Source organism: Hordeum vulgare, chromosome 4H, assembly GCF_904849725.1.
Source record: "Hordeum vulgare subsp. vulgare chromosome 4H, MorexV3_pseudomolecules_assembly, whole genome shotgun sequence".
NCBI lineage: Eukaryota > Viridiplantae > Streptophyta > Magnoliopsida > Poales > Poaceae > Hordeum > Hordeum vulgare.
In genome coordinates this window covers 608,410,144-608,482,232 of record NC_058521.1, presented here as the reverse complement: position 1 = coordinate 608,482,232, position 72,089 = coordinate 608,410,144, and the positions used below count along the sequence as shown (strand labels likewise).

The 72,089-nt window shown below is 44.4% G+C and overlaps 3 protein-coding genes across 3 annotated transcripts; 1 reads left to right on the top strand and 2 right to left on the bottom strand.

Annotated features, from left to right (window-relative positions):
- Positions 1 to 6,987: 6,987 nt before the first annotated feature.
- LOC123450054 (metacaspase-1-like) lies at positions 6,988 to 8,751 on the bottom strand. Its single transcript, XM_045127452.1, has 4 exons — positions 8,333 to 8,751; positions 7,906 to 8,239; positions 7,684 to 7,801; positions 6,988 to 7,582 (listed from the first exon to the last, which is right to left on the bottom strand). The coding sequence occupies exons 1-4, from the start codon at positions 8,664 to 8,666 to the stop codon at positions 7,328 to 7,330; spliced, it is 1,041 nt and encodes a 346-aa protein (XP_044983387.1). The 5' UTR covers positions 8,667 to 8,751; the 3' UTR covers positions 6,988 to 7,327.
- A 9,567-nt stretch (positions 8,752 to 18,318) lies between these two features.
- Positions 18,319 to 19,424, bottom strand: LOC123447604 (heat stress transcription factor C-2a-like). The gene has a single exon (XM_045124211.1). The coding sequence runs from the start codon at positions 19,284 to 19,286 to the stop codon at positions 18,486 to 18,488; it is 801 nt and encodes a 266-aa protein (XP_044980146.1). The 5' UTR covers positions 19,287 to 19,424; the 3' UTR covers positions 18,319 to 18,485.
- A 7,655-nt stretch (positions 19,425 to 27,079) lies between these two features.
- On the top strand, positions 27,080 to 31,616 carry LOC123450053 (DEAD-box ATP-dependent RNA helicase 50-like). The gene is made up of 8 exons (XM_045127451.1): positions 27,080 to 27,436; positions 27,605 to 28,125; positions 28,329 to 28,523; positions 28,637 to 28,824; positions 28,939 to 29,152; positions 30,636 to 30,767; positions 30,861 to 31,033; positions 31,143 to 31,616. The coding sequence occupies exons 1-8, from the start codon at positions 27,118 to 27,120 to the stop codon at positions 31,363 to 31,365; spliced, it is 1,965 nt and encodes a 654-aa protein (XP_044983386.1). The 5' UTR covers positions 27,080 to 27,117; the 3' UTR covers positions 31,366 to 31,616.
- The last annotated feature ends 40,473 nt before the right edge of the window (positions 31,617 to 72,089 follow it).

Genomic DNA, 72,089 nt, shown 5'->3' with positions numbered 1-72,089 from the left:
AGGATTCCACCTTCCCACTTGGAAACTCTTTCCACCTTGTGTTTTTTCCTTCTCAAACCTTATGGGCCTTAGTGGGAACTTATTCCAGCCCATTAGGGGCTGGTTTATCTCTTCCCATAGCCCATGAGACCCCTTGGGGCGTGACACCCCTCCCGATGGTCCCCGGCACCCCTCCCGGCACTCCCGGTACACTACCGATGAGCCCGAAACTTTTCCGGTAATGCCCGGAAACTTTCCGGTAACCAAATGAGGTCATCCTATATATCAATCTTCGTTTCCGGACCATTCCGGAAACCCTCGTGACGTCCGTGATCTCATCCGGGACTCCGAACAACATTCGGTAACCAACCATATAACTCAAATACGCATAAAACAACGTCGAACCTTAAGTGTGCAGACCCTGCGGGTTCGAGAACTATGCAGACATGGCCCGAGAGACTCCTCGGTCAATATCCAATAGCGGGACCTGGATGCCCATATTGGATCCTACATATTCTACGAAGATCTTATCGTTTGAACCTCAGTGCCAAGGATTCATATAATCCCGTATGTCATTCCCTTTGTCCTTCGGTATGTTACTTGCCCGAGATTCGATCGTTAGTATCCGCATACCTATTTCAATCTCGTTTACCGGCAAGTCTCTTTACTCGTTCCGTAATACAAGATCCCGCAACTTACACTAAGTCACATTGCTTGCAAGGCTTGTGTGTGATGTTGTATTACCGAGTGGGCCCCGAGATACCTCTCCGTTCACACGGAGTGACAAATCCCAGTCTCGATCCATACTAACTCAACTAACACCTTCGGAGATACCTGTAGAGCATCTTTATAGTCACCCAGTTACGTTGCAACGTTTGATACACACAAAGCATTCCTCCGGTGTGAGTGAGTTATATGATCTCATGGTCATAGGAACAAATACTTGACACGCAGAAAACAGTAGCAACAAAATGACACGATCAACATGCTACGTCTATTAGTTTGAGTCTAGTCCATCACATGATTCTCCTAATGATGTGATCCCGTTATCAAGTGACAACACTTGCCTATGGCCAGGAAACCTTGACCATCTTTGATCAACGAGCTAGTCAACTAGAGGCTTACTAGGGACAGTGTTTTGTCTATGTATCCACACAAGTATTGTGTTTCCAATCAATACAATTATAGCATGGATAATAAACGATTATCATGAACTAAGAAATATAATAATAACTAATTTATTATTGCCTCTAGGGCATATTTCCAACACTCCGGTGGTCCCGGTGGTCCCGGTACGTTACCGGTGATGCCCGAAACACTTCCGGTGTCCGAAACCATCCGTCCTATATATCAATCTTTACCTCCGGACCATTCCGGAGCTCCTCGTGACGTCCGGGATCTCATCCGGGACTCCGAACAACTTTCGGTAATCTCGTATAACAATTCCCTATAACCCTAGCGTCATCGAACCTTAAGTGTGTAGACCCTACGGGTTCGGGAGACAGGCAGACATGACCGAGACACCTCTCTGGCCAATAACCATCAGCGGGGTCTGGATACCCATGGTGGCTCCCACTAGCTCCACGATGATCTCATCGGATGAACCACGATGTCAAGGATTCAATCAATCCCGTATACGATTCCCTTTGTCTGTCGGTATAGAACTTGCCCGAGATTCGATCGTCGGTATACCTATACCTTGTTCAATCTCGTTACCGGTAAGTCTCTTTACTCGTTCCGTAGCACGTCATCGTGTGACTAACTCCTTAGTCACATTGAGCTCATGATGATGTTCTACCGAGTGGGCCCAGAGATACCTCTCCGTCACACGGAGTGACAAATCCCGATCTCGATTCGTGCCAACCCAACAGACACTTTCGGAGGTACCCGTAGTGCACCTTTATAGTCACCCAGTTACGTTGTGACGTTTGATACACCCAAAGCACTCCTACGGTATCCGGGAGTTGCACAATCTCACGGTCGAAGGAAAAGATACTTGACATTAGAAAAGCATTAGCATACGAACAATACGATCTAGTGCTAGGCTTAGGATTGGGTCTTGTCCACCACATCATTCTCCCAATGATGTGATCCCGTTATCAATGACATCCAATGTCCATGATCAGGAAACCATGATCCTCTATTGACTAACGAGCTAGCCAACTAGAGGCTTGCTAGGGACACATTGTGATCTATTCATTCACACATGTATTACTGTTTCCTGTTAATACAATTATAGCATGAACGATAGACGATTATCATGAACAAGGAAATATGATAATAACCATTTTATTATTGCCTCTAGGGCATATTTCCAACATTATCACAGCTGGAGCTTTAGAATAATCCTTTTTCCTAGCAGGGTAAGGTGGTTTCTCAGTGTAGGCACAAGGAACAATAGGATCACTAAAGGCAATGACTTTCTCTTCAACTAGATTGGGTTTAACTATGTTGACTTCTACAGGCGGATGATACTTAAACCACTTATCTTTGGGAAGATCAACATGAGCAGCAAAAGATTCACATAGAGAAGCTACTATCTCAAAGTCAAGTCCATACTTAGCGCTAAAATCTCTAGAAGTGTTTGTTTCAACAAAAGATTTAACGCAATCAAACTGGAAATTCATACCTGACTCCTTACCTTCTTCAAGATCCCAATCTTAAGAATTACGTTTGATTCTTTCCAATAAATACCACTTGTGGTCAATATCCTTCTTCATAAAAGAACCGATACAAGAAGTGTCAAGCATGGTACGATCTTCATGAGAAAGTCGAGCATAAAAGTTTTGAGTGATAATTTCTCTCGAGAGCTCATGATTGGGGCATGAATATATAGCATTGATTTAAGCCTCCCCCAAGCTTGAGCTATGCTTTCCCTGTCACGAGGCCAAAAGTTATAAATATAATTCCGATCACGATGTACTAAATGCATAGGATAAAACTTTTGATGAAATTCCAATTTCAACCGATTGTAGTCCCATGATCCAGTATCATCACATAGCCTATGCCATGTCAACGCCTTATCCTTCAAAGATAAAGGAAAGACTTTCTTTTTTACCTCATCCTCGGGCATACCTGCAAGCTTAAATAAACCACAAACTTCATCTACATAGATTAGATGCAAGTCTGGATGTGATGATCCATCTCCTGTAAAAGGATTAGCCAGCAGTTTCTCAAGCATACCCGAAGGAACTTCATAAAATATATTTTCAGTAGGTACCTCAGGTTGAGGAAAAACTCCTCGTGCTTCCGTTCGTGGTGAAGATACCCCGAACAAACTCCTCAAAGGAACAGTTTCCATAGTGACAAGTGACAATAAATTTCAGCACAGTATATAAATGTTTCCTTACCAAATTCCACTTACCAAAGGCGCTTTCCTCCCCAGCAATGGCGCCAGAAAAGAGTCTTGATGACCCACAAGTGTAGGGGCCCAATCGTAGTCCTTTCGATAAGTAAGAGTGTTGAACCCAACGAGGAGGAGAAGGCTCTGATAAACGGTTTTCAGTAAGGTAATAACTGCAAGCACTGAAAGTAGCGGTAACAAGTGATGGTGTAGTGAGGTGAAATGTAGCAAGCGAAAAGTAACAAGTAACGAGTAGTAGGAATGGTGCAGCAAGTGGCCCAATCCCTTTTGTAGCAAGGGACAAGCCTGAACAAAGTCTTATAAGAGGAAAAACGCTCCCGAGGACACACGGGAATTTCTGTCATGCTAGTTTCATCATGTTCATATGATTCGCGTTCGTTACTTTGATAGTTTGATATGTGGGTGGACCGGCGCTTGGGTACTGCCCTTACTTGGACAAGCATCCCACTTATGATTAACCCCTCTCGCAAGCATCCGCAACTACGAAAGAAGAATTAAGACAACGTCTAACCATAGCATTAAACTAGTGGATCCAAATCAGCCCCTTACGAAGCAACGCATAGACTGGGGTTTAAGCTTCTGTCACTCTAGCAACCCATCATCTACTTACTACTCCCCAATGCCTTCCTCTAGGCAAATGTGGTGAAGTGTTATGTAGTCGACGTTCACATAACACCACTAGAGGAAAAGACAACATACAACATATCAAAATACCGAACGAATACCAAATTCACATGACTATTATTAGCATGACTTATCCCATGTCCTGAGGAACAAAAGTAACTACTCACAAAGCGAACAAAAGTAACTACTCACAAAGCATAATCATAATCATGATCAGAGGTGTAATGAATAGCATCAAGGATCTGAACATAAACTCTTCCACCAAGTAATCCAACTAGCATCAACTGCAAAGAGTAATCAACACTACTAGCAACCTTACAAGTACCAATCGGAGTCGCGAGACAGAGATTGGTGACAAGAGATGAACTAGGGTTTGGAGAGGAGATGGTGCTGATGAAGATGTTGATGGAGATGCCTCCCCTCCGACGAGAGGAGTGTTGGTGATGACGATGATGATGATTTCCCCCTCCGGGAGGGAAGTTTCCCCGGCAGGATCGTCCTGCCGGAGCTCTAGATTGGATCTGCTCAAGTTCCGCCTCGTGGCGGCGGAGAATCCACGAAAAAGCTCCACCCTGATTTTTTCTCGGACGAAACCCTTCATAGAGCAAGAGAGGGGGGCCAGTGGGCCACCAGGGTGCCCACAAGCCATGTTGCCGCGGCCAGGGGGTAGGTCGCGGCAACCAGGCTTGTGGGGCCCTGGCTGCTCCCCTCTGACACTTCTTTCACCCAGTATTTTTTATATATTCCCAAAAAAATCCACGTTGATTTTCAGGGCATTTGGAGTTGCGCAGAATAGAGGACTCAGACTTGCTCCTTTTCCAGTCCAGAATTCCAGCTGCCGGTAATCTCCCTCTTCAAATAAACCTTGCAAAATAAGAGAGAAAAGGCATAAGTATGGTTCCACAAAGTATACTAACAGTCCATAAAGCGATAAATATCAACATGAAAGCATGATGCAAAATGGACGTATCACGCCACAATACCTAAGAGATCGAGGATAACTTGCTAAAGTCATTACTTCTACATCACAGAGAAGGAGAGGACACTTCTCTCTATTAGCTAGCTAACACAATATGAAACCCTTAAATTAACCCTCCAAAACCCCCCCCCACACACACCCCATTCAAAAAAACCACCTCCTGGTCCCGGTTGGTATTACTAACCGGGACTATCGGCCCTCCTGCCTGGGCTCCCCGCAGAGGCCACGTGGAGGCCCTTCTGTCCCGGTTGGTAAAGGAACCGGGACTAAAGGTTTTGGGCTTTAGTCCCGACCCTTTAGTCCTGGTTTCGGAACCGGGGCTAATGGGCCTCTGGAACCGGGACAAATGGGCCATTTTCTACTAGTGAGTTCGAATCTTGGTAGGAGTCCGATCGGTTGGTGACACGATCATCTCTCTTCCGAGTTTCCCAACAACATTGAGCGCTTGCAACAAGTACCCGGAGATGGTATCCATTGATCTCATGCAGGTGTTGCACACAACCCTAAACCTCTTATTATGACTAACAACATGGAGGAATATGGCTAGTTGCTCTTCCACAGTGGTGTGGATGCTATCTTGTAGCAGCCCCTACTCCTGAAGGTCTCGACAAGCCTCACAAATGGTTTTATTTTCATCTCAAGCATCCACATAGCCTCTGTGCCGTTGACGTTGTAGATGTAGTTTAGATTCGCTATCCTCTCCTGATCCCAGATTAACATCACACATATACAGATGAGAGATTTCTCATTCCGATGAAGAGCTCTCTTATGGACCAACAAGATCCAAGCATGAACGACAACTATCAGCGTCGTGGCCTGCACTACAAGCTTCATTCCTTCATCCACAAGCTAAACAACATCCATGTTGCGGTCAGCAATGGTGCAATCGATCCTAAATGATCTTATCGAACTACCTAACACAGGGAGGGAGGGAGTAAATGGGGATAGCTTTCCAGGTTTGGGGTCGGGCGGAGGGGGGGGGGCATGGCTGAGACGAGTATGGCCGGACAAAGTTGAAGAAGAAGGGGAGAAGCAACTATCCTTGCCGGAGAGTGATGTTGCTGCCACCAACGCCGCCGCCGTCACCAGTGCCAAGAATAGAGGAGGGTTTGTCCTAGAACCAGAGGTGAGCGAGTAAATGGGGCAGGGTGAGGAGTGGTGAGGATATATTTGGCGCCATCCCGCCTCAGTCGATTTTCGTCTCCCACCATCTCAGCCCCCAGACCCCCCTACACAACGCCCTACGCTGGGACTAGCTATTGCGCCCCACTTAGCCTGGCTGGCTGGAAACGGTCGATTCGAGCGTTCCCAACGAGCCAGGCTCTAGGATGCTTTAAGTTTCATGCCTATGCGAACGAGACCTCCTTGCACGCAACCAAATGCCCCCTTTTTTTATCCCGGGTGGGCTTGGTTGGGTTGTATGCAACCTACCAACCTACCAAACGCGTACTAGATGAGCTCATGACAGCAAGTAGGTTGTCAAAATTAAGAAATGATTCTCTAGCGCGCAGGTGATATACCATGTATGTATCCACCGTCCGTCGTTTTTTCGAGATTCATGCCACATTTTACCATTTTTTGCGGCAAAATTTGTTGTATTTCATAATGTTACATGATGTTTCATTGAATCCTTTTCTTGTTTGGAAGTGCATCATAATGTTTCTCTTAACAATAAATAAGAGTGCACTTGTTTTAGAATTGATCTGTTGATACACAGTGAAACATTAAGACACAATTTGAAATAATAATAAAACAAACATTATATAGTACTGTACGTTGAAACATGGTATACTTTCCCAAAAACCAGAAGAAAAAAACATAACACAAAATCTGAAAGCAACGATGAAAGACGGATGCATGCACAGCACGGGTTATCACATTAACTCTGTTGTTGCCAAATTTTTGTGCAGTGAAAGGGAAAGGCTTGGGGTTTTGAACAACATGCATGCGACTCTTGGGTTTGAGTTTCATTACACTTCACCCCGGCCTCTTGATAACATAGATGACACAGTTTGAACTGCTTTTACGTAGCACTTTGGGAGACAGAGCAACACAGAACTTGATATATTTAAGAGGACATCGATCGAGCACGCGAGACGACACACACGACCACAACGCCTTATTACAGTGAGGTACGCACATACGTTCGTAGACGTGCAGTACCGCGTAGAGAACAAGTCCCTGGAGACCGTGCCCTATATGAGCTATGCCCATTCTTGAAGGCACATGGCGGCAGGTGAGGTGATACATCACACACATTATAGTAGCAAGCATCAACATAGTTATTTAACCCAGCAGTAGTGTTCGACTATCTCGATACGTACGGTCGATGATTAGCCGATTATTGCAGCAGCGACGACGAACCCGCGCGCGGGCGGGTTCTACATGCAGAAGGGCTCACAGTTGATGTCAAACTTGCAAGCAGAAGACATCTGGGGCTCCTCCACGCCGCTGAAGTTGGCGACCTTGCGGATGGAGCAGCCGACGGGGCCCTGCAGGCTGCAGTTGCCGGCGCCGGCGCGCATGGTGGTCCTCATGGAGGTGAGCAGGCGGCCGTAGGTGGTGCGGGGCTCGCACTCCACTGCCTTGATGAAGCTGTGCGTCAGGGCGCCAATGGTGGCGTTGGGCTCAGGCAGCTGCACGTTCGCATGCACGTATCAGCGACAGATATACTAGGAGTACATGTAAAAACAACGAAAAGCGAGGAGGGATTATGCATGCATGGATGGATGCCCACCACGCTCATCTGGGTCTTCCCGTTGCTGCTGCCGCTGATGAGCACGGCCCGGCCTCCGCTGGTGCCTTTGCAGGCGCCATTCAGAGGGCGCTCGTCCATCCACCTCAGGCACCCGTACCTGAATTTATCATCTCGAATTTCAGTTTCAAAAACATTTCAGCCACTACCGGTACGTATATATCACTGAAATGTTCGCTTAGTTAGTTAGATATATATACTGACTGCTTGGAGAAGGTGCACTGGTATGGGAGATCGAGGACGGTGGCACTGTGGCAGGCGTCGACGATGGCGTGGAGCTTGACGCCGTGAACGAGCGGGCGGACGATGGCCTGGTTGATCTCGTCGTCCAGGATGGGGCCCTGCTGGAACGAGTCGACGGGGCAGATGGCCTCGTCCATGCCGTCCCGCTCGTCGCCGTCGCAGTCGGGGACCTGCGCGCCGGCGCCGGAGAACTGGAACACCAGGGAGTCGCCGGAGCTACACCCCTGCACCAGCCAATGCATGGCCATGCGGATGTTGGCCTTGGTAGGCTGCCTGCACGGGTCCCTCTCCTCATCTACACCAACAAGAACGTATGCGTAAGCCAAAGAAATCATCATCATCATCATATGCTCACCTCAAACAAGAAAAGACGTTGGATTATTGGTACCGGTGAGGATGAGGACGCAGTCGTTGGCGAAGCCGAAGCGCTCGGTGAGGATGTACCTCATGCACTTGACGTCGTTGATGGGGCCCCTGAGCTCGCAGGCGCGCGTCTTGGTGTACTTGATCCCGACCAGCACGGCGCGCTTCTTGCCGCGGCCGCCGCCGAAGTTGGGGATGGGGCGCACCACACTGAGCTGCCGGCCAACCCCGGCGACGCGAGTCATGCAGCAACACTGCATGCACTGGACGACACGGGCACCGGGCGACGCGGTGATGCTGGCGCTGCACTGCCTGCAGCGCACCATGGTGGCCGGAGCGGGACCCCTGCCGCAGTTCATGGCTGCCGAGCTACCTGGGTGGGTGGGTTCGTTGGCTTGGTGGGTGAGCGCTGCTTGCTTGCTTGCACTGCCTCAGCTCCTGGCTCCTCCCGCCCTTTATATAGCACCTGGATCTCTCAACTAATGATGGAAGCTACACATGGTGCACTAAGATTTATATATTCAAGTATTCTCCTTGGGAAAATAAAGGTTTGCTTTGGTGGAAATGGGCATATATTGTTGTCGATGGAACATTTCTGTTTTTCTGTCCGTTCCTCTCTCTGCTTTTTCAAGAGAACGCCATTGATGCTGTGCATATACTCCAAACCGCAAGTGGAAATGGGTACGCGATTCTTTATTGCTATTATTATTGTATGTGTTCTTCTTTTGTGGGATTCTTTTGTATTTTTTTGAGGGGAATTGACACATGCATATCTTCTGTAAAATAATCAGCACATGAGACTGACAAACCTTTACTAGATTTTCTCCCCAAAAAAACCATTATATTCAGTGAAAGCACTTAAGCTTTTTGTTTGTGAGAAAAAAACACTTAAGCTGAGCGTAATGAAGATTTGTGTCCTGTCAGATGAGCCTGACAGAGTGAAGTAGATTTCAACTAAACATATGGTGTTAAACATATGAAAATGTTCTGGAATTCGAAGAGAGAGTTAACTTTCCTTATAAGCAGGTGTGGAAGCTGAAACTGCAGTGACTTTATTTATAAACCGGGGTGGAGCCTTTTTTGAGAAGGTGAAACTGCCACTAAACCTCGGCTTATTCTGGAAGAACTGTCGTGCGTAGCATCTACCAATCAAGCATAACTCAGCGTGGCACCTGTCCGCCAGGCATGACTTGACAGTTCCATCAAATCTTCGGGCCAGACGAAGCCGCTCCATCTCCTGCCTCTGTCATCCAGCGCTGCTCCACAAACGATGCTCCCAAGAGATAAAACGGCACTGCAGTACCACCATCGTCCGATCTGGAAAGTCAGATCTTAGGGTTTTCCCCGAAGCAGTGCCCACCCAGCAACCGTCCAGGAGCCACATAGTGCCCACCACCACTTAGCCATTAAGGCAACGCCTTCAGAAAGGTCACGACGTCAAGGACGCCGCCACCGTCCACCGGAGTTATGGTTTTCACCCGAGAGGCAGTGAGGTAGGAAGTGGAGGAGCAGACGTAGACCGACGTTTCCAGGAAGAACAACGACGCACTTGAACGTCGCCGTCGGCGCGGCCGGCCAGGCCGACCAATGGGTTTCCCCTTATTTGAATCTCCTCCACCAGCTTCATCCGCGGCCACGCCGACAACACCAGGAAACCGCGGGAGAGAAGCACACCATGGGTATCTGGATCAATTAAGATCCAATCTGAACAGTGACGAGTACCACCATCCTGCGCTAGCCAACGGCGTCTGGGCGCCGGATCCAGAAGGATCTGACCCGAACTCGACGACGCACGCGACCACCATGTCTTGCCCCTCCCGCAGCCGCCACACCAAGCCGCAAGAAAGAACCGCAGCCGTCGACGCGCTCCGCACGCCGCCGCTAGGATCCACATGCAGCGCCGCCGCACCGCGTGCTAGTCCGGCGCCTCCTCACGAACGGTCGTCCCGCGCCATCCATGTCGCATGAAGGGGAGAGGATCCACGTCGCCGCCCCTGCCGGCCAGGCTGTGCTCCGCGGCGCTGCTGGCGGCGGCGAGGATGAAGGAGGAGCGAGGGAGGACCGGCGGCGGCGGCTAGAGTTAACCCCGGTCGCCCACGGGGGCGACGGGAGGCGGCGGCTAGGGTTACGGGAGGGGGCGACCGATGGTACAAAGATTTGTCTCGAGTCTTTTGGGGATCACGAAACAGTGGGCACATCTTTTTTGCCTGTCCCCTGGCTAATAATATTTGGAATATTGCTGCAGTTGCTTTGGGTATGCTAGAGATATCAAATACTTCCTCCGTCTCATAATATAAAATTGTTTTTGAAACTACACTAGTGTAAAAAGCGTTTCTATATTATAGAACGGACGCAGTAATATATATGTTAGATATGTTTCAAAATGGACAATTACATTTTGTGGCTGGGCTAGGAAATTTATCATGATAAGTTTTTTTTTTTTGCAGTTTACAAACACAATAGGGCCTAGTTGTTTTGCCAGAATTTACGGATTCTCCCAGAATCTTTGACCCTTATTATTTTACGATCCTAGCTAATTAAATAGATAGGATTATAAAATAAATGGGACTCAAAGATTCTGGGAGAAGTTGGGGAAGGGTCGGATTCTAGCAAAAGAACTCGGCCTAAATCCTTTCTCCAGTGTGTTCATTTTGGATATCGAGCTACAATTCATGAACTATAGTGGGCAACATTTATCCACACTTATTGATTTTTCGCAAGGAAATTCTGCACAAATGGGTAAGCATAAAGTATCTACAAGAAGACACCTACTCAAGCCCCCAAAATTTATGGTTACAAAAGGAATGAAGGAATTTCTGCCCCATGGCCCGGCACCATTGTGCCTTCCGTCCGTTGGAGCTCTTGTCTCCGGCCAAGGCTTCCATGCCGCTAGCATCCATAGTGTAAAATTTCTTGGGCCTCGGTCGGCTCCGTTTGCATTCTCCCCTAATCAAGCTCGGTTAACCGACACCGCCACCGCTTTGTTGTGTGTCGACATTGCCCTACCACATAATGGTCATTTGTGAAGTTTGGGCCTTTTTGGGCTTAGAAATGAAGGTTAAGGTGAAAAATAGGGACTATTGTGGGAGTTGTGTTTAGCGGAAAACTCTTCAATTATCCCATATTCAAGCATTTTGTTACTCAGGGTGATACAATCATTTAGCGCCCACAGTGTGCAGCTTATTTGTTACTCCCTCCGTCTCATACTTATATTATGGGACGGAGCGAGTAGTATATATATAGTATTGTCAGGTTTTCCTTTTGGATACAAATTGTTTGTTGGAAGCGTTAGCTAGATGGAATCTGAAGCGTTGAGAGAGAAATATCTGAGATGTTCTCTCACCGTTCAGAGAAATTAAAGAGAGAATCCCCATAACCATCAGGGAAAAGGGAAAGCATACTCGTTGAAAAAACCTAACTGCAATGATTGGCATGTATCTTCAAACTAGAATTGACGTAATTCAGTGTGTGTTCCTCTCAGGCTGTTTATGTAGAGTATAACCTTTGAATACAGATATACTCCAACAGATCAGAAGTAATCTACTCCTTCCGTTCCGGTGTACAAGTCATTACGAAAACCAAATAATCCCAAAATACTTAGGCACGGTGCATTAACTTCGACCTCGTTTCTTGTTTTTTAACATGAATAAAGAAAACAACCAATAAGACGTGGGACGTGTATGTTTTTTATGACTTGAGACTAACTAGCATGACATGCAATGATCAATTCATTGCATGCAATGATATTAATTAGCAAATTTGCATTTATTTCTTTCGTTTTCCTCTCCGTCTTGATCACGGTGCACAACATAAGATGACTTATAACCGGAACGGAGGAAGTATACTTTCTTATTGGAGTCATGGGATATATTTAAGTCAAGATTTCTAGGGCATTGATAGAGGTGGAGAAAATCATGACGACTGCGATTGAAGGTCTTCAAGTGTTGGCGGAAAGGTATAGTGGATGCGATGAAGACCGTGCGCTAGGTGTTTGGTGACTTGCAACAGCGGCCTCGGCAAGTAGGGGCAGCAGCACTGGAGGTCTACAATTTTGGTGGTGCTCCTCGAGTACCGAGTCTTGATTCCCAGGGTGAAAACTAGGTCTGGTCTACATTGGTTGTACCTCGCAATGACCTTGTTGAAGGCATTGTTTTTGGGTGAATTCAATTTTTTTTCAGGGGAAAAACTCAAGATCGTCGATCGGGCAACAAGAACGCTTGTCCTTTGTTTCCTTCTTGAAGGCGTTGCTTTAGGAAAACCTTTTTTGTATGTTGGGTGATGTCTTCGATGGTGGTTAGAGTGTTGTTGCTAGGGACTGATCGTTGTGGCATGGTTTTTTTTTCTTCTGTTTTTGGTTGTGTGTATCCTTGATGTCTTTAAACATCTTGTTGGTACATAGGCCGGGTGTGATTGTTATCTTCCCGATATTAATATATACTCTTTTTTAGAAGAAAAAAAATCTATGCATGCAAGTTCAACGGACATATCTGAGATTCCCTGTATGGCCGTATCGATGCAGAGGCCGGGGCTTAGCCTCCTTTTCTAAAAAAAATCTGAGATTCCCTGTCACTGTTCACAAAAAGAGAGGAATTCTCATATCCATCAAGTAAAAATTAGAAGGATTCAAGTTACTACATGTTGATTCAAACCCCCAACTACCATGGCTGACGGTTCACGTCTATCTCCAAGCAAGAATCGCCACTGTAATTATTCTCAGAAACAAAATGGAAAGAGGAGAGGAAGAAGTGCCTGCAGATACCGACCCATGCATTCTGATCATATATATTCCTCCCGATAAGAAGCATGGCAAAGGAGCGGTGAGCTGGATAAGAGATAATACGATTCGAGCGCCATCATCTGCTGCTTTATAGACCTCCGTGCCTTCTTTCTCTTTTCTGCTGAACAGGAGCCATCCAAGTTGCTCGTCGAATTCACCTTTCCCGAGAGACAACTGAAGTTTGTTAGTGACGAATCACGCCAGCGAGTGTAAGCGCATGCAGTACTCCCTTCGTTTCTTTTTCGTCCCCAATTAAGATTTCTCTGAACTAAAAATGTAGTATAGAAAAATTTGTCAACACTCACAATACAAAATCAATATCATTAGATACATCACTGAATTAACTTTCATATTGTATATCTCCAGTTTTCTATATGCTGATAATTTTGCATTAAATTTCGTCAAATTTTATGTAGTTTGACTGAAGACAAAAATGTTATATGCGAAGTAGAATGAAACGGAGGGAGTACAAAATTGCAAACTGCGATGCCCTCATGTGGTAGCCCATTCGGCCATCTCAAATTGTAGTTCACAGTCGGTGTCTAATTTGTTTTTCTGAGGGAACACACTCAATGTCTGATTTTTCACACTCGGTGTCTGATTTTTCACACTCGGTCTATGATGATTTTAATTCAGGAAAAGAATGATGGACCAATTGCTGCGAAGTTCGAATTGCCTATAAGGCGCATTCTCCATCGCCAGGTTGTCGACCTTTTCTACATGATGAAAGTTGGCAAGCAAGTAACGCACACGTCCCGGCCCACCTCAAGAGCAAACCAACCGGTTTTGGAAACCTTCTACAAGGTTTTCCGAACAGGGTTTTCGATTTTTAATTTCTTGTTACATTTTTTTTACTTTACTTTTTTTCATTTTTTAGTTTAGTATTTTTTAATTTATTCACAAATTTTCAAAGCTTTTTCAATGAGTTACAAATTGCTAAATTTTAAAAGAAAGTTTGGATTTTTTTTGTCTTTGGTATAATGTTTCTTGGTATTTCAATAAATTATAGTTTTTCAAAATTTTGTAAATCTTCTAATTTTGGTAAGAGCTTTTAGATTTCTGTCTGATTACTTTCAAAAAATATTTCTATTTTCAATTGTGTTTCAAAAACTGTTCGCCAACTTGAAAAGATGTGTATGTTTTCAATTTCACATTGGAGCTTCAGAAAGTTCTCCCATTTTCTAAATTTATCACAAATCCATTTAATTTATGTATTTTCAAATTTGATTTGTAGTTTCAAAACATCTTCATGTTTTTGAAATATCTTCTCTTTTTTAAAATTATCAAACTTTTCAAAATGTTTTCGTGCTTTCAAAAGAACTAAAAAAATTGAAGAAACTTTGCATTTTCCAAAAATGGTCGAGTGTCTTAAAAATATTCCCAATTTTGAAGAAGGTTTATGTTTCCCGCTTTTCTGAAAAACAAAGCATGTTTTGATGTTCCAAAAATATCTAAGACATGCCGCTCCTGATAGTTCTTAATGTTCCTCACTTCCTAATTAGCCAGTGAATCTCATCAACTCAAGTGGCTAGTGATGCGTGCTCACAAATGAGTTGCCTTTTCGATCCCTCGCACCCTCAATTTTCTAGGGTTTTTCATTGTTCGAGCTGCAAATAGACTAGCCCAGTCAGGTTGTTCATTGTTCGATCTGCAATTGAGTCGGTCTTGCTGGGGCGTTAATTGTTTGAACTGCAAATGGTCCAGCCTAGTCGGTGGCATGATATACATGGCACGGTTCACCCCTCACTACATGGGTCTGGCCTAACGTCGTTTCTTTCGAGAATATCCGAACTCCCGCCTTAAGCACTACTTGAGCAACCGGCGCCCACGCACACACCCTTCATGGGCTGGACCATTAAATAACAACTCCATCGCTTGTTCAGGAAAAAAAGACGACCCCTGGTTTTTGTGATTTTGAATATGTTCGTGAAAACCCCTCAAATAAAATCTCATAAAAAGAATATGTTCGTGGGATAAATAAAAGTTCATGGATTTATTAAAATTATCATGGGTTTAAAATCAAACTTTATAAAACCGAATTATGAAAAACAAATCATAGATTTTGAAGTGCAACCTTCATTAGAAAAGATGGGCCGGCCCAGCACGGAGGAGGGAGCGTGCCCTTAAAACGCTATTTAGGAAATTACTTTCTTTTCTGATGTTTTCACGACATTGGTTGTCCATTCCGGTAAATTTTGTGTATTGTTTTCAATATTTTTGATTCATTTTTTATTTTAAAAATTCAATATATTATTTGTGAGTTTAACCATAATGTTTACAAATTAAAAAAATGTTCATGTACAAATGGATTGTTCACGAATTCAAAAAAAATTCGCAAATGGGAAATATATTCAAAAAATCTTTATGAATTCCAAAATATTAATTAATTGAAAATTATAATTTATTACAGAAAATAGAAGTCAAGAAATGTTTTCGAATTACAAAATTTGTTTATGTATTTAAACAATGTTGACAAAATTCAAAATTATGAATATTCACGAAATGAAATATTGATCATATAATATGGTTGTGAATGAAAACAATTACTAAAAGGCTCATGTATTTACAAAAAGTCTGTCATTTTTAAAAATTGCAAAATATTTCCGAAAGTACAAACGTATTTGAAAGCAAGATTGTTTTTAATTGTTGAAAACAATATGAAAAAAAAGGAAAGAGAAGGACTAAACGAACAAGAAATAGAAAACTGGTTAAGACTATAAAAAAAACCCTGTTCTAGAACCTTCTAGAATGTTCCTAAATCCGTAACTCTTCGTGGCCCATCAGTTTGATATGTGTGGCATAGAGTGGTACATATTATTCCGGCAGTTGGGAATCGTATGTGCTGCATCGAGCGGGACATAGACCGAGAGCTCCTAATTGGGTTCGTATGCGCCAGTTGGGAATTGGCGCTCAGGCCACCTGTGTGTTCAGCCTTATCGGTCGGCTCAATACAACATTTCAACGATCTGTTTCCGTAGTCCACTTTGTACGGTCGACTCATAGGTCACTGCCCTCTGTTAACCATTGACCAAACCCCATATTGACGACTAGCTTACTAGTAAAAAAAAATAAAGTCATGAAAAAATTAGGATTATTTAAAAGTTCATGCTATAAAGTCATGGCAAAAGAAACAATAAGCACTCCTAAATAGATTGTTTTTCTTTTGTCATGACTTCCATGAATATCGTTCCCTGATGAGACGTGGCAAGCACTTAAAATATTTTTCATTCTTTGCCACCATTTTTTTGTAGAATGTTTCGATTTTTTTATATTTTACTATTCATTGTGGTATCATAAAAGCTAAAACTCAAATGGACACTTTACAATACCTTTGTCATGAATGCAAATGACACTGGCATATAGATGATATTTTTCCGAACATTTTGGTATCTTATTTGCATTTTTATGATTTAGTATGAATTAGATATGAAGTTTTCAAACTAACGGTCAAACGGTCAAAGGGCAAAAGCATAAAAGGAGCGAAGTGAGTTGGACAGAACCGGTGACTTTTGGAAACTAGGGGTAAAACAAACGAGTGGGACACAACAAGGGGCATAGATCTAATTGTCCCTTAATAAAAAGATGGAGCAGGGAAAACCCCTTTCATTCAAAAAAAAAAAGCACAATGAAGCAACGGGGAGGGTATTATCCCTACACTCGGACACACATGGCCACTTCGTCGCCCAACCAAGTCGCATATTATTTGGGAAAAAGATATGACAAGATCAATTGACCTTGTTTATTCAAAAGATTTTGTTTTAAAAGGATTTCGTGATAAGAGGTCATCAACAACCAAGTTCCTAGATGCGGAAAATCTTATGAGCTCCTATATTTGTGTGGTGTTAAAAAGGATCTGAAAAAACACGAGTCCTTAAAATGACGTTTGTTTTCATATCCAAGCACACTAATTCATAACAACTTCTGCACCGGCTAGACGTTCATCCCTAAAAACACACGAATGCATATCCTATCCCCATTCGAGCTATGAACATAGAACACACACTCTATTTCATAAACACCTTTTTTATTTTATGCACACCTTTGAAAAACTGAGCCCCGCAAAACAGAACAAAACTAAGCTGACACATCATATTGAGAGTCGCCACAGCCAGCACATCATCACCGAAAAAACTACATTGAAAACGCATGAAGAGCTTGAACCTAGTAGATCGGGGATAGCTTGAAGGACCGCAATCGTATTTTATTGGAAAGGAACATAACTCTTACAAGGTTTTACAGTCTATGCGATCTAGACCGAGCACTACAGAAGCAAACCTCAGAAGTGGAACAACCAACTGTTAAACAACCAGCTGTTAACCAAAATTGTTTATCAAACCAGCCGATTTTCAGGATAGCATATTCTCCTAGATTGACTGAAAGACCTGGGCAGTCGAGAAAATTATTTTGTCAAAAATCCTAGCGTTGCGCTTCTTTCAAAACTTCCAGTGCACCAGAATAACCACTGCGTCGAAGTTCCTCCTATCATTCTTGTGCACCTTCTCCCTGGCCCGCAGCCACCACTCTTCGGTAGAGCCGAAGGACGAGCCTGGGATAGGGAAGTCCACATTTGATCACGCTCTGAGCCTACCTGAGACCTCCGGCTCTACGTGACGATGTACGCATAAGGGATTGCATGGCCAACCCCGACGCTGAAGGTTATCCACCGTGAGGCATTTGCCATGGACTGTCAGCCATATGGAAAACTTACATCGGGGCGTTACCTTGCTCTTCCAGATTGCACGGTGACAGAGAAAAAGTAACTACCTTGTTCATGAAGAACATTTGATACGTGGAGCTCACGGAAAACAGCTTGTTCTTGGATATCTTTCAATAGATGGTGTCTTGTTCTTCTTCTCCGAGTGTAACCGATTCCACTGTCTTGGTTTTGTATAGCTTAGCGTGTTGACATAGTAGTTTGCCACAAAACTACTCCTAACACTTCGTCTCAACAAAAAAAAAAAGAGAAAAAAATTAACTCCTGCTACATACACTACACAAACGTGTCGGCGAACAGCCATCTTCTTTTCTATTCTTATGCACATCTTTGAAAAAATAAGGCCCTAAAAAATCAAGCTGACCTATCGTATTGAAATTGATGAAGTCTTCGCAGTCATCTTCTTTTACTATTTCGTCACGGCCATCTTTTTTTACTCTACGTACATCACCGAAAAAACTAAATTGGAAACGTATGAAGAGCTGAACATAGTAGACCGGCCGGGGATTATACCACTGTCTTGGTTTTGTATAGGTTCACTTGTTCACATATATACTCCGTAGTAGTTTGCCACAAAACTACTCCTACCACTTCGTCTCAAAAAAGAAAAAGAAAATCCTACTACATAAGTACCCTACCCAAACGTGTCGGCGAACAGCCGGAGATAAAAACACGAGCTGATCGAACTCAGTAGCCGCTGTCCACTGGGAAAACGTACGGCGGGTCGTCCACCGGCACGTCGCTGAACCCGTCGCCTCCGGTGTAGAACCCAGCGAAGTCGGCCCCTGGTTCCCGCACGAAGACATCCTGCCGGTCGGTGCCGTACAACATCCCGTCGCCGTCGACGCGCATCTTCTTTCCCACATGGACTTCCCCGTCGAGAAGCAGACGCGGCCTCTTGGGCTCCGCGCCGTCGCCCGGGAATAATCCGGCGTCGCTGCTCGAGCTGCCCATGAGGCGGCGCAGCACGTCGGGGTCTCCGACGACCTTGAGGAGGAAGGCGAGCATCAGCTTGGGCCGGCGCTCGGCGTCCTGCACCCGGCGCCACATCGCCGCCACGCGCTCCTCGGTGGCCCTCTGCTCCTCCTTGAGCCGCATCACCTCCATGGCCAACATGGCGCTGCTGCTGTCTTCATCCTCCGCGTGGTCGTCCTTGGAAGGACGCCTGGCGCCGCCGCTCTGGCGGCGGCGCACGATGCGGGGGAGGAGGTGCGTCTGGCCGCGGAGGAAGGAGGAGTGCGCGAACTCCCAGCGGTCCGGGTCGACCTTGCGGAAGCCGTAGGTGTTGAGCTGCCGGACGAAGCTGGAGAAGTTGGCGTGCTTGAAGTGCGCCGGCAGCAGCATCTCCGAGAAGGCGAAGGGGTCGGCGACGACGAAGCTGTTGCTGGCCGGCCCCCACGCGACCACGGCGTCCGTCGCCGGGTCGTCCACCATGCCGTACGTCTTGGCCACGAACGGCGCCACCATGCCGCCGCCGGCGCTGCTCATCTTAATTTCACTCCAAGCAAAAGGAAAGCACGGTGGCGAGAATGACTTGTAATGTGATGGAGCAGCTGGCCAGCAAAGTGAAAGGGAAACGCTGATGTCCTGCGTACTGGTGGTGGTGACAGTGGGAGCCGAGTTATATATATAAATGGGATACGGCAGGCACAGGGAGGCGGCCGTATCTGTGGACGCGTGTGAGCGCTGCGTGGCGACCCCTCACGAGGCGAGGAAGATCGATCTTGATACGTGTCCCTCACTAACATTGAATCATCCGGCTGTCAAGTATCAGCATCCTTACATTTAATCGAAAGCCGCCCTGTCAACATCTGCATACGTGAGTTAACTACTACCAAATGTAGAGCGTAGTGTGACCCTCGAGCTCGACGGGCCCAAATACGTGCCACTTCCGTCTTGGGTGAGCAAAGATATTAGACGGAAACCCGATCTTGGACCTCGATTGTCGCGTTCGCGTTCATCTATTGGGGCGTGGGTGACACTCCTTCTGCAAAACAAAGCGGCAACAATTGCTTTCCGTTTCTTTAATATAGAAGATGTTCTCTAAACTATTTTAGCGAGTAAAGAAAGGATCTAACGTGTGGACAGGGGACGAACACCCCGTCAGGGAAAAGGGGTTGATGCATTCAAAAATCAAAATGGAGCGGTTCGGCCCCTCCCCAGCTGATTGGTCCAAAATTTGTCGCGTGCCGGAGATATGCCTGAGACCGACCTGCGACCACGCACGCATCCGCCATCGGGTCTAGTACGTGGCGACCAACTGCGCCCTGGTGCTCCATGCTAATTCCAAGCGTATCGTCCACGTTGTCGTTTGTATTATTGTATGTATATATTGTCATACCATCTATAGCATTACAGCTAAAACTTACAAATTCGATCCCTTAAAACTGATTCGTCAGCCTTTATTATTGACCATTTTCCTCTCTTCCTTTCGCAGCTGGAAGCCTAGCCGCCGTTAGGAGAGGATAATCTTCCAGCACTGTCCTTGAACGATCTCGATAGTCGGTGATGAGGAGGGTCGTCAGATCCATGTGTGTGGATCATTTTTAGTTCTTACAGTTTAGGTTTTTAGTTGTTCATTGTCTTGGCTGTATACAGATTTTATCTAAATTTTTAGGCGGGTTTTAGAGATTCAGGTATAAATGCTTTAATTTTGATAAATTCGGTCACATACGCCTGCGCAGCGTCCGATTGCGTTTGCGTCGGTAGTACCTTATACTTAATGATATGCATCCAAATAACTCATTTTACATTTCCTTAATTCTTTATTTTTAAATAGCCATAACCCACTAGCTAATTTTTCTCTCCATATAACAATGCCGCATCATCAAGTCATGCATGGAGTCATAAGTTATTTTTTCATTAATCTTTTTACGATGCCACATCATCATGTCATGCACGGGGCTCAACTCATGTTTCAAGTCCCTGATTCAACCCGCTAATTCCGTTTGAAGGTTTGTGCAGCAATATGAAATGTGTCAAGAAACTATGCTTGATCATGAGGACAATGTTGGATTCACTAGTGAAACAATAGCTCTGTCGCTATACTCTCAATACACATACTTTTGAGCTTTACCAAAAAAATCAAAACAAAAATAAATGTTGATTTTTTGGCCTAGTCTCTGTGTGATTTGGTTTATGACCTGTTTCTTCTGATGTTGCAGGTACAACATTGCAAGCCAAGCTGCTGCTTACTACACCCGCAACGTCTTTGATAAGTCTCAGGAATAGGTGATTGCATCTACCGGCTTCATTATCAACCAAGACACTCACTACCAAGGGCAAGGCCTCTTGTTTGAGCTAAAATCAAGCTCCTATGAGAACCCAAAGTTATATTATGTGTATGTTATGATGGATGAAGGGGTGTTCGAATGTAGCTGTCACTACTTTGAGATGAACGGGATGATTTGTGCACACATAATACGGGCAATGGTTCATCTCAATGTCCAAGTATTTCCACATCAATACTTGTTGGATAGGTGGTATGAAGCAGCCACAACAAGCATGGGCAGGACAGGACTAGTTGGTTGCAGGACTTCGGGCACCCCTTGACGAACATGCTGAAATACAACTCCTTGTGTGGAAGGTTAACATGGTTGGCCTCTAATGCATGTTGCAATGATGGTGCCTACAGAATATTAGCTGAAGCAATTAAACTTCTTGATCCTGCCATAGCAGCGGTGAGGAGAGGAGCACTGCCAGATCAAGAAGCAACACAACAGACTGAACCCCCAACACCACCCGCTGTAGCAACGGTAACATTGGATGATGACCTATGACAACATCAAAGTCAATTCGGGTATGCTACAAAACCCAGCTCGTGTCCCTAAGGAAGGCCGACCAACTAATACACAGAAGAGAAAAAAGACGTCGGTAGAGCAGCGAGATGATGAAGAAAAGAAGAAGGCAAAACAATAAGAGAAGAAGCCAACAACATCAGGAAAGCCAAGAGATGTGAAAAGGACTATTCGTTGCAAGCACCGCAACAAATTAGGTCACAACATTCAAACATGTGCCCGCCCCCTAAAATCTACAATGGAGGCGGCGACGGCACCCCAAAATGTCAGTTCTACTATGGGGTTGGACATGCAGTCCCAGATTGTCGGTTCCACTCCGAAACAACTCCGTCTCTTGTTCATCTAAGAGTTCTCCTTTGATTGTCTCTGTTTTCCTAGCATCCTCAGGCTCTAAGGTCATTTCTAATCGATCCCTTATAACCGGTTAGAGGAGTAAAAATGTGGTTGTACTCCTCTATCCAACACCTAGCCGATTCACAATCCATTGTAAGGAAGTATTTTTTTCACTCTGGCCATAAAACCTCCTTATTAATTTAATCCACCGCGCAACAGCTGAGTAAAAAACTCCACTCTCTCTTCCCTTCCTCTGTCTCTCCTCCTCCCCCGCCCTTGTCGTCGGTGCCTACACCACCGTTTCCCGACGCCCCCCTCCAATCTCATGGCCAGACGCGGTGGCCGGATCGAGGTCCCCGCCGCTGATCCAGAGCCTCGATCCACGCCGACATGGGACCCGTGCAACCTTCTTCGCCGGATCTTCCTCAGCCAGTCGTTGTCGCTCCTGTGTCGATGTCGTCGCCCCCCTCTCTCTTTAGCTTCCCTGACGTCTCCGCGCATCGGCCACCGCAGAGGAGCTATCACGACATCCGACAAGGGGGTGGGGGTACTTGGGTGGCCGAGATTCGAGATAGGGAGACCGGCCAACGCCATCGCCTCAGCTCCTTTCACAAGACGAATTCGCCACGCTCGAGTACGACCGTTGGGACGTCCGGATGCACGGCGTCAAGGTGTGCCCCAACTTCACATTTGGGGCGGCGCATGTCCATCTTGAGCCGCCATTGCTGGGGATTGTATGTGCAGCGATGGCCAGGGAGGATCGGGCAGCAAGGGAGTTACTCGTAGCGGAGGCACATGGCAGACATCCGCCGCGAGTACCCGCAATTGGTGGACGCGGAGCGACATCGTTTCACCAATGAGGAGGTGGACGGGGCGGGCGTCGTCATGTCCGACGAGGAGGAAGGGGGGGGGACGAGGAGGAGATCGACGTCCAAGAATGTCGCTGCATCTACCCAACATCGCCGCCGACGGCATAGGGTTGGACCCCATGAGCGGTGGCATACGCGGGCGGAATGGATAGAGCTATATAAGAAAGATTAGTTTAAACCGGAGTTGAATCTATGTCTAGCTTATGTAGAATCTATGTCGAGTTTAAACCAAAGTTTAAATTAAGTAGCCATTATGTTGAAATTCGGTTGTTTTAATCAAATCTATTTTGAATTTTATGCACATTTGGGTTTAACTACCTTATATACAAGGGGTCAGTTAGAAACGGTCAAAATTTAATGAAGTAAATATATTTAACTAAGGTTTTACTTTATGAGATACTCCACTATTTTTAGGGGACAAATGGCCTAACAACAACAAAAAATGGGATCCATTTTTAAACGGGAGAGATTTGTAAATCAAATCTGACTTCCCAAACCCCTAAATCTCATTCACCATGGCTTCTGCCCAAGGGTCCTCCGCCGTCGGCTGTCGTCAGCGGCGTGGAGCGCCTCGCTGCCGATAGTAACGACCGCCTCTTGAGGAAATCGCCGCCGCACGGAGCGCCTCCGCGGTGAGTTCCCCCTCGGTGCTTGAATCGAATGAATCTGAACCGGTTTCAGTTCCCATTTCTCCGCAAAATTTACTTCATTTGGGGGAAGAAGGCCCCAGATCTCGGCTCTCGCAGCAGCTTCCGTTGGAGTATCGCCTGCTCGTGGCATCCATCAACGCTCACCTACAGCTTCCTTCAGATGTTGTTCAGAAACAAAACAGATCTTGCCAGGAAAAGCTCTGGATTTGGCGTACCTGCACTACCTCCGTTTCTAAATACTCCCTCCATTCCTAAATATAAAACCTTTTAAAGATTACAATACAGATGTATATAAACATATTTTAGGGTATAGTTTCATTCATTTTGCTCCGTATGTAGTCCATAGTAGAATTTATAAAAGGTCTTATATTTAGAAACGGAGTACATATGAACGTATATATACTTGTTTTAGAATGTATATTCATTCATTTTGCTTTGTACGTAGTCCGTAGTGAAATCTAAGACATATACTCCCTCCCTTCCTAGATATAAGTCTTTTTAGAGGTCTCATTAGAGAACTAGATACGGATGTATGTTGACATATTTTAGAGTATATATTTCCTTATTTTGCTCCGTATGCAGTCCCTCAATGAAATATCTAAAAAGGCTTATATTTAGGAATTGAAGGAGTAGAAGTTTCATATTAGTAGAATATTCGCAGGCAACGCAATAGGTTCAAAGTGATTTTTGCATAAGTATATGTATTATGGGACCGGTATGGATAACAGTTACAATTTGTTTTTCAAAATGGGCGCAAAAGATTTGCCTCATCGATTAATTAATCGAGAAGAAAAGATTTGTCTAGTTAATTAACGAAGACCGATACATAAAGACCACATGCGGACTACTCGCTAAGAAAGAAACTTCGGTGACCCCATGATCAACCCGACAAACATACATAACACGCAATCCTTCACACTTTTGTGTCCTAAAGAAACCCCAACTAATCAAAGGTTAAAGACCACGAACACCATCAAACCCACGAAGATAAGCCAACCGGAGATATCATTCATTAAACAGCCGCAAACGCTTTGCCAATGGCATCACTCTTCTTGCCTATGCTCCCGAGAGCCTTCTTCGCTTTCTTGATTTTGTCCGTAGAAGCCTCCTCCGCTAGAAGACAAGCAATCGTCTTGCCAGACCCAATACTAGCTGCCTCCAAAGATGAGAGCAATCCATCAAGCTTTTTTATGAAGATCATCATCAATACGTGTCAACATATCTTCACGGTCAAAGACAGTCAACCGAATGGACTTTGGCGCCAAAGCACCTAACTCATCAACCTCCACACCCACATATGCCACATGTCCAACAACCATAGGTGTGAGAGCAATAACAACATCCAAACCTCTATAGTCCACAAAGGTAAGCGGCTGACCGGGCTCCAACAATTGCGATGAGGTCGCAATCGATATCGTCGAGGCCCCTTCAAGCGATATTATCTCCTTACGAAGCACCATCTGTGATTTCAAAGCTGGTGGGAAAATGTTATTTGATATGAATTCAATAGATGAATGGAGAACGAAAGTCTGTTAAAATGCTAAATTATTCAGAAAAAGATTAAAAGATGGCATGATAAAAGAAGATGAGCTCGGGGAGGCACGCCCAGAGGCCGCGCCATCAGCGCGCTAGGAAGCTGGTTTGCACGGCGACGCGGACTCAGCCCAGCCGCCCAAGGTCGTCCCCGTACGGAGCACCACCGGAGCTTGCTCCATCTGGAGGCGGCAGCGGTGAGCGCCTGATGCGGCGTCCCGATGGGAACTCCATTCGCGAGGGAAAATTGAGGAGGGTACCCTAAACACGCGACCCCGCGCCAATAAGGACTAGTTCTTTTCACCTCATAATTCTTTAGAATCATAATTCTGGGAAACTGCCCATAGAATCATCTGGCCACAAAATTGTTTGTCCACTTCTTTTCTGTGATTCTAGCATGTAATTATTGTATGAGTTTCTTGTTGAAATGTTTCAAACGCCCCTAGATTGAAATGATTGATGAATGGCTAACACTTGATTATTTCTAACAGTTTATGTATAATATGAAAACAAAAAAGAGCCGCAAATCTAATAAACTATATAATATTACAATACAAAAGCAAGTTGCAAATATCATAAAGGGCTTAATGTTACAATTTAGAACCAGCGTTGGAAATGTCATTGCTTAACATTACAAGTTAAATGCGAGTTGCAAACTACAAATAGATGATGGATCTCAAGGTACAAGACTGACATCAATAGCCTCACATGTAGCGACCATGGTACCGTCATCTTAAGGTGGTAAAGCACTGGCATGTACACATCATTATTAAACTTGTCAAAATGCTCATCACGTAACTTGCTATCACGAATATAGTTGTGAAGATGCATGCATGTAGTGATGATCATCTTTTGGGTCTCCGGTTTATATCGTGGTATGCCTTGAAGAATACGTCATTTCATTTTAAGAACATCAAACGATCTTTCGACAACATTTCACAAAGAAGAATGAAAATGGTTGAATATCTCATACCTCCCCATAGGAGGGTGTTGTTGGAAATAAGGTATATGATACCGTTGCCTTTTGTATGATGCTAGATATTCAACTTTGTTGGGATATCCGGAGTTGACAAGGTAGTATTTATCTACAATAAGACATCATGTATATAAGAATATGCATGCATACACATACATAATAATATGCGTTCGTATATACAAAATATTACCTGTGGATGGCTGTGGAAAGAGCACATATAATAGTCATCCATACAAATTAAGAGCACGTATAGCAGCCACCCATACAAATTAAGAACACATATAGCAACCATTCATACAAATTAAGAGCACATATCGCAGCCATTCATATAAATTAACAGTGCATATCGCAGCCATCCATAAAAATTAACAACATCATAAAGAAATATAATAAAGAGAGCATGCAGGAGAAGAAATGAAGGGGGTGAATAGCTCACCTGATGCAGGGAGGGAGAGATGGTCGGTCGGTCGCGCCCTACTGCCGGGCAGACGGAATGGAGGGCGGCCGGGCAAACAGAATGGACGGGCGGCCGGGCATGTCCTGCTGAAGGTCCGGTCGGGGAGGCGTCGAGAAGTGGCGGCCCGACAGGAAGGAGAGGATGAGAAAGGGCGACCGGTCTTGGGCGGCGGCGCAGGAGACTCTCGCCGACGGATCTGACGAGGCCGGTCTGGCGACCCTCCAACCCTAGCAGGAGGAACGAGCAGTGGGGAGGGGGCAAAGCATGGTTCGATGGAAATCGGAGATTTGGGTCTCGCTCGCTTTGGCTCTCGAGTGGCATTCTAGCCGTAAATTATGTTTTTCAATAGGGGTAGTGGTTCAAACCGAACAATTTTCTTTTGAGAGACTGGTCAGAATTGTGAGAATCGCCAACGTTCGGTAATTCTAGATTGCACTAAAATTATAAGATGATTTTAGATGATTTCTGGGACAGAGATGAGTTCTTTTGTCATGTTTATTCCTGAAGTAGTAATTCTTCCGAATTGAGTCAAAAAAAACTGGCCCTAAAAACGGCAACTGGTCCGTTACGGGCCAAACCAGCCCAGGAAGCACATTTAGCAGGCCCAGACATCACGGCCCACGAAGCGACAATATCTGCCTCTTGTTCGGATAGGAGGACGCAGCAGAGCTCACTCACTCAGTCGCATCACCGAGCTCGCGGCGATGGACGTGGCGGGGGCACAGGCGCGCGCGCTGCCGCTGCTCCTCGGACGGCCGGCGGCCTCCCTCCGGTGCACCATATCGTTCTCCTGCGGCAGCGCCCGGAGGAGCTGGGCCGCGGCCGCCACCACGGCGGATGGGGAGGACGGCGGCCGCGGCTACGAGCGGGTGGCCATGGACACCCCCGGCGCGTACCGGCTCGTGGACCGGAGCACCGGAAAGAGCGTCATAGTGTGGGGCGGCGTCGACGACGGCGAGGATCCCAGCGTGCCATCCCCGGCGGTCCTCTCCAGGGTCACCGCCGACCGCTCCGCCTCCAAAGGTTCGCCGTCCATTTGGCAATGTAAATTTTCTTAGGCGAATTTTAGCAAAAATGTTCATGGACGGGTTAAATTTAGCCGAGATTTCATGAAATTTGTAGTGCTTGGGAGTGAAATGTATTACTTTACCTGAAGAAAAATGGGGCAATTTGTGACACTACAGTCTACAGGTGCAGCAAATGGGGGGAGTAGTGCAGGTGTCGGGAGCTTCGGGAGACTGAAGGCGCAGAAAGTGCAAGCTTTAGCTAGGAGATCAGCGGCACAACTCAAGAGGGAGGGCACTTCTAGCCGCACAAGCATCGCCCAGCGTAACGAGCCTCCGTCTGCCGATTCCGATGAAGAGGGCAACAATTCTGGAAGAAGGAAGTTTGTCCCGGACCCAGCGCGCCGCGCTAAACCGAATGGTGACTCTAGGGATGCGAGGACCAGCGCCGTGCGTTCTCTGAATTCTGTCCTGAGGCAATACAAAGGTGATGATGATTCAGATTTTTCTGATGAAGAGCCTGCTTCTGGCCCCAAAGTTTGGGGTAAAGTTGCCGATGTTACGTCTTATAGAAGAGAGGATCGGAAGCAGAAGGTCCCTTTAGACAGTGGGTTTTTCAGTCGCAGGTCTTTTAAGGAGATTGGCTGCGGCGATGAGATTCTAGGTGCGTTGAGAACCTTTGGGTTTCCTCAACCATCACATATTCAGGTAAACACATTATTCTTTACTTTTGCAGAGGCAAAAACAAATTGAATTGTCAGCTTGATGTCCATGAATGTTGCATATCACTTGTTCTCCAGTAAAACACATCAGTAGTCAGTATCTTAGTCCATTCTTATCAAGTTACTGAATTATTACACACATGCATGTATGAGTTATGTCCATATATGCTAAACATGCTTTCGTCTTAGGCTATGGCATATGCTCCTGTCTTGGAGGGGAGGAGTTGCATTATTGCTGATCAAAGTGGGTCTGGCAAGACATTGGCATATCTTTGCCCTATAGTTCAAAATTTAAGAAAGGAAGAAGCTATGGGGATCCACAAACCATCTCCCAGGAACCCACGAGTCGTAATATTGACACCTACTGCTGAACTTTCATCTCAGGTATACCATACTACTTACTGAATGTGATGTTGCTGAGGCTTTCTGGTAGTTCTAGTATGAATTTAAGGAGAATAACTATGGAATAACCTGTTGAGTCATTTCTCTAAATACAGGTCCTTCAGAATTGCCGTTCAATATCGAAATCTGGGGTTCCCTTCAGGTCTATGGTTGCAACCGGTGGATTTCGACAGAAGACACAGCTAGAAAGCCTTGATCAAGAGCTAGATGTACTTATAGCAACACCTGGTCGTTTCTTGTATCTGCTTCAGGAAGGCTTTGTGCAGCTAAATAACCTCAGATGGTATGGCTGCTCCTTTTTCTGGTCATTTTTTTAAAGTTGAACATAGAGATAAATAAGTGGGTGCACTAGATAGCCTAAGACCTAACTTAATATGTTTGTGCCCCCTAATTGCAGTGCTGTGTTTGATGAAGTGGATATTTTATTTAGTGAAGAAGGCTTTGAACAAGTGCTTCATCAGTTGATTACTATCGCACCAGTGACCACACAGTATCTTTTCGTCACTGCCACTCTCCCTCTTGATATATATAACAAGGTTGTTGAAACATTTCCTGACTGTGAGGTGCTCATGGGGCCTAGTGTCCACCGGACGAGCGCCCGTCTTGAAGAGGTGAGTCATTGCTCACCTTCTTAGTTTATGTAACCTTTTACTATGCTGCATATACTGTCTGAAAACGCTTCTAGGAAATACTTGTACTCCTTTTTTTTTTTAGAAAAGGAGGATATACCCCCGGCCTCTGCATCTAGACGATGCATACAGCCATTTTATTAATTATTCACAGAGACCATACAAAGTAATACATCAGTCAGCCTGAAGCCACCATCTAGACAACACATGTTGCTACTCCTATTCCTTGATGAAGGTGTGCTGAATATCCGGGCCAAATACCAAACAGATATCGCACCAAATCCTAATATCTATAGTCTGATGCTCCAGCCCAGCCACCACTGAGACTGGATCCCAAACTGGTCCGGCGCAGAGGCCGCCTCCACCATCTACCACCGTACCCTCTCCAGAGCTAGAACAAACACATCATCCTTGCGAGGTCTGCCGTCGACGCCACCACGGTGCCAGACAGCGCCACCATCCTGCACGTGTCCGCCTACACGTGCCTGTCGACGAACCACCGCAGCGCCATTGCCGCCGGGCTACACCGTATGGCTCACGGTAGACCAAACACCGCTCCTCCTCTTGTCCCGTCCACCCAGCACGTACTCCAAAACGATGCCCTCAGGAGGGAAATGACATCGAAGATGCCATCATCGTCCGCCCGGTAGATCCAGATCTAAGGTTTCCCTCGGAGCATCACGAGTGTGGTGCCACGACCTGCAACAACGATGCCATGGGCTGGTAACGACGTCCTAGACGCCGCCATCGTCCGCCATGACCAAGGTCGGCGCGGTTTTCACCGGAAGTCGCGACCCCCCGATCTCGTGGCTGGATGGAACCGAGGGAGGCACGTCATGTAGACGAAGACCGCCATTGGCATGCCGGCAGGGGCCTCGCCGCCCCACACCGATCCTCCTCGCGCCACCAGCCGAAGAAGTCCAAGCCGTGACGGATCTGGGCAGGAAACGCCAGATCCACAACCCTCGATGACCGCCCTTGCGTGCAGCCGCTGCCCTCGCCGGATGGAGCGCCTCCGCCGCCATCCAACCTGACCACGGCCGGCCATGGGGCCACGAACGCCGCCGCACATCAGGTCCGCTGCCCTGACCGCCGCCCCCGTCTTCCCCGCGCGCGACGGCCCCTCCGCCTCGCTGGGGCTCCGCGGCACCACCCGCCCTGGCTCTAAGGCGCAGGGCCCGCCGCCACCGCGGCCCTTGCCGGCAGCAGCGGCGGCCGAGGAAGGAGGGAACCGCTCTGGCGGCTAGGGCTTCGGGGGGCCCTAGCGTCGCCCGAGGGGAGGCGACGCGAGGGGGTACGGGAGCATTTTTCACTTGTACTCCTGAAGTGACTTGTCTCTCTGTTGCTGCTGACATTGTTTACAACTTCAGAATTTTTTGCATAAAAGTAAAACAATGGTATTGGTATCATGTGGTATTGTTCTTCTAGAGTGATTACATTTTACATTTGTCCTGTTACACTACAGATTCTTGTGGACTGCAGTGGAAATGATAATGATGAAAAGAATCCGGAAACAGCCTTTTCCAACAAGAGAACGGCACTTCTGAAGATTATTGAGGAATCTCCCGTTCGTAAAACAATTGTTTTCTGCAACAAGGTACTAGTTTCTCTGGGTATCATAAAAAATATCAAACAAACATAACAAAAAGTAGCAGTGTGTGACAACTAGTCCCATGCTTTCTGTTGGCAGATTGAGACATGTAGAAAGGTTGAGAACGTGCTGACACGGTTGGACAGGAAAGCAACACAGATAAAGGTCCTACCGTTCCATGCTGCATTGGACCAGGCGAAACGCATCGCAAACATGAAGGAGTTCCTGAAGAAGCAGACTACGGACTCGATGTTCCTCGTGTGCACGGACAGGTCTGTATTCAACTGAACAACATTTCTGCATTAATAATTTCTGGTTTCAAAGCCATTGCTTTCACTAAACCGCTGGACTGGATGTGTATCATTTACTTGATGGTTGTAGGGCGTCACGAGGTATCGACTTCACGAACGTGAACCACGTGGTGCTGTTCGACTACCCCCGCGACCCGAGCGAGTACGTGCGGAGGGTCGGCAGGACGGCCCGTGGCGCGTCGGGCGACGGCAAGGCTTTCGTATTCGCGGTGGGCAAGCAGGTGTCCCTTGCCAGGAGGGTGATGGAGAGGAACCTCAAGGGGCACCCGCTGCACGACGTCCCGTGCTTCTAGTTCTAGAAGTGGGGGTTATGATGATGCTCCTCTGCCCCCACAGCTGTAGCAAGTATTTGCAGTAGTATGTATGCTAGTATACGCACCGTGTATACACACTACTGTCACATGTAGGATATGTATGCTAGTATTCTGCTGATCATGCCTGTATGCTGCTGATCATACAGTAAAAAAATAAATATGTGTACAATGAGAAGCGCAAGGCGTTTATTAACATTCAAAATAAATGCAAGGCATTCATGTTCAGATGATTCAGTGGTGGTAGCAACTCAACTAGTGGTGGCAGATTCACCAAGCTGGACTTGTTAATGTTGCTGTGCTGGTAAGTTCAGAAAGGAGAAGAAACATGGAGTTGCTGTTGTGTTGGATGCGGGCTGTTGGATGTCTTGCCTTTGCTGAAGATGTTGTATTAGGCCTGTGTCAATGGAGGTTTTTTAGTGCGGGTTCATAGGCGTTTTGCTGATGTGTCGCACTAGTTCATGATGAGAGAGAGAGAGTAAGGTTGTATCTTAGCTAAGATACAACATTTGCACGCCACTACATGTAAAAATGGTTAATAACCCAATCACATCTATGCGAGCACCAAATCATTAAATTTAGAGACAACCTTTAAGAAACAATGCATTGCTTTTCAATTTCAGGGTCAATTAGCTAAAAAATTTAGTAAATGCATGAAAAATACCAAATGAAGTCAGAAAATGTTGAAAATTGATGATGTGGCTTTGAATGGTGCATTTTAAACACACAAAAAGGCTGGAGTTCAAATAAGTTCAAGAAATGAAATCCCTTTGTAGCAGATGAGTTTTCGTATGAAACCGTGATACTTCGAAATAGATTATCCGATTTGTACACGAAGTGCATCCAGTTTTTGCCGTAACCCTCTTAACTTTTTAGCACATGCTATGTGTGTGAAATAATGATACCATGCCAACTTTCAACCTTTTCAGAGTTCATTTGTAGTGCTTTTCAATTTCAGGGTCATTTAGCTCAAAGAATCAGTAAATGCAGGAAAAATACCAAATGAAGTCAGAAAGGGTTGAGAATTGATGATCTGTCTTTCAATGGTGTATTTTGAACACAAAAAAGTCCGGAGTTCAAATAGGTTGAAGAAATGAAATCCCTTTGTAAAAGATGAGTTTTCGAATCAAACCCCGATACTTCGAAAGAGATTGTCCTATTTGTACAAGAAATGCATTCAGTTTTTGTCGTAACTCTCTCAACTTTTTAGCACATGATATGTGGGTGGAATGATGATACCATGCCAATTTTCAACCTTTTCAGGGTTCATTTGTAGTGCTTTTCAATTTCAGGATCAATTAGCTCAAAGAATCAGTAAATGCATGAAAAATACCAAATGAAGTCGGAAAGGGTTGAAAATTGATGATGTGGTTTTGAATGGTGCATTTTGAACACGCAAAAAGTTTGGAAATCAAATAAGTTGAAGAAATGAAATCCCTTTGTAACAGATGAGTTTTCGAATGAAACCTTGATACTTTGAAAGAGATTGTCTGATTTGTACACGAAGTGCATCCAGTTTTTGCCGTAACCCTCTCAACTTTTTAGCACATGCTATGTGGGTGAAATGATGATACCATGCCAACTTTCAACCTTTTCAGAGTTCATTTGTAGTGCTTTTCAATTTTAGGTTCATTTAGCTGAAAGAATTAGTAAATGCAAAGGGTTGAAACTTTATGATGTGGCTTTGAATGGTGCATTATGAACACACAAAAATTCTGGAGGTCAAATAAGTTGAAGAAATTAAATCCCTTTGTAACAGATGAGTTTTCGTATGAAACCGTGATGCTTCGAAAGAGATTGTCTGATTTGAACAAGAAGTGCATCCAATTTTTGTCGTAACCTCTCAACTTTTTAACACATGGTATGTGGGTGAAATGATGATACCATGTCAACTTTCAACCTTTTCAGGGTTCATTTGTAGTGCTTTTCAATTTCGGGATCAATTAGCTCAAATAATCAGTAAATGCATGAAAAATACCAAATGAAGTCGGAAAGGGTTGAAAATTGATGATGTGGTTTTGAATGGTGCATTTTGAACACGCAAAAAGTTTGGACCCCAAATAAGTTGAAGAAATGAAATCCCTTTGTAACAGATGAGTTTTCGAATGAAACCCTCATACATTGAAAGAGATTGTCCGATTTTTACACGAAGTGCATTCAGTTTTTGCCGTAACCCTCTTAGCTTTTTAACACATGCTATGTGGGTGAAATGATGATACCATGCCAACTTTCAACCTTTTCAGAGTTCATTTGTAGTTCTTTTCAATTTGAAGGTCAATTAGCTCAAAGAATCAGAAAATGCATGAAAAATACCAAATGAACTCGGAAAGGGTTGGAAATTGATGATGTGGCTTTGAATGGTACATTTTGAACACACAAAAAGTCTGGAGTTCGAATAAGTTGAAGAAATGAAATCCATTTGTAACACATGAGTTTTCATATGAAACTGTGATATTTCAAAAGAGATTGTCCGATTTGTACACGAAGTGCATCCAGTTTTGGCCGTAACCTTCTCAACTTTTTAGCACATGCTATGTGGGTGAAATGATGATACCATGCCAACTTTCAACCTTTTCAGAGTTCATTTGTAGTGATTTTCAATTTCAGGGTCATTTAGCTGAAAGAATCACTAAATGAATGAAAAATATCAAATGAAGTCAGAAATGGTTGAAAATTGATGACGTGGCTTTGAATGGAGCATTTTGAACACATAAAAGTCTGGAGGTCAAATAAGTTGAAGAAATGAAATCCCTTTATAACAGATGAGTTTTCGTATGAAACTGTGATACTCCGAAAGAGATTGTCCGATTTGTACAAGAAGTGCATCCAGTTTTTGTTGTAACCGTCTCAACTTTTTAGCACATGATATGTGGGTGGAATGGTGATACCATGTCAACTTTAAACCTTTTCAGGGTTCATTTGTACTGCTTTTTAATTTCAGGGTCAATTAGCTTAAAGAATCAATAAATGCATGAAAAATACAAAATTAAGTAGGAAAGGGTTGAAAATTGATGATCTGGCTTTGAATGGTGCATTTTGAACACACAAAAATTCTGGAGCTCAAATAAGTTGAAGAAATGAAATCCCTTCGTAACAGATGAGTTTTCGTATGATATCGTGATAATTCGAATAAGATTGTCCGACTTGTACACGAAGTGCATCCAGTTTTTGCTGTAACCCTCTCAACTTTTTAGCACATGCTATGTGGGTGAAATGATGATACCATGCCAACTTTCAACATTTTCAGAGTTTATTTGTAGTGCTTTTCAATTTTAGGGTCATTTAGCTTAAAGAATTAGTAAATGCATGAAAAATACCAAATGATGTCCGAAAGGGTTGAAAATTGTTAATGTGGCTTTGAATGGTGTATTTTGAACACATAAAAAGTCTGGAGTTTAAATAAGTTGAAGAAATGAAATCCCTTTGTAACAGATGAATTTTCGTATGAAACCCTGATACTTCGAAAGAGATTGTCCGATTTATACACGAAGTGCATCCAATTTTTGTCGTAAACCTCTCAACTTTTTAGCACATGATATGTGGGTGAAATGATGATACCATGCCAACTTTCAACCTTTTCAGAGTTCATTTGTAGTGCTTTTCAATTTCAGGGTCAATTAGCTCAAATAATGAGTAAATGCATGAAAAATACCAAATGAAGTCGGAAAGGGTTGAAAATTGATGATGTGGCTTTGAATGGTGCATTTTGAATACAACAAAAGTCTGGAGCTCAAATAAGTTGAAGAAATGAAATCCCTTTGGAACACATGAGTTTTCGCATGAAACCCTCACACTTCGAAAGAGATTGTCCGATTTGTACACGAAGTGGATCTAGTTTTTGCCGTAACCCTCTCAACTTTTTAGCACATGCTATGGGGGTGAAATGATGATACCATGCCAACTTTCAAACTTTCAAGAGTTCATTTGTAATGCTTTTCAATTTCAGGTTCATTTAGCGAATCAGTAAATGCATGAAAAATACCACATGAAGTCAGAAAGGGTTGAAAATTGATGATGTGGTTTGAATGGTGCATTTTGAACACACAAAAAGTCTAGAGTTCAGATAAGTTCAAGAAATGAAATCCCTTTGTAACAGTTGAGTTTTCTTATGAAACCCTGATACTTCGAAAGAGATTGTCCGATTTGTACACGAAGTGCATCCACTTTTATCCGTAACCCTCTCAACTTTTTAGCACATGTGATGTGGGTGAAATGATGATAGCATGCCAACTTTCAACCTTTTCAGAGTTCATTTGCAGCGCTTTTCAATTTTAGGGTTATTTAGCTCAAAGAATCAGTAAATGCATGAAAAATACCAAATGAAGTCATAAAGGGTTGAAAATTGATTATGTGGATTTTAATGGTGCATTTTGAACACACAAAAAGTCTAGAATTCAAATAAGTTGAAGAAATAAAATCCCTTTGTAACAGATGAGTTTTTGTATGAAGCCGTGATACTTGGAAAGAGATTGTCTGATTTGTACAAGAAGTGCATCCAGTTTTTGTTGTAACCTTGTCAAATTTTTAGCACATGATATGTGGGTGCAATGATGATATATGCCAAGTTTGAACCTTTTTAGAGTTCATTTGTAGTGCTTTTCAATTTCAGGGTCAATTAGCTCAAAGAATCAGTAAATGCATGAAAATACCAAATGAAGTCGGAAAGGGTTGAAAGTTGATGATGTGGATTTGACTAGTGCATTTTGAACACACAAAAATTCTGTAGTTCAAATAAGTTGAAGAAATGAACTCCTTTTGTAGCAAATGAGTTTTCGTATGAAACCGTGATACTTCGAAAGAGGTTGTCCGATTTCTACACGAAGTGTATCCAATTATTGCCGTAACCCTCTCAACTTTTTAGCACATGCTATGTGGGTGAAATGATGATACCATGCCAACTTTCATCCTTTTCAGAGTTCATTTGTAGTGCTTTTCAATTTCAGGGTCATTTAGCTCAAAGAATGAGTAAATGCATGAAAAATACCAAATGAAGTCAGAAATGGTTGAAAATTGATGATGTGGATTTGAATGGTGCATTTTGAACGAACAAAAAAACTGGAGTTCAAATAAGTTGAATAAATGAAATCCCTTTGTAACACAAGAGTTTTCGTATGAAACTGTGATACTTTGAAAGAGATTGTCCGATTTGTATACGAAGTCCATCCAGTTTTTGCCGTAACCCTGTGAACTTTTTAGCATATGCTATGTGGGTGAAATGATGATACCATGCCAACTTTCATCCTTTTCAGAGTTCATTTGTAGTGCTTTTTTCAATTTCAGGGTCAATTAGCTCAAGAATAAACTAATAGCAAAAAGAATGAAGTAAAAAGAATCAACTAAAAAGAATCAACTAAAACATTAAATAAAAAGAACGAACTAAAAAGGATCAAGTAAAATTATCAAAGTGTTTGTTTGTTAAAAAGAATCAAGTAATAGCAAAGAACTAAAATATAAACTGGGATTAAAAATTATTAAAGTAAAACAAAAATAAAAAATGCCACCAACTAGGCCAAGTAAAAAAAAAATCTTTAACTGCATACGACTAGAAACCCTAGAAGCTAGATGGGCGAGGATGCAGGCCCGGAGAAGGCCGAGTAGGACCACAAGGCAGAGAGAGTGCATTTAGGCCCGTAGGCCTGTGTTTGAGAGAAGCTCGAGAGGGTTGGCGCTGCGGGGCTTATAAACCACTCACAGCTCCTCTCAACCAGCGAGGTGGGACTAAACATTTGGCCTGGGCATCACCCCCCTTTAGTCCCTTTCGTCACGGTTGAAGCCACCAACCGGGACTAAAGGCCTCCGCTTCCCGCCCATCGGCCTGCCGAAAATGAGCTTTAGTCCCGGTTGGTGGCTCCAACCGGGACTAAAGGGGGGCCTTTTGTTGGGGAACGTCGCATGGGAAACAAAAATTTTCCTACGCGCACGAAGACCTATCATGGTGATGTCCATCTACGAGAGGGGATGAGTGATCTACGTACCCTTGTAGATCGTACAGCAGAAGCGTTAGAGAACGCGGTTGATGTAGTGGAACGTCCTCACGTCCCTCGATCCGCCCCGCGAACAATCCCGCGATCAGTCCCACGATCTAGTACCGAACGGACGGCACCTCCGCGTTCAGCACACGTACAGCTCGACGATGATCTCGGCCTTCTTGATCCAGCAAGAGAGACGGAGAGGTAGAAGAGTTCTCCAGCAGCGTGACGGCGCTCCGGAGGTTGGTGATGATCTTGTCTCAGCAGGGCTCCGCCCGAGCTCCGCAGAAACACGATCTAGAGGAAAAACTATGGAGGTATGTGGTCGGGCAGCCGTGAGAAAGTCGTATCAAATCAGCCCTAATTGCTCCATATATATAGGAGGAGGGAGGGGGACCTTGCCTTGGGGTCCAAGGGACCCTCAAGGGGTCGGCCGAGCCAAGGGCGGGAGGACTCCCCCCCCAAACCGAGTTGGACTTGGTTTTGTGGGAGGAGTCCCCCTCCCTTCCCACTTCCTCCCTCTTTTTTTTCTCTTTTCCTTTGATTCTTTATTCTTGGCGCATAGGCCCCCTTGGGGCTGTCCCACCAGCCCAGTAAGGGCTGGTGTGTCTCCCCAAAGCCTATGGGCTTCCCCGGGGTGGGTTGCCCCCCCCCCCCCGGTGAACTCCCGGAACCCATTCGTCATTCCCGGTACATTCCCGGTAACTCCGAAAACCTTCCGGTAATCAAATGAGGTCATCCTATATATCAATCTTCATTTCCGGACCATTCCGGAAACCCTCGTGACGTCCGTGATCTCATCCAGGACTCCGAACAACATTCGGTAACCAACCATATAACTCAAATACGCATAAAACATCGTTGAACCTTAAGTGTGCAGACCCTGCAGATTCGAGAACTACGTAGACATGACCCGAGAGACTCCTCGGTCAATATCCAATAGCGGGACCTGGATGCCCATATTGGATCCTACATATTCTACGAAGATCTTATCGTTTGAACCTCAGTGCCAAGGATTCATATAATCCTGTATGTCATTCCCTTTGTCCTTCGGTATTTTACTTGCCCGAGATTCGATCGTCAGTATCCGCATACCTATTTCAATCTCGTTTACCGGCAAGTCTCTTTACTCGTTCCGTAATACAAGATCCCGCAACTTACACTAAGTTACATTGCTTGCAAGGCTTGTGTGTGATGTTGTATTACCGAGTGGGCCCCGAGATACCTCTCCGTCATACGAAGTGACAAATCCCAGTCTTGATCCATACTAACTCAACTAACACCTTCGGAGATACCTGTAGAGCATCTTTATAGTCACCCAGTTACGTTGAGACGTTTGATACACCCAAAGCATTCCTCTGGTGTCAGTGAGTTATATGATCTCATGGTCATAGGAATAAATACTTGACACGCAGAAAACAGTAGCAACAAAATGACACGATCAACATGCTACGTCTATTAGTTTGGGTCTAGTCCATCACGTGATTCTCCCAATGACGTGATCCAGTTATCAAGCAACAACACCTTGTTCATAATCTGAAGACACTGACTATCATCGATCAACCGGCTAGACAACTAGAGGCATGCTAGGGACGGTGTTTCGTCTATGTATCCACACATGTAAATGAGTCTTCATTCAATACAATTATAGCATGGATAATAAACTATTATCTTGATACAGGAATTATAATAATAACTATACATTTATTATTGCCTCTAGGGCATAATTCCAACAGTCTCCCACTTGCACTAGAGTCAATAATCTAGCCCTCACATCACCATGTGAATTACATTGTAATAAATCTAACACCCATACAGTTCTGGTGTCGATCATGTTTTGGCCGTGGAAGAGGTTTAGTCAGCGGGTCTGCTACATTCAGATCCGTGTGCACTTTGCATATATTTACGTCCTCCTCCTCGACGTAGTCGTGGATGAGGTTGAAGCGTCGTTTGATGTGTCTGGTCTTCTTGTGAAACCTTGGCTCCTTTGCTAAGGCAATGGCACCAGTGTTGTCACAGAACAAGGTTATTGGATCCAGTGCACTTGGCACCACTCCAAGATCCGTCATGAACTGCTTCATCCAGACACCCTCCTTAGCTTCCTCCGAGGCAGCCATGTACTCCGCTTCACATGTAGAATCTGCTACGACGCTTTGCTTGGAACTGCACCAGCTTACTGCACCCCCATTAAGAATAAATACGTATCCGGTTTGCGACTTAGAGTCGTCCGGATCTGTGTCAAAGCTTGCATCGGCCTAACCTTTTACGGCGAGCTCTTCGTCACCTCCATACACGAGAAACATCTCCTTAGTCCTTTTCAGGTACTTCAGGATATTCTCGACCGCTGTCAAGTGATCCACTCCTGGATTACTCTGGAACCTACCTGCCATACTTATGGCCAGGCTAACATCCGGTCTAGTGCACAGCATCGCATACATGATAGAACCTATGGCTGAAGCATAGGGGACGGAGCGCATATGCTCTCTATCTTCATCAGTTGCTGGGCACTGAGTCTTACTCAATCTCGTACCTTGTAACACTGGCAAGAACCCTTTCTTGGACTGTTCCATTTTGAACCTCTTCAAAACTTTATCAAGGTATGTGCTTTGTGAAAGTCCTATCAGGCATTTTGATCTATCCCTATAGATCTTAATGCCTAGAATGTAAGCAGCTTCTCCTAGGTCCTTCATAGAGAAACTTTTATTCAAGTAACCTTTTATGCTCTCCAAAAGCTCTACGTTGTTTCCAATCAGTAATATGTCATCCACATATAATATTAGAAACACCACAGAGCTCCCACTCACTTTCTTGTAAATACAAGATTCTCCAACCACTTGTATAAACCCAAATGCTTTGATCACCTCATCAAAGCGTTTGTTCCAACTCCGAGATGCTTGCACCAGTCCATAAATGGATCGCTGGAGCTTGCACACTTTGTCAGCATTTTTAGGATCGACAAAACCTTCGGGTTGCATCATATACAACTCTTCCTTAAGGAAACCGTTAAGGAACGCCGTTTTGACATCCATCTGCCAGATTTCATAATCGAAAAATGCAGCTATTGCTAACATGATTCTGACGGACTTAAGCATTGCCACGGGAGAGAAAGTCTCATCGTAGTCAATTCCTGGAACTTGTGAAAAACCCTTTGCCACAAGTCGAGCTTTATAAACGGTCACATTACCGTCAGCGTCCGTCTTCTTCTTAAAGATCCATTTGTTCTGAATAGCCTTGCGGCCCTCAGGTAGTATCTCCAAAGTCCACACTTTGTTCTCATACATGGATCCTATCTCAGATTTCATGGCTTCTAGCCATTTGTTGGAATCTGGGCCCACCATAGCTTCTTCATAATTCGCAGGTTCATTGTTGTCTAACAACATGATTGATAAGACGGGATTACCGTACCACTCTGGAGCAGCACGTGATCTCGTCGACCTGCGTGGTTCAACAGAAACTTGAACTGGAGTTTCATGATCATCATCATTAACTTCCTCCTCAACCGGCGTCGCAATGATAGAGGTTTCCCCTTGCCCTGCGCCACCATCCAGAGGGATGAGAGGTTCGACAACCTCGTCAAGTTCTATCTTCCTCCCACTCAATTCTCTCGAGAGAAACTCCTTCTCGAGAAAAGTTCCGTTCTTAGCAACAAACACTTTGCCCTCGGATTTGAGATAGAAGGTGTACCCAACTGTCTCCTTTGGGTAGCCTATGAAGACGCATTTTTCCGCTTTGGGTTCCAGCTTTTCAGGCTGAAGCTTTTTGACATAAGCATCACATCCCCAAACTTTAAGAAATGACAACTTTGGCCTTTTGCCATACCACAGTTCGTATGGTGTCGTCTCAACGGATTTTGATGGTGCCCTATTTAAAGTGAATGCAGTTGTTTCTAATGCATAACCCCAAAATGATAACGGCAAATCAGTAAGAGACATAATAGATCGCACCATCTCTAACAAAGTACGATTACGACGTTCGGACACACCATTACGCTGTGGTGTTCCAGGCGGTGTTAACTGTGAAACAATTCCACATTGTCTTAAGTGAGCACCAAACTCGAAACTTAGATATTCACCCCCACGATCAGACCGTAGGAACTTGATCTTCTTGTTACGATGATTTTCCACTTCACTCTGAAATTGCTTGAACTTTTCAAATGTTTCAGACTTGTGTTTCATCAAGTAGACATAACCATATCTACTTAAATCGTCAGTGAAGGTGAGGAAATAACGATATCCGCCACGTGCCTCTACGCTCATTGGACCACACACATCTGTATGTATGATTTCCAACAAGTCACTTGCACGCTCCATTGTTCCAGAGAACGGAGTCTTAGTCATCTTGCCCATGAGGCATGGTTCGCACGTGTCAAGTGAATCAAAATCAAGTGACTCCAAAAGTCCATCAGCATGGAGTTTCTTCATGCGCTTTACACCAATATGACCCAAGCGGCAGTGCCACAAAAATATGGCGCTATCATTGTTTACTCTAACTCTTTTGGTCTCAATGTTATATATATGCGTATCGCTATCAAGATTCAATATGAACAATCCTCTCACATTCGGTGCATGACCATAAAAGATGTTACTCATAGAAATAGAACAACCATTATTCTCAGACTTAAAAGAGTAACCGTCTCGCAATAAACAAGATCCAGATATAATGTTCATGCTCAACGCAGGCACTAAATAACAATGATTTAAGTTCATCACTAATCCCGATGGTAGCTGAAGTGACACTGTGCCGACGGCGATTGCATCAACCTTGGAACCATTTCCTACGCGCATCGTTACTTCGTCTTTCGCCAGCCTTCGTCTATTCCGCAGTTCCTGTTTCGAGTTGCAAATGTGAGCAACAGAACCGGTATCGAATACCCAGGCACTACTACGAGAGCCGGTTAAGTACACATCAATAACATGTATATCAAATATACCTGATTTTTCTTTGCCCGCCTTCTTATCTGCCAGATACTTGGGGCAATTGCGCTTCCAGTGACCCATACCCTTGCAATAGAAGCACTCTGTTTCAGGCTTAGGTCCAGCCTTGGGTTTCTTCGGCGGATTGGCAACAGGCTTGCCGCTCTTCTTCGAATTGCCCTTCTTGCCTTTGCCGTTTCTCTTGAAACTAGTGGTCTTGCTCACCATCAACACTTGATGCTCTTTACGGAGTTCAGACTCTGCGACTTTCAGCATCGCAAACAACTCGCCGGGAGACTTGTTCATCCCTTGCATGTTGTAGTTCAACACAAAGCCTTTATAGCTTGGCGGCAGTGATTGAAGGATTCTGTCAGTGATAGCTTCTTGCGGGAGTTCAATCCCCAGTTCAGCTAGACGGTTTGAGTACCCAGACATTTTGAGCACATGTTCACTGACAGACGAGTTTTCCTCCATCTTGCAAGCATAGAATTTATCGGAGGTATCATACCTCTCGATCCGGGCGTTCTTCTGAAAGATAAACTTCAACTCCTGGAACATCTCAAATGCTCCATGACGCTCAAAGCGATGTTGACGTCCTGGTTCTAAGCCATACAAGACTGCACATTGAACTATTGAGTAGTCCTCCTTATGTGCTAACCAAGCGTTCTTAACATCCTGATCAGCCGTAGCGGGTGGTTCATCTCCTAGCGCAGCATTAAGGACATAATCCTTCTTCCCAGATTGTAAGATTAGCTTAAGACTACGAGCCCAGTCTACAAAGTTGCTTCCATCATCTTTCAACTTAGCTTTCTCTAGGAACGTATTAAAATTCAGGATGACACTTGCGTGAGCCATGATCTACAACACAAATATATTCAAAGTGGACTTAGACTATGTTCAAGATAATTAGAGTTCAACTTAATCAAATTATATGCTAAACTCCCACTCAAAAAGTACATCTCTCTAGTCATTTGAGTGGTTCATGATCCACTTACACTATCCCAAGTCCGATCATCACGTGAGTTGAGTATAGTTTCAGTGGTAAGCATCCCTATGCTAATCATATCAACTATATGATTCATGATCGACCTTTCGGTCTCATGTGTTCCGAGGCCATGTATGCACATGCTTGGCTCGTCAAGCTTAACCCGAGTGTTCCGCGTGCGCAACTGTTTTGCACCCGTTGTATGTGAACGTTGAGTCTATCACACCCGATCATCACGTGGTGTCTCGAAACGACGAACTGTAGCAACGGTGCACAGTCGGGGAGAACACAATTTCGTCTTGAAATTTTAGTGAGAGATCACCTCATAATGCTACCGTCGTTCTAAGCAAAATAAGGTGCATAAAAGGATTAACATCACATGCAATTCATAAGTGACATGATATGGCCATCATCATGTGCTTCTTGATCTCTATCACCAAAGCACCGGCACGATCTTCTTGTCACCGGCGCCACACCATGATCATCCATCAACGTGTTGCCATCGGGGTTGTCGTGCTACTTATGCTATTACTACTAAAGCTACATCCTAGCAAAATAGTAAACGCATCTGCAAGCACAAACGTTAGTATAAAGACAACCCTATGGCTCCTGCCGGTTGCCGTACCATCGACGTGCAAGTCGATATTTCTATTACAACATGATTATCTCATACATCCAATATATCACATCACATCATTGGCCATATCACATCACAATCATACCCTGCAAAAACAAGTTAGACGTCCTCTAATTTTGTTGTTGCATGTTTTACGTGGTGACCAAGGGTATCTAGTAGGATCGCATCTTACGCAAACACCACAACGGAGATATATGAGTTGCTATTTAACCTCATCCAAGGACCTCCTCGGTCAAATCCGATTCAACTAAAGTTGGAGAAACCGTCACTTGCCAGTCATCTTTGAGCAAAGGGGGTTACTCGTAACGATGAAACCAGTCTCTCGTAAGCGTACGAGTAATGTCTGTCCAAGCCGCTTCAATCCAACAATACCGCGGAATCAAGAAAAGACTAAGGAGGGCAGCAAAACGCACATCACCGCCCACAAAAACTTTTGTGTTCTACTCGAGAAGACATCTACGCATGAACCTAGCTCATGATGCCACTGTTGGGGAACGTCGCATGGGAAACAAAAATTTTCCTACGCGCACGAAGACTTATCATGGTGATGTCCATCTACAAGAGGGGATGAGTGATCTACGTACCCTTGTAGATCGTACAGCAGAAGCGTTAGGGAACGCGGTTGATGTAGTGGAACGTCCTCATGTCCCTCGATCCGCCCCGCGAACAATCCCGCGATCAGTCCCACGATCTAGTACCGAACGGACGGCACCTCCGCGTTCAGCACACGTACAGCTCGACGATGATCTCGGCCTTCTTGATCCAGCAAGAGAGACAGAGAGGTAGAAGAGTTCTCCAGCAGCGTGACGGCGCTCCGGAGGTTGGTGATGATCTTGTCTCAGCAGGGCTCCGCCCGAGCTCCGCAGAAACGCGATCTAGAGGAAAAACTATGGAGGTATGTGGTCGGGCAGCCGTGAGAAAGTCATCTCAAATCAGCCCTAATTGCTCCATATATATAGGAGGAGGGAGGGGGACCTTGCCTTGGGGTCCAAGGGACCCTCAAGGGGTCGGCCGAGCCAAGGGGGGAGGACTCCCCCCCAAACCGAGTTGGACTTGGTTTTGTGGGAGGAGTCCCCCTCCCTTCCCACTTCCTCCCTCTTTTTTTTCTCTTTTCCTTTGATTCTTTATTCTTGGCGCATAGGCCCCCTTGGGGCTCTCCCACCAGCCCACTAAGGGCTGGTGTGTCTCCCCAAAGCCTATGGGCTTCCCCGGGGTGGGTTGCCCCCCCGGTGAACTCCCGGAACCCATTCGTCATTCCCGGTACATTCCCGGTAACTCCGAAAACCTTCCGGTAATCAAATGAGGTCATCCTATATATCAATCTTCGTTTCCGGACCATTTCGGAAACCCTCGTGACATCCGTGATCTCATCCGGGACTCCGAACAAAATTCGGTAACCAACCATATAACTCAAATACGCATAAAACAACGTCGAACCTTAAGTGTGCAGACCCTGCGGGTTCGAGAACTACGTAGACATGACCCGAGAGACTCCTCGGTCAATATCCAATAGCGGGACCTGGATGCCCATATTGGATCCTACATATTCTATGAAGATCTTATCGTTTGAACCTCAGTGCCAAGGATTCGTATAATCCTGTATGTCATTCCCTTTGTCCTTCGGTATGTTACTTGCCCGAGGTTCGATCGTCAGTATCCGCATACCTATTTCAATCTCGTTTACCGGCAAGTCTCTTTACTCGTTCCGTAATACAAGATCCCGCAACTTACACTAAGTTACATTGCTTGCAAGGCTTGTGTGTGATGTTGTATTACCGAGTGGGCCCCGAGATACCTCTCCGTCATACGGAGTGACAAATCCCAGTCTTGATCCATACTAACTCAACTAACACCTTCGGAGATACCTGTAGAGCATCTTTATAGTCACCCGGTTACGTTGCGACGTTTGATACACATAAAGCATTCCCCCGGTGTCAGTGAGTTATATGATCTCATGGTCATAGGAATAAATACTTGACACGCAGAAAACAGTAGCAACAAAATGACACGATCAACATGCTACGTCTATTAGTTTGGGTCTAGTCCATCACGTGATTCTCCCAATGACGTGATCCAGTTATCAAGCAACAACACCTTGTTCATAATCAGAAGACACTGACTATCATCGATCAACCGGCTAGCCAACTAGAGGCATGCTAGGGACGGTGTTTCGTCTATGTATCCACACATGTAAATGAGTCTTCATTCAATACAATTATAGCATGGATAATAAACTATTATCTTGATACAGGAATTATAATAATAACTATACATTTATTATTGCCTCTAGGGCATAATTCCAACACCTTTAGTCCTGGTTGGAGCCCCAAACCGGGACAAAAGGTCCACCTATATAAGCTGGTCGATGGGATTTTTCCAATCCAAATCGCCAGTTCCTTCTTCATCCTCTTGCCTGACTGCACCGATGACCACCTCGACGCCGCCAGGCTGCCCGACCGCGCTGTCGCCGACGCCCTGCCTCCCCGAGCCCGCTGACCATCGCCGGCGCCGGACCTCCTCACGCGCCCTCCTCCCCGTCGCCGAGCCCACTCGTCGTTGTCGCTGGCCTCCACAGCTAGCTCCATCCCCAGCCCCCAAGTGATCTCCTCCTGCCGCCATCGTCGCGCCCACACCATCGTCGACCTCGTGCCCTCCCCCGAGCCTCCTCATCATCGCCGCACCCTCCCCCTCCGGTGAGAAGTATGACATTTTTATATGTGCTCTGGTTTTTAGATGAGATGTATGAGATGTTTTGTGAAGATGAGATGAGATGTTTTGTGGAAATGTGAGAGACATGAGATGAGATGAGATAATTTCTTTTAGATTTTTTTAGATAGAGAAACAAATGGTAAAATTTGCATGTGCTTTGGATTTTTTGTTGCATAATGAGATTACATGAGATGAGTCCCCGACGATCATCGGAGGAGTCCTCCACGATCGTCGGTGAAGAGTCCCTGACGATCGTCGGAGGAGTCCCCAACGATCGCAGGTGAGGAGTACCTCACGATCGTCGAAGGAGTCCCCGAGGGTCGTTAGAGGAGTCCCGGACGATCACCGGTGAAGATTCCACGATGTTCCCGGTGCGGAGTCCCCGATGATCGTCAGAGGAGTCCCCGACGATCGCCGATGAAGAGTTCCCGACGATCGTCGGTGAGGAGTCCCCGACGATCGTCGGAGGAGTCCTCGACGGTCACCGATGAGGACACCCCGACGGTCGTCAGACGAGTCCCCGACGATCGCCGGTGAAGAGTTCCCGTCGATCGCCAATGAGGAGTCCCCGGCAGTCGTCGGATGAGTCCCCGACGGTCGTCGAAGGAGTATACTCTCCTGAAAGTATAACCTTGATAACTTCAACATGAGAGGGAACGTCATGATCCCCCCCGTTAAATGAAAATAATGAAACATTTCCCTCTCCCAAGTTAATTAAAACGTTTCCCTTTTCTTATTGTTCTTAATTTGGAGATACTATGGATCCAATACACGGCATAGACGAATATCAGGAAGACATGATGCATGCTGTCATCCGTGGGGATGATTTTATTGTTGGGATGTCACCAATCAGTTTCTGAACTAGTCCGGCGAGGGAGATGAGTCTTTCAACACATGAGGTAGAAGCTTCGACGAGGTAGACACCCACGCCTCGGGCTCAGCGGCTTCGATGAGGGAGAAGCCGACGGCTCCGGCGAGGTGCATATATATATTAATAAATTAATCATCTACTGTATATATACATATATTAACGCTCTTTCTTCTTTTAGCCCTCCGGATCGAGCAAAACTTCAGTACGGAGCAAAACTTCAGTACGAGCAAAAATTCAGTACGGACGAAACGAGGCACCAGAGGTGGATCCAGATGAGGAGGAGCCAAATGAGGAGGAAATTAAGAGGCGAAAAGAGGCCCTAGAGAAAAGAAGTCAAGGAGTGGGATCTTAAGAAGATGGGCGATCTATTCACGGGTCAGAAGAAAAGATTGCACCAGGATTTTATCTTGCAAGATAAGACTCCGGATTTCGATAACGGCTATGAGAAGATAAAGGACTACTGGATCAAATTTGTGGCCTACAAGAAATAAGAGGATGCCTTGAAAAAGTATACAACAAATAAGAGGAATGCACGTATGAAGAAGTACCACCATATTATGGGGCCTGCTGGCTACACCGGTAACATGGCTAAGTGGGACGCACTTGAGGCACCATTTCTGGCTAACAATATCACTCCAGAGCCCTTAACATGGATCGAACGGTCAAGAAACTAGTTTTACGGGCATGGGGGTATGTTGGACACAGAAGAGAAGGCAATGTATAACCGAAGACACAAAGATACTCCCTTACTACCCATTGAGAACATTAGAAGTGCAGTAAAGGATGTTGAAGAGGGATGGTTCGTTCCCGATAGAGAGAACGACGAGCTCTTACGCGCCCTTGGGAATGATGAACACAAAGGACGAGCACGAGGCTTACCAGGATCCCCGCCGTGGATGCTTGCATTTTCAGAGGAAAGGAAGAAATTTCCCGATAGAAGCCATCATAGGAGAAAGGAAAAGGAGGCAACTGAGGAAGCGGCTGCTGCAGACCGGCTGCATAATGTAGAAGAAGCAGTAAAGCGCCTGCAGCAGGATCAAATCGTCAGACTTAGCCAGCAAGGTAGCGGCCAATCTCAGCGACTCATGATAGAAGCTGCATCGAATCAAAAAAGCAGTGTTGCTTCCACACAGCTCCAGGATGATGGTGATAATGATGCACTGATGACGGCTCCTCCTCGTCGCTACCCAGTAGGTGATATCATAGAGAGCACACCTTGTGAGCTAAAGGTGAAAGTTGCTAACTTAAGGTTGACGGTGGTGGTCGGCATGGCCATACCAATTGGACATAATCCAACTTGGCATTGCTCTCCGGTTCCAAAAGGGTATGCTGTCGTGGTGGTGGATGAAGTGATGAATGATTATGAGGAGCTGAAGCTGGACTACCGTGCAGGTGAAGATAGGGATTTGACTGAACTTGGAGAAGTCAAGAAACAAACCGTTGTATGGCCAAAGGAGCACATCTTGCTTCCAAATTGGCCGCCAAGGCCACCGACTGTTCAGAGCAGCAATCCTTCTTCGCCTCCACCTCAACAGTCTCCAGCGCAACCGTCGTCTTCGCCGCCTCACCAGTCTCCAGCGCAACCGTCGTCTTCGCCACCTCACCAGTCCCCAGCGCAGCCGTCTCCACCGCCCCGTCAGCCGTCTCAACTCCCGCATCAGCCGTCTCCATCGCCTCGTCAGTCGTCTCCAGCGCCTCGTGAGTCGTCTTCGTCCACTGATGATCAGAGCCAAAAGCCGAAATATACCACCGCTAATAGTGGCGGCAGAAAGGGGTTCCGATCACCGAAATGTAAGTCGTCGCCCCTCCCAGAAGTACCTCATCAAAATATGGAGATGAGACCTTGGGACTATAGTGAAGAGGAAAATAAGAAGAGGGCAAACGCCCAGTATCAACAATGGAAGGCTAACATGGCTAACAAGAAGAAGCCGAAAGAGCAAGAATTCCCGGTCACCCTAGAAGATCACGCCGCGTGCATGAAAATGCTGAATACCCTTTCACAACCCCCACCAACGTTGCCAGTAGACTATGAACGCTCTATTCTTAAGTCGGCTAAGGCAAAAAAAGCAGCGGTTGAAGAGTAGTAGGTCCAACGGGAAATCAGTTGCCCAGCTCGGACAACAGAAAAACCAATCGTGCCCCCCGCTTAAAGTGTATTCCGATACAGAGGTGTGCTCGAGCGGAGCTGCGGTCGAGCAGAGGTATGATTAAACAGCTGATATCGATCCGGAGTTTATTGCACTGTACGGAGAAGCAACCAAGGCTCATGGCATGTCTATTGATCGGTACTTAAACCGTATACAGGATTTCGCTCACGTAACATTGATGACGAGTTGATGGATATACTTCTCGCGTCTCGTTGGTTACCCCAAGTGGAAGGTGGAGATGTAGTCAGCAACATATTTCCCTTACATGGAGACTTTAAGGTTTATCAAACCAGGAGGACTCCTAGGCTCAACAGGTAGATGTCTTTCACCCTGGCGCTAGCAAAAGGCGTGGACCTGCACACGCAACAAATAACTTTGCTCCCAACAAGTACAGAGAGGTTATCAATCTCTCCGGCCTTGTAGTCTGCAAAGGATCAAAACACAAGCGGGAAAGTCATAGTGATTGCAACAGAAAAGTAAATGGAAGCAGTAAATGACGGAGGTGTAAACAATGATGGTGATATGGACCGGAGTCACATGATGTTCACTAGTGATCTCTCTCTTCCAAAAGACGATAAACAACTATGCTTGGGTAAACAAATCACAGTTGGGCAATTGACAGAATTATGATCGTACCGCAATGCTAATTATGCTACTTGATAGTTAGAGGTTCAGTAGTAATGGGAAGTACGCCAAGACAAGTAGACCGTTTATTCATCAGCATCTACTTACTAATCATCCATCTTGAGATAGCTATCCAGAACATCTCGCTGGTATTAAGTCGCGAGGCCCACCCAAAGTGTAAACTCAAAGCAACGGACAACTGCATTAACGAACTATGCGTAAGGTAAACAATCCTTGCAAATCGTGGTCACAAGCATCGTTGTTTTCTCCTTGGTGGCAACAAGCACATCCCTTAGTCTCATGTTTTTGTCACTCAAGCTAGACATAGAGGGGCATGAACCCACAATCATGCATAACGCTCCCTCTTGGAGTTACAATCTACTACTCGGCCAAAGCAATACATAGCAACGGAGAACATGCATGAATCACCAGGGAACATAATATAAAAGGATAATCAAATATATAACTCATAACTATCTGAACATAATCTCATAACACATCGGATCTCAACAACCCGAGCATAGAAAAAACAAGTGAATTACATAGATGCCTTGATCATGTAGGGCAGCTCACAAGGACTAACCATTGAAGCACAAGATTGGAGAGAAGACATCACATAGCTACTTGTCATGGACTCATGGTCCAAGGAGGACTACTCACGGTACGTCCAGGAAGCGTCCATGGCTGTGGAGAGGCTCCCGAAGGTCAATCCTCCCTCCGACATGGTGCCGGGAAGAGGTCTCCTGATGTCTCCCGATATCGGAAGTGCTGTGGCGGCGGAACGATGGAGAAATTCACGATTCTAGAAGTTCTATCAGGGTTTTCTCTCAGGACTCTAAATATAGGCCAAAGTAGGGCACCAGAGGAGGTGGGACCCACCCAGGCAACCTCATGGCGCGGCCTAGGGCCTGGCCGCACCAGCAGGCCGCCTGGGAGGCATCTGGCCCCCCTCTATTCCATCTTCGGTGATCCGAAAGCTTCTATTTCGCTGATTTTTTATATTTTTTCTGGAATTTTTCGGGCTTCGGAAAATTGAGTAAAAGCCCGTGCAAAATAGACATCAGCAGACATAAACTGGCACTGGGTGCACTGAGTTAGTAGGTTAGTCCAAATATGTGTAAAATGATATAAAAGTGTAGCAAAATATATAACAATGTCACCCAAAAGATCATGGAACAAGCATAAATTATAGATACGTTTGGGACGTATCAACATCTCCAAGCTTAATTTCTGCTCGTCCTCGAGTAGATAAATGATAACACAATAATTTCTGTGGTGACATGCTAACACACATATAAGAAGTTCAAAGTAAAGCAAGTGAGATATGCAATTCAAGTCACGACAATAACAAGCAAGAGTTTATATCTAGTATTGAGTTTAGCATAGTAAGAACATAAAGGTGCAAGAGTTCTCGCTGTCCGTAACTCGAATATCTCCAAATGGTGTTTGCGTGCAAGAAGTGGGAGATGGGTTGAGATAATAAAATATTTTCTAACTGAGAACTCAATCTACTGAAATTTCACACTTAGTCTCCTTCGGAATCTTATTTTGACTCATCCCCAGACCACTAGTCACGCACAAATCAAAATGATCCTCTCCCTTTCGATTTTGAGCACTCATGCAATGGATGAGCGTAAGCAAGATATGTTGGAACTTAGGATGGAAAATAGAATAATGATGGGGAAGGAAGAAAAAAAGGTGTGAAAGGCTCACATCAATGGGGACAACCATAGGCGAGAGAAAGCCAAATGATACATATGATGTGAGGAGTAGGGATTGCCATGTAACGGATGCACATATGAGCTAAGGTAAGCTCCCCAATGGAACTAATGGGGGTGCATCCAACTTGTTTGCTCATGAAGACCTAGAGCTCATTTGAGGAGGCTCATCATTGGAATATGCAAACCAAGTTCTATAGTGTAAGGGTGTCCACATAGTTATGCATGAATGATAATCTCTATGCAAATATAACAATGGAGTACGAGTGTGGATCTTTCAAAAGGAATAGTAGTGTTGCCCCCTTATATTTTTTTCTTTTTCTTTTTATTTTTTGTGGCCTCTTTGGCTCTTTCTTTTTATCTATCATTTGTCCTCTTTGGGATCTTTAGTTTTCTCCACTTTGGGATATTTTCCTCACTTAAGGGCAACACTCTATGTTTTACATGAATAAAAAGAAAAATCATCACACTTTATAAGAAGTACTCAACATAAAGACAAGTGAAAACTATCGTGATGTATGCAAACGTATGCCTCTGCCAGTGTAGCAGGATATGCAATGATACTAGCGGGTCATGTAGCGGTAATAAGGGCAAGGCCCAACTAGCATGCGTCTCTACGATCAAGCAAAACATGTATGACATGAACATCGAGTCATGATATGGTGGATGTTGCATGGCAACGTATCTCGGAAAGGCTATGGAAATGCCTTAGTAGGTAGGTATGGTGGCTGTTTTGAGGAAAGATATAATGAGGCTTATGTATGACAGAGCGTATCATGTCATGGGTTTGGATGCACCGGCAGAGTTTGCACCAACTCTCAATGTGAGAAAGGGCAATGCACGGTACCGAAGAGGCTAGCAAAATGTGGATGGTGGAAGTGCCAACAATCGAATACTCACATTAGTCCGAAGAACTCATACACTTATTATCGGTAACTCTCTATCTAGTTAGGAAATTCACAGAGAGACAAGTACCTCAAGGAGGAGTGTTTGGGGGTTTGGTTATCCTTGCGCATCCTCGACTCATGGTAACGTGAGGGTACCCTATATATTCCAACCCCTTCAGAGGTTAGCGATCAATTTAGTATCTGGAGTTCTCAACTAATTTTTAGTTTTTTGAAAAACACACAGATTTCCCAAAATATGACACCTATAACTAATAGGCTCGAGCTCTTCGCACCAATAGTCCAAACGTTAATCAAATCAATACCTCAAAACTATTGCAAGTTACTACTATACTTAAATAGCAACCTCTATTACCTAATCATGCAAGATACACAACTCAGTGCAACGAGCCAACTCTCTAAACAAGATAAGCATGATAACTCAAGAGAGTTTCAGAAGCAACTTAAATAATATCTCCTAAAAAGATAAGCATGAAAACTAAGAGCTAAGCATGACAGTAGCTATGAAAAGAGGAAGAACACACGAAAAAGATAAGCATGAAAACCTATGTTGTGTTCTAGAGTGGAATGGAGCGTGTCTCTCTCCCAAACAAGGTAGGATAGGTTCAGACTTGTTATGAACAGCAAGCAAAACTAAAACAAACTAAAAAGTAAAGAGCGAGACGCTCCAAGCATAGCACATAACATATGAAGTGATAAAAATTATAGCATGGAGATGGACGAACTGATGATTCTTGATAGAGAAGGGGATGCACGGGGGCATCCCCAATCTTAGACGCTTGAGTCCCCTTTGAATATTTATGGGGGTGCATGGGGGCATCCCCAAGCTTGAGCGCTTGACACTCCTGTATCTTCTTTCATCATCTCCCATCGCATACTTGAAAACTCCCTTCATACGAAACTCATCATAAGCTGATTAGAGTGGTTAGTTCCCTTAATAAAACAATTCATTACCTGCTGGAAATAAAGTTTTTCATGAAAAACTACTGCTTCTTATGAATGCCAAAAGTTTTTTGCAAATAAAAAGTAAGCTTAGGATTTGCAAAACAATGAAAACTCAAAACATGACAGAATGTGTGAAAAACAGAACATCAGATAGTAAATAATTTATTCGGGACACTTGTGCAACTCAAATAAAAAAACTGAAAACAGATGCCAGAAAGGAAATTATATAGAGCATGCTGTCAAAACAATTCATATAAAAAAGATGAACTGGTGTTTTTTGGCAAATTGTTCCGTCAAGTAGACATAATCTGTTTATGGACAACATGTCACAATTTTTGAACTTTCTTGCAATCAGAGGCTATAACTTGGCACAAAGCTTGAAAATAAAGATACAATGATGTTTTTATAGTAGTAACAAGCGTAAAGACCACTAAAACTAAAAGTAAAAACTCAAAGTAAGGATAACAAGGGTTGTCTCTCTAGAGCTCTTTCTTTATAGCCATAAAGATAGGCTTAAGATTTTAATGATGCGCTCGTAGGAATAAGAGTTGTAGAACAAAAGAGAGCATCAAGAAGCAAATACCAAACACATTTAAGTCTAACATGTTTACTATGCATAGGAATATTGTAATAGAATAATTCATTGAAGCACAAAGCAATAATCATAGGAAGGCAAAACAAGTGCAACTTCAAAACCTTCAACATAAAGAGAGGGAACTTGATATTATTGAAATATCTATAAGCATATGTTCCCTTCTCATAATAATTTTCAGTGGGATCATGAATAAACTCAAAAATATAAGTATCACATCAAGCATTGTTACCATGATTCACATGCAAAAAGGTACTCTTACTCTCCACATAAGCATAATCTTTGGGGAGCCCATGGTTAGGACATTTTAGCATTAAGGTTTTCAGTCTCCCCCAAGCTTGAGCTATGCTCTCTCCGTCATGAGGATAGAAATTATAAACATAATTCCTATTACCATGGACTTCATGAAGAGGATAAAACTTGGAGTAAAAGAGAGACTGAATCTCTTCCCAATCCCGTAGGTGAGAATCATCTAGTAGCCTATACCATTCCAATGCTTTTCCTTTTAGTGACAAGGCAAATAATTTCCTCATGAATCCATCTCTTGTCAAACCTGAAATCTTAAACCACTCACAAAGTTTTGTAAGTTTCAACAAATGAATACTAGGATTGATTGTTCCATCTCCTGCATAACAACCATTCCAAATTATTTCAATTATCCCAAGTGGTATTTTGAATGGGATACATTCAGTAGGTGGAGGAGACTTCTCTACCACGGGTGTGGTATAGCGGCCTTCCCCAAGCAGCGTACTAAGAGTGCAGTTTTCCATAAGCCTAACTAGTCATGCCAATCATGAAAAGCAAACTAACAAGACTAAAAAGCAAAGGCAAAATATAGTGTGCAACTCCCCTATCTTGAAGACTGGAGTCCCCGACAATGGCGCCAGAAATTTGCTTGATGACGAGTTGATGGATATACTACTCGCCCCTCGTTGGTTACCCCAAATGGAAGGTGGAGATGTAGTCAGCAGCAGATTTCCCTTACACAGAGACTGTAAGGTTTATCGAACCAGGAGGACTCCTAGGCTCAACAAGTAGGTGTCTTCCACCTCCACCCTAGCGCTAGCAGAAGACGTGGACCTGCACACACAACAAATAACTTTGCTCCCAACGAGTACATAAAGGTTGTCAATCTCTCCGGCCTTGTAGTTTACAAAGGATCAGAACACAAACAGGAAAGTAATAGTGATTGCAACGGAAAAGTAAATGAAAGCGGTAAATGATGGAGGTGTAAATAATGATGGTGATATGGACCGGAGTCACATGATGTTCACTAGTGATGTCTCTCTCCCAAAAGACGATAAACAACTATGCTTGGGTAAACAAATCACAGTTGGGCAATTGACAGAATTATGATCGTACCGCAATGCTAATTATGCTACTTGATAGTTACAGGTTCAATAGTAATGGGCAGTACGCCAAGACAACTAGAACGTTTATTCATCAGCATCTACTTACTAATCATCCACCTTGAGATATCTATCCAGAACATTTCACCGGTATTAAGTTGCGAGCCCCACCCAAAGTGTATTCTCAAAGAAACGGACAACCATTAATGAACTATGATTAAGGTAAACAATCCTTGCAACCATGGTCACAAGCTGTTCGGGAACGTCGCATGGGAAACAAAAATTTTCCTACGCGCACGAAGACCTATCATGGTGATGTCCATCTATGAGAGGGGATTTACGATCTACGTACCCTTGTAGATCGCACAGCAGAAGCGTTAGTGAACGCGGTTGATGTAGTGGAATGTCCTCACGTCCCTCGATCCGCCCCGCGAACCGTCCCACGAACCGTCCCGCGATCCGTCCCATGATCTAGTGCCGAACGGACAGCACCTCCGCGTTCAGCACACGTACAACTCAACGATGATCTCGGCCTTCTTGATCCAGCAAGAGAGACGGAGAGGTAGATAGTGACGGCGCTCCGGAGGTTGGTGATGATCTAATCTCGGCAGGGATCCGCCCGAGCTCCGCAGAAACGCGATCTAGAGGTAAAACCGTGGAGTTATGTGGTCGGGCTGCCTTGGAAAAGTTGTCTCAAATCATCTCTAAAACCCCACTATATATAGGAGGGAGGGAGGGGAGGAGGCAGCCTCAAAACCTAAAGGTTTGGCCGAGATTGGAGGTGGAGGAGTCCTACTCCAATCCTACCTGGAGTAGGATTCCACCTTCCCACTTGGAAACTCTTTCCACCTTGTGTTTTTTCCTTCTCAAACCTTATGGGCCTTAGTGGGAACTTATTCCAGCCCACTAGGGGCTGGTTTATCTCTCCCCATAGACCATGAGACCCCTTGGGGCGTGACACCCCTCCTGATGGTCCTCGGCACCCCTCCCGGCACTCCCAGTACACTACCGATGAGCCCGAAACTTTTCCGGTAATGCACGAAAACCTTCCGGTAACCAAATGAGGTCATCGTGACGTCCGTGATCTCATCCGGGACTCCGAACAACATTCGGTAACCAACCATATAACTCAAACACGCATAAAACAACGTCGAACCTTAAGTGTGCAGACCCTGCGGGTTCGAGAACTACGTAGACATGACCCGAGAGACTCCTCGGTCAATATCCAATAGCGGGACCTGGATGCCCATATTGGATCCTACATATTCTACGAAGATCTTATCGTTTGAACCTCAGTGCCAAGGATTCATATAATCCCGTATGTCATTCCCTTTGTCCTTCGGTATGTTACTTGCCCGAGATTCGATCGTCAGTATCCGCATACCTATTTCAATCTCGTTTACCGGCAAGTCTCTTTACTCGTTCCGTAATACAAGATCCCGCAACTTACACTAAGTCACATTCCTTGCAAGGCTTCTGTGTGATGTTGTATTACCGAGTGGGCCCCGAGATACCTCTCCGTCATACGGAGTGACAAATCCCAGTCTTGATCCATACTAACTCAACGAACACCTTCGGAGATACCTGTAGAGCATATTTATAGTCACCCAGTTACGTTGCGACGTTTGATACACACAAAGCATTCCTCCGGTGTCCGTGAGTTATATGATCTCATGGTCATAGGAACAAATACTTGACACGCAGAAAACAGTAGCAACAAAATGACACGATCAACATGCTACGTCTATTAGTTTGGGTCTAGTCCATCACATGATTCTCCTAATGATGTGATCCCGTTATCAAGTAACAACACTTGCCTATGGTCAGGAAACCTTGACCATCTTTGATCAACGAGCTAGTCAACTAGAGGCTTACTAGGGATAGTGTTTTGTCTATGTATCCACACAAGTATTGTGTTTCCAATCAATACAATTATAGCATGGATAATAAACGATTATCATGAACAAAGAAATATAATAATAACTAATTATTATTGCCTCTAGGGCATATTTCCAATAGTCTCCCACTTGCACTAGAGTCAATAATCTAGTTCACATCACCATGTGATTTCAACGAATCCAACACCCATATAGTTATGGGGTCTGATCACGTCTTGCTCGTGAGAGAGGTTTTAGTCAACGGTTCTTTAATTTTCAGATCCGTGTGTTCTTTACAAATCTTTATGTCATCTTATAGATGCTGCTACTATGTGCTATTCGGAAATACTCCAAATATCTACTCTACTATACGAATCCGTTTCACTACTCATAGTTATTCGGATTAGTGTCAAAGCTTGCATCGACGTAACCCTTTACGACGAACTTTTTAACCACCTCCATAATCGAGAAAAATTCCTTAGTCCATCAGTTACTAAGGATAAATTTTGACCGCTGCTAGTGATTCAATCATGGATCACTCTCTGTACCTCTCAACAGACTTTGAGTTAAGGCACACATCAGGTGCGGTACCCAGCATGGCATACTTCAGATTCTACGGCCAAGGCATAGAAGACGACCTTCGTCTATTCTCTTTATTCTGCCAGGGTCGGGTTTTGAGTCTTACTAAAATTCACACCTCACAACGCAACCAAGAACTCCTTCTTTGCTGATCTATTTTGAACTCCTTCAAAAACTTGTCAAGGCATGCATCTTGTTGAAACTTCTATTAAGCGCTTTCGATCTATCTCCATAGATCTTTGATGCTCAACGTTCAAGTAGCGCAATCCAGGTATTCCTTTGAAAAACTCCTTTCAAACAACCTTGTATGCTTTACAGAAATTCTATATTACTTCTGATCCACAATATGTGAACCACATATACTTATCAGAAATTCTATAGTGCTCCCACTCACTTCTTTGGAAATACAAGTTTCTCATAAACCTTGTACAAACCCAAAATCTTTGATCACCTCATCAAAGTGTATATTCCAACTCCGAGATGCTTGCACCAGTCCATTGAAGGATCGCTGGAGCTTGCATACTTGCTAGTATCTTTAGGATCGACAAAACCTCCTAGTTGTATCACATACAATGTTTGCTCAACAACATGACCTCCAAGATAGGGTCACCGTACCACTCTACAGTAGTATGCAACCTTGTCAACCTACGAGGCTTGTAGTAACTTGATCCGATGCTCGATGATCACCATCATCAGCTTTCACTTCAATTGGTGTAGGCGCCACAGGAACAACTTCCTGCGCCCTGCTACACACTGGTTGAAGTGATGGTTCAATAACCTCATCAAGTTCTACCACCCTCCCACTCAATACTTTCGAGAGAAACCTTTCCTCGAGAAATGATCCGTTTCTAGAAACAAACACTTTGCTTTCGAATCTGAGAAGGAGATGTACCCAACTGTTTTGGATATCCTATGAAGATGCATTTATCCGCTTTGGGTTCGAGCTTATCAGACTAAAACTTTTTCACATAAGTGTCGAAGCCCCAAACTTTCAAGAAACGACAGTTTAGATTTCTCTAAACCTCAGTCTATACTGTGTTATATCAACGGAAATACGCGGTGCCCTATTTAAAGTGAATGCGGTTGTCTCTAATGCATAACCCATAAACGATAGTGGTAATTTGATAAGAGACATCATAGTATGCACCATACCAAATAGTGCGTGGCTATGACGTTCAGACACATCATCACACTATGATGTTCCAGGTGGCATGAACTGCGAAACAATTTCCACATTGTCTTAACTGCGTACCAAAACTCGTAACTCAGATATTCATTTCTATGATCATATCGTAGACCGTTTATCCTCTTGTTACGACGAACTTCACTCCGAAACAGAATTGAACTTTTCAATTATTTCAAACTTGTGATTCATTAAGTAAATACTCTTGTATCTACTCAAATCGTCATTGAAGTAAGAACATAATGATATCCACTGCGTGCCTCAGCACCCATTGGACTGCATACATCAAAATGTATCACTTCCAACAAGTTACTATCTTGTTTCATCTCAATGAAAACAAGGCCTTGCTCATGTGGTATGATTTGCATGTCACTAGTGATTCAAAATCAAGTGAGTATAAAGATCCATCAGCATGGAGCCTCTTCATGCAATTTATACCAACATGACTCAAGCGGCAGTGCCACAAGTAAGTGGTACTATCATCATTACTTCGTATCTTTTGGCACCAATATCATGAACATGTGTAGCACTACGATCGAGATTCAATAAACCATTGAAGGTGATTATTCAAGCAAATAGAGTAACCATTATTCTCTTTAAATGAATAATCGTATTGCAATAAACACAATCTAATCATGTTCATGCTTAACGCAATCACCAAATAACAATTATTTAGGTTTAACACCAATCCCGATGGTAGAGGGAGTGTGCGATGTTTGATCATATCAACCTTGGAAACACTTCCAACACGTATCGTCACCTCGCCTTTAGCTAGTCTCTGTTTATGCCGTAGCTTTCATTATCCAATACCCTCGTGCTACTAGGAGTACTAGTAAAGTACACATCAACATCATGTATATCAAATATACTTCTTTCGACTTTTGCCAGCCTTCTTATCTACCAAGTATCTAGAGTTGCTCCGCCTCAGTGACCGTTCCCCTCATAACAGAAGCACTTAGTCCCGAGCTTGGGTTTAATCTGGGGTCTCTTCATTAGTGCAACAACTGCTTTGCCATTTCACGAAGTATCCCTTCTAGCCCTTGCCTTTATCGAAACTTAGTGGTTTTACTAACCATCAACTATTGATGCTCCTTCTTGATTTCTACTTTCGCAGTGTCAAACATCGCGAATCGCTCAAGGATCATTGTATCTATCCTTGATATGTTATAGTTCATCACGAAGCTCTCACAGCTTGGTGGCAGTGACTTTGGAGAACCATCACTATCTTATCTGGAAGATCAACTCCCACTTTATTCAAGCGATTGTCGTACTCAGATAATCTGAGCACACGCTCAACAATTGAGATTTTCTCCTTTACTTCGTGGACAAAAAATCTTGTCAGAGGTCTCATACCTCTTAACAAGGGCACAAGCATGAAATCACAATTTCATCTCTTTAGAACATCTCTTATGTTCCGTGACGTTTCAAAACGTCTTCCGCGCCTTGCTTCTAAGCCATTAAGTATTTTGCACTGAACTATCGTGTAGTCATCAGAAACGTGTATGTCGGATGTTCACAACATCTACAGACGACGCTCGAGGTGCAGCACACCGAGTGGTGCATTAAGGACATAAGCCTTCTGCGCAGCAACGAGGACAATCCTCTCCAAAGTTTGCTACTATCAACTTTCAACTAAATTTTCTCTAGGAACATATAAAAACAGTAGAGCTATAGCGCAAGCTGCATCATAATTCGCAAAGACCATTAGACTATGTTCATGGCAATTAGTTCAATTAATCGTATTACTTAAGAACTCCCACTCAAAAAATACATCTCTCTAGTCATTTGAGTGGTACATGATCCAAATCCGATCATCACGTGAGTCGAGAATAGTTTCAGTGGTAAGCATCTCTATGCTAATCATATCAACTATACGATTCATGCTCGACCTTTCGGTCTCATGTGTTCCGAGGCCATGTCTGCACATGCTAGACTCGTCAAGCTTAACCCGAGTGTTCCGCGTGTGCAACTGTTTTGCACCCGTTGTATGTGAACGTTGAGTCTATCACACCCGATCATCATGTGGTGTCTCGAAACGAAGAACTGTCGCAACAGTGCACAGTCGGGGAGAACACAATTTCGTCTTGAAATTTTAGTGAGAGATCACCTCATAATGCTACCGTTGTTCTAAGCAAGATAAGGTGCATAAAGGATTAACATCACATGCAATTCATAAGTGACATGATATGGCCATCATCATGTGCTTCTTGATCTCCATCACCAAAGCACCGGCACGATCTTCTTGTCACCGGCGTCACACCATGATCTCCATCATCATGATCTCCATCAACGTGTCGCCATCGGGGTTGTCGTGCTACTCATGCTATTACTACTAAAGCTACGTCCTAGCAATATAGTAAACGCATCTGCAAGCACAAACGTTAGTTTAAAGGCAACCATATGGCTCCTGCCGGTTGCCGTACCATGTACGTGCAAGTTGATATTTCCTATTACAACATGATCATATCATACATCCAATATATCACATCACATCGTTGGCCATATTACATCACAAGCATACCCTGCAAAAACAAGTTAGACGTCCTCTAATTGTTGTTGCATGTTTTACGTGGTGACCATGGGTATCTAGTAGGATCGCATCTTACTTACGCAAACACCACAACGGAGATATATGAATTGCTATTTAACCTCATCCAAGGACCTCCTCGGTCAAATCCGATTCAACTAAAGTTGGAGAAACCAACACTCGCCAGTCATCTTTGAGCAATGGAGTTACTCGTAGCGATGAAACCAGTCTCTCGTAAGCGTACGAGTAATGTCGGTCCGAGCCGCTTCGATCCAACAATACCGCGGAATCAAGAAAATACTAAGGAGGGCAGCAAAACGCACATCACCGCCCACAAAAACTTTTGTGTTCTACTCGAGAAGACATCTACGCATGAACCTAGCTCATGATGCCACTGTTGGGGAACGTCGCATGGGAAACAAAAATTTTCCTACGTGCACGAAGACCTATCATGGTGATGTCCATCTACGAGAGGGGATTTCCGATCTACGTACCCTTGTAGATCGCATAGCAGAAGCGTTAGTGAACGCGGTTGATGTAGTGGAACGTCCTCACGTCCCTCGATCCGCCCCTCGAACCGTCCCACGAACCGTCCCGCGATCCGTCCCACGATTTAGTGCCGAACGGACAGCACCTCCGCGTTCAGCACACGTACAGCTCGACAATGATCTCGGCCTTCTTGATCCAGCAAGAGAGACGGAGAGGTAGATGAGTTCTCCGGCAGCGTGACGGCGCTCCGGAGGTTGGTGATGATTTAATCTCGGCAGTGCTCCTCCCGAGCTCCGCAGAAACGCGATCTAGAGGTAAAACCGTGGAGTTATGTGGTCGGGCTGCCTTGGAAAAGTTGTCTCAAATCAGCTCTAAAACCCCACTATATATAGGAGGGAGGGAGGGGAGGAGGCAGCCTCAAAACCTAAAGGTTTGACCGAAATTGGAGGTGGAGGAGTCCTACTCCAATCCTACTTGGAGTAGGATTCCACCTTCCCACTTGGAAACTCTTTCCACCTTGTGTTTTTTCCTGCTCAAACCTTATGGGCCTTAGTGGGAACTTATTCCAGCCCACTAGGGGCTGGTTTATCTCTCCCCATAGACCATGAGACCCCTTGGGGCGTGACACCCCTCCTGATGGTCCTCGGCACCCCTCCCGGCACTCCCAGTACACTACCGATGAGCCCGAAACTTTTCCGGTAATGCACGAAAACCTTCCGGTAACCAAATGAGGTCATCCTATATATCAATCTTCGTTTCCGGACCATTCCGGAAACCCTCGTGACGTCTGTGATCTCATCCGGGACTCCGAACAACATTCAGTAACCAACCATATAACTCAAATACGCATAAAACAACGTCGAACTTAAGTGTGCAGACCCTGCGGGTTCGAGAACTATGTAGACATGACCCGAGTGACTCCTCGGTCAATATCCAATAGCGGGACCTGGATGCCCATATTGGATCCTACATATTCTACGAAGATCTTATCGTTTGAACCTTAGTGCCAAGGATTCTTATAATCCCGTATGTCATTCCCTTTGTCCTTCGGTATGTTACTTGCCTGAGATTCGATCGTCAGTATCCGCATACCTATTTCAATCTCATTTACCGGCAAGTCTCTTTACTCGTTCCGTAATACAAGATCCCGCAACTTACACTAAGTCACATTCCTTGCAAGGCTTGTGTGTGATGTTGTATTACCGAGTGGGCCCCGAGATACCTCTCCGTCATATGGAGTGACAAATCCCAGTCTTGATCCATACTAACTCAACGAATACCTTCGGAGATACCTGTAGAGCATCTTTATAGTCACCCAATTACGTTGCGACGTTTGATAGACACAAAGAATTCCTCCGTTGTCAGTGAGTTATATGATCTCATGGTCATAGGAACAAATACTTGACACGCAGAAAACAGTTGCAACAAAATGACACGATCAACATGCTACGTCTATTAGTTTGGGTCTAGTCCATCACATGATTCTCCTAATGATGTGATCCCGTTATCAAGTAACAACATTTGCCCATGGTCAGGAAACCTTGACCATGTTTGATCAACGAGCTAGTCAACTAGAGGCTTACTAGGGACAGTGTTTTGTCTATGTATCCACACAAGTATTGTGTTTCCAATCAATACAATTATAGCATGGATAATAAACGATTATCATGAACAAAGAAATATAATAATAACTAATTATTATTGCCTCTGGGACATATTTCCAACACAAGCACCGTAGTTTTCTCCTTTGTGGCAACAAGCACATCCCCCAGTCTCATGTTTCTGTCACTCAAGCTAGACATCGAGGGGCATGAACCACAATCATGCATAACGCTCCCTCTTGGAGTTACAATCTACTACTTGGCCAAAGCAATAAATAGCAACAGAGAACATGCATGAATCACCAAGGAACATAATATAAAAGGATAATCAAATATATAACTCATAACAATCTAAACATAATCTCATAATCCATCGGATCCCAACAAACCGAGCATAGCAAAAGTAAGAGAATTACATAGATGCCTTGATCATGTAGGGTAGCTCACAAGGACTAACCATTGAAGCACAAGATTGGAGATAAGACATCACATATCTACTAGTCATAGACTCATGGTTCAAGGAGGACTACTCACGACACGTCCGGGAAGCGTCCATGGCGGTGGAGAAGCTCCCGGAGGTCAATCCTCCCTTCGGCAGGGTGCCGGGAAGAGGTCTTCTAACGCTCCCGATCTCGAAAGCGCTACGGCGGCGGAACGATGGAGAAATTCATGATTCCAGAAGTTCTATTAGGGTTTCCTCTCGGGACTCTAAATATAGGCCAAAGGAGGGAACCGGAGGAGCTGGGACCCACCCAGGCGACCTCCTAGCGCGGCCTAGGGCCTGGCCGCGCCAGCAGGCCGCCTGGGAGGCCCCTGGCCCCCTCTGGCCCATCTTCAATGATCCGGAAGCTTATGTTTCGCTGATTTTTTTATATATGTTTTCTGGAATTTTTTGAGCTTCAGAAAATTGGGTAAAAGCCCCTGCAAAATAGACATCAGCAGACAGAAACTAGCATTGGGTGCACCGAGTTAGTAGGTTAGTCTAAATATGTGTAAAATGATATAAAAGTGTAGCAAAACATATAACAATGTCATCCAAAAGATCATGGAACAAGTAGAAATTATAGATACGTTTGGGACGTATCAAACATACGTGTACCAGCACGGGTCTCCTCTCGTCAAACCTGAGTTAGTTAACGAGCTACTAACAAAAATGCGAAGATTGCATAACTGGTACATGCGAGCAACAAAACTGGATCTACTCTTAATATAAAAACGAGCATTACAAGCATGGAGAAGGCGTGCTAATGATTGATTTCGACGAATTATTTCAGTTATACAAAGAAGACGCCCTCGACAAATCTATCATCAGTACCTATTGTTTGTAAGTATTATTAATTTATGTCATTAAGTCTTACTCAGCTCGTTCATTGCATGTATAATCTTACTCATCACTATATTAATTTTGCAAAATGAAGATTCTCGAATGCAAAAGAGGACGAATCTATGACATTGGGTTCATTGACCCATATTTCATTCATGACAAAAGTCTCGAACTGGATCCCCGTGAGACAGTGAATAAGTTGGTACAAGGGTTAAGGTTTCCACTATCAAAAGGAAAATACTATTTCCTTACAACTTCAAGTGAGTGTTACTGTCTTGTACACACATTCTATTTTCGCTTACTCGATGTTATGTGTATAATTGACTCGTTATGCATGCACATCTTCCACTTTATTCTATTAATCATTGTACCTCACGATGGACTAGTAAAAGTCATGGACTCGCTACACAAACCCCTCGCTGATTGGGCGAACATGCAGGAATGCATCGAGAGGTAATTTCAATCATTATGGCACTATAGCGACAACTTTTCGTTCATTTCCTGATAGCAAGTAATTAATATAGAACTCCTTTATTCATTTCTTTTTCTTGGCAGGGCTTGAAAACGGTTCACCGCCAAGTGTCGGGGTGTTTGGAAGCCCGAGCTTACATTTAGACAAATGGATGTAAGTACTACTAACTAGATCTGCGCATCTCTTTATTCTAGTCTCAATACCATTATCATGCTTGATTATGTTTTTAATTGAACTCTGTTCTCGTAAAATGCTTGAGGCAGGAAAAGGGGAACAATTTATGTGGATACTATGTTTGCGAGTTCATTCGTCAGACGGCCCATGAGACGGGCAAAAACCAGGACTTCAAAAAATTGAAGTACGATAAACAGTACTCACAACTTTATTTTATTATCATCAATTTTGTTCGGTTTCATTGATATATATTGACCCCTTCTTTTAATTAGATTGAACGGTTGCGGGACAGTCTTCTACCACAGGAACGCGTACGAGCAATTCAAGAGGAAATTGGTGGATTCTTAGATGGAGAGGTCCTAGATCTGAAGGGAGAATACTATTGCCCACCGGTTGAAGTGAAATGTTAAAGTGTAGAAGAGATGCATATATATGTGCATGCAACTCGTCTTTACATTTTATAATATGTTCGACAAAGTACGACAGATAAGATGTTGTAATATATTCGTGACGATGATGTGCAATATAGTTGTTTCTTTATTGCTGTGTATATACCATCCAATTTAGTACAAAACAAGAATTAAAAAGTGCCCAACACAAATAAATGGGAAAATGACAAACAAAAAGAGGCAGCAAAATAGCCCCCATTCAATTTAGTGTGAAACCCAATAAAAAAAGTGCTAAAAAAAGACAATGAAGCAGTAGCCCCGATTCATAATACGAACCGGGACTAATACCCCTCCCCCCTCGCTCCCAGGGCCGCCACGTGGAGGACCATTAAACCCGGTTGGGGGCCGAACCGGGGCTAGCATTAGTCCTGCTTTTCTAGTTCCGGTTCTTGAACCAGGACTAATGATCCAAAAAAATTGGGTCCGAAGCCTCATTTTCTATTAGTGTTAGTCATACCATCTTTACCACAACTCGACCTGTCATGATCTATAGTCACTTTCCCACCTAAACCGGAGTTTGAAAATTGTTCTATTCGGTGCTACCTTCTATTAGGTGACGTATACAGTATGCAAACTAAAATAGTACTCACTTTGTCTCAAAATAAATGATTTTAAAATAATTAAATTTTGTACTAACTTTAATACAAAGTTAAGTCATTTTTGACATACTTATTTTAAAACAGAGGGAGTACAAAAATAAATAAATCAAAACAATAGTTAAAGCAACTAAATTAATCTAGGCAATGCTCAAATCTTACCTAATAATAAAGCAAATATAGCTTTTGTCGTCCGTCATTAAATTTACTCCTGAAGTTAGCAAAAAATACCCATCAATGCCATCCGTAAGTTACAATACTGATTTGTTTCTTTCTAAAGTCACGAGCATCCGGCATATTTATGTAGTATGTTATCCCGTGAGTAATCATTATTTTGCCAGTAGCCTACTCGTTGGGGCCTCACGCTCCCACTCAACCAACCCGAGTTCGATACCGACCGCTCCCCTGTTTTCTTTTTTTCCTCTTGATTTCATGTGAGCGTAAGATAGAACGGCCTCGCCCAAGCCCAGCCATTTTCTTCTTATTTTTTTGGCAGATTCAAGTAGTTTCAAAAATATTCATATCTTTCAAATGCTAACTTGAAATTTAGAAAGTTCTATACGAAAATCACTAAAAAATGTGTATATTCTAGATATGATATTATCTTGCATGATAATTATTTCTAAAATGATTTTGATGTTACACCCTTAATTAGTAGTTTATTTTATATGGGGTATTTGAAAATGCCCATTCGTTTTACATATCATTACAGATTGATTGTTTTCAATGGAGATATCTAACATGTTTGCAAGCAAATTAAGACTTGGATTACAGTTACAAACACATATATCAACAAAACAAAACTACTGTTCTTATGCACGTGATATCATTAAGTACTAAAGTGTAATTTGCTATTTCATGCATTACTATTTTTACGGGTAATGCATTATTTTTCAGGAATCACTAAGGAGGAACACCACAAAGACGTGAATTGATAGCGGCAACTAGGTATAATAATAAAACACAGAGTGCTTCTGTCGTCCGACATGGTCATTTTGCAAAAAGCACCCTGTCATTTTCGTTAATCAAACCGCAGTCCGTCTTTAAGTGAGCCCGAACCGTTATTTTCGTATTTTACACAAAACCCCTGACATTAACGCTAAATAACCCACAGTCCATCTTTTAGGCACAACGAATCATTTTATATACTTTTGTGTAAACCCCCTGACATATGTGTTAATAACCCCGGAGTCTATTAAGAATAAATATGTATTTTCAAATAACAATATCTTTTAAACCGTAAATCTAATTTAAACATGTTACATATGAAATTTGATTAGAAAAATGTGTAGAGTTTGAATATATTGTTATTTTACATGTTAAATAATTTTAATAATCCGGAGTCTATTCAGAATAAATATGTAATTTCAAATAGAAATATTTTTTAAACGGTAAATACAATTTAAACATGTTATATATCGAATTTGATTAGAAAAATGTGTAGAGTTTGAAATGGTTGTTATTTTATATTTTCTAAATACTATATAGGGTACAATGTAAATCAATATATTAGAAATCTTTACTACCCGTTGCTCATATAGGCCCATGTCAAATCTTAATCAACATAATTATTATCATGATTCATTGGTATTCGACATGTAGCGGGGCATATTTTTTATATGATAAAAAACATGTTCATAAAATCAAGGGTTTCTACTAATGTTTATTCAAATCATTTATATGTAGTATTCAATATTAGGTCATTTTAAAAAAATCAATTAACTAAGCTAGAGACATGAGAGGGTTTTTTCTATTGTTCAGAAAGAATATGATAGTCAAGAAGAAATAAGGTACACAACAGAATTTCCGCAGAAATCGTAGGCAAAAATACTTGCAAGAATCAAAACGTCCGTTATTAATTCTTTTTGCAGGGGGTCATCCACTGTTAGTTTGTTGGAACCTATTTTTTATCAGTCCATAAGCAAACAATCTCAATAAAAATGAAAAATATTGTACTCAAATAATAATGAGTAAAATGCGCATAACCATCACAATAACGGCGTCATTAGCGAAAAACCACCACTTATCAAAACATTGCTATTTCACCGCGCCGAAAAAATAACAGCGGCAAAAAAAACACTGAACTTTTTTAGCACGGTTTCATGTGGCAAACCCCTCGCGAGACGAGACGACATTTAATGAGTAACTTAATGTTACTGAACAAACACATCAAACACTAACAGGAACATGTGCTCAATAAAAGGACACTTCAAATTTTATTTTTATTTTTCTCTTGAATCAGTAACATTAAGTTAGATGTGCATATCTGAGTGACCAGAACAAGTGAAAAGAATGGTCACACAAGACTGATGCAATTAAGCAGATGCCTGGGGCAAATATTTATATATCACTCTTACTATGTCACACACACACCTCATACCATGTATCACAAACACATGCTTTACACATTAAGTATATAAGATGGAAGAGAAATCAAAAGAGAAAGAAGTAAGCTCTGCCAACGAAGCTCTGCTGACTAGGCGACAGCTCTCTGTGACGCGGGACCTGCACTGCATGTCAGTTCCTCACTTGACAGCATCAGTTCTAGCGTGTTGTTGAATTCCGTACGGAACGTGGATTTCCAACTCCGGGTGCACCCATCCTTCATGGCTTCATGAATAGTACTCCCTTCGTTTCAAAATATAAAACCTTTTAAGGATTTCATTAGAAGACTACATACGGAGCAAAATGAATGAATTTATACTCTAAAATATGTCTATGACTCTATGTACATCCTGTCAGAAACGAAAGGCTCTAGCGATCACAGGGAGACTAGAGGGTTTTGCGCTGCGTAAACGTTGCAGCATTTTCTCGTGTATTTCTCTGCTACTTATTGCTATTACAACGAAGACGAAAGAGTCGGTGGAGATCCTAACTAAGTGCCACGATCCGTTAAACTCGCGCCATCCCACGAGAGCGGACGTGCCTTCTCCACCTCCGAGCGCACCGGGTCGACGTGGTGACCACGTCCAGTCCGCCCACCTAGCTAGCTGCTGCATGGCGCCGCACAAGTCGCTGGCCATGCCGTTGCTTATTTGCTGATAGAAAGGAAACTAACTAACTAACTATCCTATACCCCAGCGTCTAGATTAGCTGACAATCTCCCCCCTAATCTTGACGTGGGCGAATCATTTCAACCATGCCGATCCTCTTCTTCAGCCCCAGAAAGATGAGACGTCCGAGTGCTTTCGTCAGAGTGTCAGCTAGTTGATCACCTGTTCTCATGTAGTCGATGCAGATCCGTTTCTGCTCCACGCATTCCCGAATGAAGTGAAACCTGATCTCTATGTGTTTGTTTCGATCATGGAACACGGGGTTCTTTGCCTGGGAGATGGCTGAATTGTTGCCGATGAAAAGCTTCAGCACCATTGCAGCTTCGTTCAGCATCTCTCCTAGCAATCGTCCCAGCCAGATCCCTTGGCAAGCGGCAGTGGTGGCCGCCACGTACTCGGCCTCACACGACGAGATCGCCACCACCCTTTGTTTCTGAGACTGCCAACTTACACGGCTCTTGCCGAGGAAGAATATCACGCCCGTAGTACTCTTCCTGTCGTGAGTGTCTCCAGCGTGATCAGAATCACTGTAGCATGTCAGTTGGCACCTCCCTTCACCGCGTCCGTAAGCACAGCCATGGTCTAATGTCCTAGCCACGTATCGGAGCAGGTGCTTGACCACGAAATAATGATCAGCTGCAGGCTTCTCCATGAACCTGCTCAGATATCCAACAACGAATGTGATATCGGGTCTTGTGTGCACTAAGTACCTCAGGCCTCCGATGATGCTGCGGTACTTGGTTCTGTCGACTGGCTCGGCAGTGCTCTCCTTGCTCAGCTTCAGCCTCGCCTCCATTGGAGTGTTGCTTGGATTGCAGTCCTCCATCTTAGCGCTCCAGCAATTTCTTTGCGTAGGCGGCCTGTCCGAGCACGATGCGATCGCGCTCCTGGCTCACCTCGATTCCGAGGTAGTAGCTGAGCAAGCCCAGATCGCTCATGCGGAACAGCCTAGTCATTTCTTGCTTGAACGAATCGATCTCCGCCATGGCTGCTCCGGTGATGACGAGATCGTCGACGTAGACACCTACGATCAGAAGTGAGCCGCCCGTTCCACGGTGGTAGACGGCGTGCTCCGAGGGGCAGCGTTCAAACCCTAGAGCACACAAGCTCTCGTCTAGCTTCGCGTTCCAAGCCCTCGGTGCCTGGCGAAGCCCGTACAGCGCCTTGCGGAGGCGCAGCACCATGCCCTCCTGGCCAGCCACGGCGTATCCCGGTGGCTGCTGCACATAGACCTCCTCGAGCAGGTCACCGTTCAAGAAGGCGGACTTCACGTCCATGTGGTGAACCTGCAAGTCGTGGTGCGCCGCGAGTGTGACGAGGACGCGCACCGAGTCCATGCGCGCCACCGGCGCAAAGACTTCCTCGAAGTCTACTCCTTGCCGCTGGACGTAGCCTTTTGCCACCAGCCGGGCTTTGTGCTTCACCACCACGCCTCGGGGATCCTTCTTGAGCTTATAGACCCACTTTAGTCCGATCGGACAGTGGCCGGGTGGGAGCTCGCAAAGTTCCCAGGTCTGGTTCGTGATGATACTTTTCATCTCCTCGTCCATCGCCGTGCGCCAGCCTTGCTCCTTCTCCGCCTCAGTGAAAGAGGCGGGTTCCTCTCCCGCGAACATGCACAGTTTGCCGTCGCTGTAGGGCATGACAAGTATCATGAGCACAGTCTTTCCTCGGAGAAGAGATAGATCGGAGCTGCCGCAGTAGTTTCCCATCCTTCCCCCCTTTTTCTCGTGCGGCAACAATGGCGGCGATGGTGGCGGGGTAGTTGAGCGCGGCGGCGGTAGAAAAATTCGACGACAGCTCGTTGAGTGCGACTGGTTGGGGGAGCACCTTGCTCTTCCAGTAAAATCCCAGGTCAAGCGACGGGTGGTGCTGTGTCGGCGGCGACATCGCAGACGGCGGCGATACTAAAGGCCAGATCGGGTTACCGGAGTAGTTCGGCAGTAAAATTCCCTTCTGAAGTCACTGCATCACGATGGGGCGCTCTAAGTACAACTTGGAGGAGTCCGATGTAGCGT

Coding starts and splice junctions, on each gene's coding strand:
- LOC123450054 (XM_045127452.1), bottom strand. CDS start 8,666: ATGAACTGCGGCAGGGGTCCCGCTCCGGCCACCATGGTGCGCTGCAGG. Junction 7,802..7,905: donor CAGTGCACCTTCTCCAAGCA/GTCAGTATATAT, acceptor TGATAAATTCAG/GTACGGGTGCCTGAGGTGGA. Junction 7,583..7,683: donor GGAAGACCCAGATGAGCGTG/GTGGGCATCCAT, acceptor GCGAACGTGCAG/CTGCCTGAGCCCAACGCCAC.
- LOC123450053 (XM_045127451.1), top strand. CDS start 27,118: ATGGACGTGGCGGGGGCACAGGCGCGCGCGCTGCCGCTGCTCCTCGGA. Junction 28,524..28,636: donor CTGCTGAACTTTCATCTCAG/GTATACCATACT, acceptor CTCTAAATACAG/GTCCTTCAGAATTGCCGTTC. Junction 31,034..31,142: donor TTCCTCGTGTGCACGGACAG/GTCTGTATTCAA, acceptor TGATGGTTGTAG/GGCGTCACGAGGTATCGACT.
- LOC123447604 (XM_045124211.1), bottom strand. CDS start 19,286: ATGAGCAGCGCCGGCGGCGGCATGGTGGCGCCGTTCGTGGCCAAGACG.